This window comes from Ammospiza caudacuta, chromosome 6 (assembly GCF_027887145.1).
Source record: "Ammospiza caudacuta isolate bAmmCau1 chromosome 6, bAmmCau1.pri, whole genome shotgun sequence".
In the NCBI taxonomy this organism is placed as follows: domain Eukaryota; kingdom Metazoa; phylum Chordata; class Aves; order Passeriformes; family Passerellidae; genus Ammospiza; species Ammospiza caudacuta.
In genome coordinates this window covers 9,335,556-9,407,644 of record NC_080598.1, presented here as the reverse complement: position 1 = coordinate 9,407,644, position 72,089 = coordinate 9,335,556, and the positions used below count along the sequence as shown (strand labels likewise).

The 72,089-nt window shown below is 39.8% G+C and overlaps 1 protein-coding gene across 2 annotated transcripts; it reads left to right on the top strand.

Annotated features, from left to right (window-relative positions):
• The first annotated feature begins 11,402 nt into the window (after positions 1-11,402).
• ANO5 (anoctamin 5) lies at positions 11,403-71,164 on the top strand. 2 transcript variants are annotated; one of them, XM_058807964.1, is made up of 22 exons: positions 11,433-11,493; positions 20,691-20,735; positions 22,971-23,035; positions 28,369-28,416; positions 36,341-36,454; positions 42,228-42,296; positions 43,273-43,557; positions 43,914-44,027; positions 46,448-46,563; positions 48,417-48,551; positions 49,764-49,869; positions 49,958-50,018; positions 53,716-53,867; positions 56,513-56,587; positions 58,262-58,484; positions 61,295-61,464; positions 61,956-62,053; positions 62,496-62,626; positions 64,197-64,402; positions 65,279-65,460; positions 66,481-66,586; positions 67,426-71,164. In XM_058807964.1, exons 1-22 carry the CDS (start codon positions 11,433-11,435, stop codon positions 67,645-67,647), a joined length of 2,784 nt encoding a protein of 927 aa, XP_058663947.1. In that variant the 3' UTR covers positions 67,648-71,164. The 2 variants fall into 2 exon arrangements, with proteins under 2 accessions (XP_058663946.1, XP_058663947.1); XM_058807963.1 differs by lacking the exons at positions 20,691-20,735; positions 28,369-28,416 and having other exon boundaries at positions 11,403-11,493.
• Positions 71,165-72,089: the final 925 nt, after the last annotated feature.

The following is a 72,089-nucleotide window of genomic DNA, read 5'->3' as shown; positions in this document are numbered from 1 at the left end:
AAATGAGTTTCTCAAAATGTAAAAAAAGTGCCCAAGAAGCAGCACAGGAGACTGACCATGCTTCAGGAAAGGACTGTATTAAAGTTGCTGCTCTTTGGAGGAGGAAGCTCTCTTGTATGGTTCAGTAAGACGTACCCCAGTAAAAGAACAGTAATAATCAATTCTCCACTACCTGATAAGACTGCTAAAAGGATCAGTGTTAAGAAAGATTGATTAAAGCACATGCTGCAACTGCTGTTAACCTGCAAACATATGCAGTTGCACTGTATTAGAGAATATGGGCCCCAATTTAGCAGCAAAGCAGGCTCCTGAAAATTAATACACAACAAAGATGATCAGATGTCTACAAAAGGTATTATAGCAGAAGAAGGAAAAAAATATTTTAAACATAGTTCTGGGGCATGCAGATAGAAAAACAATGATAACACAGACCATTATCATTTATTAAGGGCTGTAGTATGGAGATACTAAAACACAGTCAGAAATGTTTTTTTTTAAATAACAAGGATGTTTATAAATACAAGGTAAAAGAGAACTACTCTTCCTGTTTCAGCTTTCATTTGAGCATGACAGGAAATGTGTTGGGAGGATATCAATTTTACAATCAGAAACAGAGGGATGAAGCTTAAGAATGTCATTACTTTGTGAAAGTACAAAGGAAATGAGGAAAAAAAGGCAAAATTAGGCAGGCCAAGGCACAGTTAGCTGATGAAGATGGTGCTTTGCTGGCTAGTGATTGATAACAGCAGCAATTACTGACAGTTCTAAAAAATGTCATTCCATTTTAATTCTCAATGTGTCAGACTCAGGAAAATTAAATCACATCAGAAGCCACAGACTTATTACTGAAAGGTCAACTTTTATGAAACTTTTCCTCAAAAGTTTTAGTGAAGAGATTAAATAAACCTACTCCATTAACTTGAGTCAGAAAAGTTTTAGGGGAACATCAGACAAAAATGGGCTAAGAACTATTGCACTAAGACACTAAGAGACACTAAGAGACATAAGGCTTTGCCTCTATTTCCAAAGATCACTTGGAAATCAAAATGTAAATGGCCTTGAATATTCATATAATTCAAGACTTTTATCAAAACACGCCAGATGTGCTTTAAACTGAAAATTGAAGTAGCATCATTTGCCTTAATTCATGTAGGAATGGTTCAGGAAAGCCAGGGTCACCCCTCCCATGTAATGTCACATTGACTCCTCTGATGCACCCTGTGGAACAGATGGGGCAGGGGGTGAGTGAATTCAGAGCCACAATCAGCCCACTGTACTGGCAAATCTTGATGCTGTAGCTTCTCCAGTAACCCACAGAATTGCATGGAGGAAAATATGATCACTGACTCCTTGTGCAACTGACTGGTTCTAAAAGCCCAGCCAAAAAGTGCTGTCTGTTTTATCCTAGCTCACTTCTTGATCCATGCACAGTTTCAAAGTGTGAAGCCCAGACTATGTCTCTGAGAAGCTGTATATGATTGTGCTGGAGAACAGTGAGAAAACTGAGGTTTGATTAAAAAAAAAAAAATTAAGGCTTGTCACCGTCATATTTTCTGAAAAATCCCTTTGCCCAGGACTTCTCTCCAGGGAAGCTGAGAAGCCTTGGAGAAAAAGGAAAACAATAATTATCTCATTTGCTTCTCCTGTGTTTTGCTGCTTTGGAATGTGTTTGGAGATTGTTTATCAACATGTGAATTGTTTTGACTTAATGACCAATCACAGTCAGGCTGGTTTGACTCTGGAAAGAGTCATGAGTTTTCATTATTTTCTTTTAGCCTTCTGTAAGTATCCTCTCTCTATTCTTTAGTATAGTATTCTTTAATATAATATAGTATCATAAAATAATAAATTAGCCTTCTGAGAACATGGAGTCAGATTAATTTCCTCCCCTCGTTCTGGGGACCCCAAAAATACCACAAAGATTAGATTTAAAGTTGTAGACTGGGGCAAAAAACAACAGGAGCTCTTGAAAAATATTCCTACTAATGTACTTGCACTACATCAACAAAGCAGTTTGTCTGCCAGATTACGCAAATACCACTTTGTCTCCTTTACAATACATTGGGCTATCAACAAGTACCTGTCTGCTCATCTTTTATGTTCAAAGATAAGGATAAGCCCAGTAATCTCAGGCATTTGACAGGTACACCAATACCAGTAATTTTAGCAGACTGACTTACCTGAAGATATAACTCAAAGGAAACCACCCAAAAGTACAGGATAAGTAATGAATTCAGCAATCAGGAAAAATCTTCAACAATTAACCCAGTAGGCCTCGAGGATGTCAAAATTTCAGAAATTATCCAGTTAATAACTACCATGGTACCTTTTGGCCTCTTTTCATATTTGAACTGGTGTGAAACAGTAGAACTTTTAAAATGAAAGAAACAAAAATTTACAAATGAGACTCTTCCTCATATATTACACAATTGAATGGATATCCAAGAGTTAGAAGGCCCAACTAGTTTGTCTTCTGCTAAACAATACAATTTACAATTCATGAAAAGAACTGTATTATGGACAGCAGCAATGACCTCAAGAAAAGAGATTTGAGTCCTACGAGAGATACATAGCTCCTGTAATGTATTCAGCCATCTGACAGCAAAGGAGAATTAAGACTCTGAGAGGCAGTCACTGAAAAAATGTTCAAATGGCAAATTGGCTCTACAGATACTACAGAATTACACACTGGCCTCTTGGTTTTCCTACCTGAAGTCAGAGGTAAACAGCAAAAAAAGAAATTTTACTGATGGCACTGGTAGGCCTCTTTGAAAGGAGATGAATCACCTTGCATTTTGAGGGCTTTTAGGTATTCCCCTGAAATTTTAAATTAACATTTTAATTTAATATTACATTTTTCTTATTTACTGCTTCTATTCTTTTTCACTCCATTCCTCACAGACTCTGCTTTTTTTCTGTTTCGAATCTGAACATATATTATTAGGTTATATTGATTTCATCCTACTATTCATACTCCTGATCTTAAAGTATTGATTTTTAGATTTTTTTTTTTTTTTTTTAATTTTCCACCTCACTTTTCTCTCAGTGTTTCCTATTCTGTTTGAAGTGGCTGAGGGTGCCTGTGTGTTTAATGACTCCTGCTGCTCCAGGATGCTTATCATGTTTGCAGAGCTCTCCCAGCTGATCTGTATGGCCAGGCTGAGCTCTGAGCAGGATGGACAGGCCAGCTGGGGCAGCCCTGACAACTCTGCCCCTGGGAGGGAAATAAATGCTGCACTACTCAGACAGGGTCTGGGATAGGCTTCAGCTCTGGTCAGGAACTGGGGAAAGGCTGGGAACCATGCAGGCACTGTACCTCACACAGTTGTGTGCAGAAATTGCCAAAATGAGAGGGAAACTGAAGGGCTGCAGCAAGCAAGAGCTTCCACTGCCACCATGAAATTGTCTGAAAAATCCCTTCACCAGGATTTCTTCTCCTGGGAAGCCGGGAAGCTTCAGCTTCTCCCTGTTTTGCTGCTTTGGAATGTGATTTGGAGAATTGTTTATCCAGCATGTGAATTGTTTTAACTTAACCAATCCCACTCCAGCTGTGTCAGGACTCTGGTCAGTCACTAGTTTTTATTACTCATTCTTGTCTAGCCTTCTGTCTGTATCCTTTTCCTTTCTTTAGTATAGTTTTAGTATATAATTTTCTTTTAATATAATATAATATCATCCCATAATATAATAAATCAGCCTTCTGAGAACTTGGAGTCAAATTCTCATCTCTCACCTCATCCTGGGGACCCTCATATCACCCAACACTTTTTTATTAGAACGAGAAACAAGACCTGTATTGAGCAGTCCTGGATCAAGGCTGACATCATCCATCATCAGAATTAATTTACCTCCTGTGCTGCCTTCCTGCATATATCAGCATTTTGACATCCAGGGGGGCAGGCCAGCACAGGCAGACAGCAGCTCCTTAAAGCAGTGTTAGGAGATGGAATCAGGCAGTGCACAGCCCCAAGGCGCTGGGAAAACCTGTGTGTTGGTGTGTTTGGGTAGGGTGAGTCATTGCAGAAACACCTTAGTCACCTTCCTTTTGCTCTGTGACCATCCAACAGGCTTCCCTGAGTCACACAGCCCCACACACCTTCCTCTTGCTTGCTCTTAGAAATGCTATTTCTCTCCTTGCCTCTAATCTCCACAGAAAATGGCACTTTTTTTTTTTCCTGGCCCATCTATCTTCACTAATTTCTGATTAGAAGTGCTGCCTGTAAACCTATGACTAGATCACTCTGTGAGACAGAGGCTTTTTCAGCTTCATGTCTCTGCTTTTGCATGGGACTGATAGCAAAAGAAAGTCAAATTTGGAAAGTGCATGAGGTTTTAAACAATGAAAACCTTCAGCAAGGCATTGGAGCTTAACTGCAGAGTCTACTCAAGAAAGTGAGCTCAAAAGAGATATGTAGCTTGATAATTTGATATCCAAGAAGCCAACATGGAAAGGATACTTCCTTCTTTTATGTTGTTGATAGGAGTGCTATATATGTGCACTGCAATAAATGGAAGCTTTAAAGACCAAATATAGGTCCATCAAACATACAGAGTTTAACAGTCATTTATAACAGCAATGTGAAATATGTTCTTAAAACTCATATAATAACTATTGCTATAACTATTGTCTCCTCATGGAGAATGTTAAAAATGCCAGAGAACAACAGGGTCACTCAACACTATCCTTATGAATAGACAATCACTTGTACAATTATTTCTATTATTATCTCCAGGCTGCCAGCTACAGAAGTTGTGCTTGAATATCGCAAAAAGTAACTTACTAATATGCATACTGAAGGGTTTACCTTTTTCAAGACTTTTTTACCAAAAAGCTGATCTCTTTATATCATTTAATACACTTTGTAATAAAATATGTAATCAAGGACAATTTAAAATGGGCATTTGTGAGAGATGTATATGTCATTAAAAGCTGCGTACAAGAAATTGTGGTTGAAAAATTTACTTGTGACTACAGAATTTTGTGTGTATCTCTTATGTAACTGTGGGTTTTTCATTCTCTTTTACTTTTATGGAATCTTTATCATTCCGTTCTGCTTTACTGTCTAAGGTATTAATGCACTCTGAACTAAACTGATTTTGTTAATAATTTTGCTAGAGCTACTGAGCTCCCTGCATCCTTTCAATGCTCTAAATTTTACATGCCAGTAACTCACTCTATAATCCTCTGTGTTAAAAAATACTGTAATCTGGCTTTATTCAAACTAGCTGTCAGGTTAGGATAATCAACTGACAACAGACAAAAAACCAAAATGAAGCACTGTGTGCCAGCATCCCTATTGTCACAGGAGAAAAGGCCGTCACCAGCAGAGGGCACTGAACCCTGAGAAACAAAACTGACTATAAAAGCACAAGCGAAATATTCCTGATTTCACCAGAACGACACGGGAATTTAGTAAGATGATGCAATTTCTTATCTTAACATTGCAATTTAAGAGCCAGAACCGATGGAGTGGCCTTCTCCCAGCCCCACCCTATTCGGTAATCTGTTCTGTGAGTGCACGTACGCCAGTGCACAACTCATCGCAGTTAAATACCGAAATCCATTTATGTTGTTTAGGAGCATTTAGCAAAACCAATGGAACTACGTCCATGGCAACACGATGAGAGCGAAGTATCAAACCTCACACTTGATACTTTTTACTGGGCTGATTTTGTACATATTCAACCATCCTTAAGGATCTCTCTACCAGCAACAAAGTGATTCATTCTCTTGACTCCCCACAACACATCAAAGCAATTTTTTTCTTGTAGGGTTGGGGATTTTTTTGCTTGTTTTGGGTTTTTTTGGTTTGTTTTGTTGCTTGTTTATCACAGACATATTTTCTGAAAAATCCTTTCCTTAGGATTTTTCCTCCTGAGAAGCTTAGAGGCCTCAGGAACAAAATGTAAACAATGATTATCTGCTGCTGTGGAATGCAACAGGTGCACCTGGGATTGGTCTCATGTGGTTGTTTCTAATTAATGGCCAATCACAGTCAGCTGGCTTGGACAGAGAGTCTGAGCCACAAACTTTGTTATCATTCTTTCTTTTTCTATTCTTAGCCAGCCTTCTGATGAAATCCTTTCTTCTATTCTTTTAGTATAGTTTTAATATAATATATATCATAAAATAATAAATCAGCCTTCTGAAACATGGAGTCAGATCCTCGTCTCTTCCCTCATCCTGAGACCCCTGTGAATACGGTCACACTTGTTTATTTGGGAGTTTGGGGTTTGTTTGTTTGGGGGTTTTGGGTGTTTTTTGTTTGTTTTGTTATGTTTTGGGGTTTTTTGGGGTTTTGCGGAGTTGGTTTATTTTTGATTTTTGGGGTTTGGTTTTTTGGGAAAGTTGTGGGGTTTTTTGGGAGGGTTGCTTGGTTTTGCCGGTTGTTGTTGTTGCGGGGTTTTTTGAGCAGTGTGGGGGGGTTCAGGGTGATGGGGGTTTTGGGGTGTGGAGGGTGAGATGTTTTCTTTGAACCAGTGCTTTAAGAAGGCTCTGATGGCAGCTGTAAACCGGGCAATCCAGTTAAGGCAGTTGTGGAAAATGCATGTATTTTATGATTGGGTTTTTGCAAATATTGAAATGAATATTGTATGTGTTGTGTTAGAAAGTTATGCTGTATTAATTCTCTTAAGTAGTGTGTTAAATATAGTTTTACGTTATAAAAATTGTTAAAATAGAAACTATGCTATGTAAGACGCTTTGTTTAAAAGAAAGGAGTTGCAGCGAGATAGCAGCCACAGGACACCTGAATCTTTCAGAAAAAGGAATTTATTGCTTTCTTATCAGAAGAAACAAACTTCTTCCCGCCTCGAAGACGCTGTTAAGATTTGGAGGAAGAAGCTGACACTGCCCAGACAGAATCCTGTGTTTGAATGGAATTTATGCATCATGCATGAGGTGTATGAATATGCAACAGGCTGTTGCTTTTAAGGGTTAATCCTCTGTTAATGTGGGTCCTTTTTCGGGCTCGTGCTGCCCAGAAAGAGGTACCCAGACGTCCGCAACTCTTTGTTTTTATTGTCTCATATTGTCCTAATTGAGTTTATCCAGATTGTCATTACTCCCGTTGTGTTACTATTCTTTTTAACCATTTTATTACCATTAAACTTTTAAAAAATTTACAAACAAGTGACTGGCGTTTTTCACAGCAGTGTAACTGCGGGATTCCAGAACCAGGACGTGTGTCCGTTCCCAAGGGGGTCCCGGCTGGGCTCAGCTCTCCCGATCCGCCCGGGCACGGAGCGAGCGCTGCCCCGGAGCCACGCCCGGGCTTTCCTTCCCCCGGGGACACCGCAAACCCGGCCCTGGGTTTCACTTCTGCCATCGTCCGGGTGTGTAACTCCGGCCAAGGAAAACAGCTTCTGTAAAGGCATCTGCTTGTTTAGACGCTGAAGGTGTTTATGGCTGGCTGCGTTCTGCGACTCCAGCTGATTGGAAAGGGATGACGTAGGGAAAAAATGCCGTGACTAATGATGAACTTTCTGCATACTTAGTGACGTTTTTACTTCCCTTGAGCAGCGTTGGCACTCTGCCGCGTCTCACCACAGCTCTTTGTGACACTCCCTTTCCGTTTCCTGATGGATTTAGGGCGGTGCAGTAGCAGGCAGAAAGAATCAGCTGTCTCTCGATACACGAATTAACATGCCCATCAGCAAGCCTTGCTGTGTTTCTCTATTCACAAATTAACGTCCCCATCAGCAAGCCTTGCTGTGCTTCTCCACACCCAAATTCAGTGCCCATCAGCAAGCCTTGCTGTGCTTCTCAATACACGAATTCAGATGTCCATGTCCATCAGCAAGCCTTGCTGTGCTTCTCCATACACAAACTCACATGGCCATCAGCAAGCCTTGCTGTGCTTCTCCATACACAAACTCACTGCCCATCAGCAAGCCTTGCTGTGCTTCTCCATACACAATTTCACTGCCCATCAGCAAGCCTTGCTGTGCTTCTCCATACACAAATTCACTGCCCATCAGCAAGCCTTGCTGCGTTTTCCATACACAAATTCACTGCCCATCAGCAAGCCTTGCTGTGCTTCTCCATACACAAATTCACTGCCCATCAGCAAGCCTTGCTGTGTCTCTCCATACACAATTTCACTGCCCATCAGCAAGCCTTGCTGCGTTTTCCATACACAAATTCACTGCCCATCAGCAAGCCTTGCTGTGTTTCTGAGCCCCTCACCGTGCTGTTCAAGCTGCTGGATTTCCCTGGGGAGCTGTGTGGAATGGGAAACAAGAGTCAGATCTCAAACAGCCACTGAGTGATGTGCAGGAAGGGTTTGCGGAGCACAGGCTTGTGAAAAACGCCAATCACTTTTTGGTTTTTTTTTTAATTTTAAAAGTTTAATAGTAACAAAATGGTTATAAAAATAGTAATATAATTAGAGTAATATAATTACGGACACTCCGGGTACCTTTTCTGGGCAGCACGAGCCCGAAAAAGGCCCCACGTTAACAGAGGATTAACCCTTAACAGCAACAGCCTGTTGCATGTTCATACATCTCATACATGATGCATAAATTCCATTCAAACACAGGAATCTGTCTGGGCAGTTTCAGTTTCTTCCTCTGAATCTGCACAGCGTCTTCAGAACTGAGTGAGGCAGGAAGAGGTTCATTTCTTCTGATAATGGAGCAATAAATTCTCTTTCTCTGAAAGAAGTAGGTGTCCTGTGGCTGCTACCTAGCTGCAACTTCTTTCTTGTAAAAAAGTATCTTACATAGCATAGTTTCTATTTTAACATTGTTATAACCTAAAACTATATTTAACACACTACTTAAGAAAATTAATACAGCATCACTTTCTAACATAACACATATAATATTAATATTTCTAACATATAACATACAATATTCATTTCAATATTTGAAAAATATGTACCTGGCTATTGTATTAATATTTTAGGAATAAAATTGTGTGGTTTGCCATCTCTTCCTTTATTTTGGCCTTGCCTGTTGCTTGCAGTGATTTGTGGAGCTGAAAGCCCCCCAAAACCCCAAACCAATAACATGATTATTTGGTTTAATAGGTTGACGTAAGTCATGCATCACCTTATCAGCATTCCTTATTCAGACTGATATCTCCTGGAAGGTGGGAGGGAAAAAACATGTGTGCCCTTGGAAGGGTGGGCAAACTGTGAACCCACCGAGTCAGACAGTGGCTGGTTCAGCTCTGAATGTGCAAGGAAATTCAGTGCTGGGTATTGCACAGACCTCCTGTGTGCCTCCACAGATTCCTCATTCTGCGAGGAGCATCCTCCTGTCCCATCCCTACCACAAATTACCCTTTGTGTAATTTGCACAAAGTCAGCGCTGAATACACTATCAGCCTGTGCAATTACAAGGGTCACTGAAATCTTCTTTGGCATTCTGGCTGAGGCACTCACACGGCTTTAGGTATGGCTGGGTTTGCTGCTGGGTGGAGCTGGGAACAGCCAGCATGCAATTAGGAGCAAAACTGAGCAATGACCATGGCACTTCTTGCTGTTTCTGGCTCTTGTTGAACAGCAACTATAATTGCACATTCTGTGGGTACAAATGCATTTATCCAAGAATTGTAGTGCTAGGAGGAAATTAAAGGCTTGGAAGTGCAGCTCTGAGACAGAGCCTTGTGATCTGGTGCACTGTATGCAGTCCCAGGCTGTTTCAGGGCACCCTTTGGTGCACCAAGCCCATCCTCTGTGTTCCCACCATCCTGCATTGGGACATTGAAACCCTGACTAAACATCTTAGGCTTTGGAGAGCAACCAGACACATTTTTAGGTCTTGCTCCTGGCTAAAAATATACTCCTTGAAGCAGTCATGTTGCACAAATAAAGGCTTAGTACTGTGTGCAGATCTGAAAACAAGCCCAGCAACTCAACTGACTGACTTGATTAACTTTTTATTAAGAATTCCATTAATTCTTATCGGTCATGAAAGTGCCGTTGTGTTACAGTTGCCTAAGTAGCAAAACTCCCTGTCAGTTTCGTGTGCAAAACGGTTACTAGGTAGTATAAGATGAATATACAAAAAGTTCATTTGAAAGAAGACCTGAGCTTATATTAATGAACAACAAAAGTATTAAATATATATACTGAACCAAGACTGTTGGAAACTGTCTCAGATGATTGAAGGAAGCAATAAGAAGCTGGGGCTGTTAGACATGGCAATGGTAGCAGCTCCAGGAGCAGGGACAGCAGCTGTGAATGGAGCCTCATAAGAGTTAAATTTCTTCATTGCAGCTTTTATGGGTGTGAAAAACGCCAATCACTTGTTTTTAAAATTTTAGAAGTTTAATAGTAATCAAATGGTTATACAAATAGCAATATAATTAGAGTAATAAAATTTGAACAATTGGCATTAGGATAATACGAGACAATAAGAGCAAAGAGTTATGGACAGTCTGGGTGCCTCTTTCTGGGCAGCATAAACCTGAAAAAGGCCCCACGTTAACAGAGGATTAACCCTTAAAAGCAATGCCTGTTGCATATTCATACACCTCATACATGATGCATAAATTCCATTCCAACACAGGATTCTGTCTAGGCAGTGTCAGCTTCTTCCTGATGGCATCTTCAGGGCTGAGCGAGGTGGGAAGAATTTCACTTCTCTTGATAATGGGGCAATAAATTCTCTTTCTCTGAAAGATTCAGGTGTCCTGTGGCTGCTATCTCGCTGCGAGTTCTTTAGAAAAAGTATCTTACATAGCATAGTTTCTATTTTAACATTATGTTATAACCTAAAACTACATTTAACACACTACTTAAGAAAATTATTACAGCACAACTTTCTAACACAACACACACAACATTCCTTTCAATATCTGCGGGAAGCCAATCATAAAATTCGCATTTTTCACATGGGTCTAAGTTTTGCCTTTGTGACAAGAACAGCTATGCTAACAGAGGGCTGCTTTCAATACCGCCGAGCAAGGAACGCAAGGTGCGTTCTGCCCCTGCCGGTGCACAAGGAGCTTGGGAGGGGACACAGCCGGACACACATCACACATACCATGGACTCCGCTGCCGAATTGCCGGGGCTGTCCCGTACAGGCCAGGAGAGCCCTCGCACCGCAATTCCGGAGGGCACGGCCCCGCTGGGTGGCGGCGGCTGCGGTGGCTGCGGTGGCCCGGCCCGGCCCCTCTCCGTGGCGGATCCCGCGGCTCCCCCGGCCCGGCCCGGCCCGGCCCCTCTCGGTGGCGGCTCCCCCGGCCCCACCCGGCCCGGCCCGGCCCCGCCCGGCCCCTCTCGGCCCCTCTCGGCCCCTCTCGGTAGCGGCTCCTCCGGCGCCACCCGGCCCCTCTCGGTGGCGATTCCCCCGGCCCGGGCCGGCCCCGCTCCGCCCCGCGGGCAGTGCGCATGCATAAGGCGGCCCCGCCGCCCTGAGTCACCGCTCGCCTCCGCGGCCGCTCCCCGGCGGCAGCAGCAGCGGAAAGGCGGCCACCATGAACCGCTTGGGGAAGAAAGCCAACGAGACCCTCATCGAGATGGCTCTGTCGGCCGACGGTAGGAGAGGGCGAGGAGGGGGGATCGTGGTTCTGTTCCGCCCTTGCCCCCCGGGGAACCGGGAGCGGAGGCGAGCGTGGTTTGCGGGTCTGGGGGGCTCTGGTTCCTACCCGGGGTCTGCAGGCTGGCGTCTGTGAGACGGGGCTGGTCCCGGGTGAATCCTCACTTCTCCCGCATCGAGCGTTTAGTCCTTCGGCTTCCGCTTGAGAAGAACAAAATCGCTTCTCCGTGAGCACGATCCAACCATGATTCGATCTTTACAATCCTCAAATAAATCTTGAAAATGGAGGTTCTCGTATCAGCACCCTGCCAAGAACAAAAAAACCACGAGGATCCGCTTGATTTTTATCCTAAAAGACACAGCAGATACAAAGGTCCCTCTGCCGGACAGCAAACTTTGAGCCTCCCCCGGCTGGGATGGGCGCTGGCCCCGGGGAGCTGAGGCTGCCCTTGCGAGGGGCTCCGAGCGGACCCTACCTCAGCTGGGAAGGTGAAGATGTGACCAATCTTCTTCCCTTCTTCCCCTCGTCCCTTCTTCCCCGCTTCCCCTCGCCCCATCCCGGATGCTCTGACACCCCGAACCTCCGGACAGACCCTGGGGCAGGGCATGTGCAGCCAGTGGATTTGTGTCAGGATCTTGCTTTTTCGCTGTGGCCATGTTACAGTTTCCACTCCGTGTCATTACTTATAATAAGTGTGGTCAAGTTAATATTTTGTGAAATAACATGATGCAAGTGTGTGTTTATCAGCACCTCGCCTGGCAACGTGCATCAACAGTAAGAAGTAAGAGAGCGTGTTGATATTTTCAGAATGAGACTGTATAGCTTTTTTTTTAAAAAAAAAAAGGAAAATGCTGACCTATAAAAATTACTTTTTTGGGAATAATGCTTTGCCATCAGTCCTAGAAGTGAAAGTCTTAAAGCAGGAAAGAACCGCTGAGTCTCCCTGTGTTGGCTTCTCGGGATATCTGTTCTACTGCGCTGTCTCTTTTAGAAAAACATATATAGTGCCACTTTAAACACCTCAAGCACTAGGAGCAAATCGTGATTTTCAAAATACTTGGCAGTCTTGTTTCAGAGAGGTATGATGGCAATACTGACTGTGAAGTTATCCCAAAGCAGCTCATTGTAGTGACAGCAAGGAGAGGGGTGCACTGCCGCGACACAGTTGTCTGCAGCAAGTGTCAGACGAAGGTTTGCCCTCTCTGGAAGGGCTGCTGGAGCTGGCAACTCCTCAGGAACCCGAGCAGATGGATATTACAGCCTCCTGGCCAGCAACCCTGTTCCAGAGGGGATGAGAGACCTGAGTCATTGCCCATGCCTGTGCCTGGGAGCCATGAGAAATGCTGTGGCTGAGCTGCTCTCTCCATGGGTTATTCTCCTGCAGTACTTGGAGACTAAAAAACATTTACAGAACACACAAAATATTCCTATTTAGGGAATGGTTCTGTGAAGTCAGATTTGTAAACTTCATTCCACATTATTCAGTTGTCCCATGAGCCTGGGATTTTTATAGTCATAAATAGTGAATATAAGGAGATTTGAGGGGTTTCAGTGTTCAAGGATGGTTAAGAAGGATTTGCCATAGAGTAGCACATAACTTTCCGTACAAAATCATACTCTAATTCAGTTCAGTTTTGTTAATTAACCACTTTTCTTAAGCAGAAGCCAATTGAATATGGAGTGAAGTGAGTAGGCTTTTTAAAAGTTACGTTAATTTGTTGCCCAAAAGTCTCTCGAGGTTGAAAAACCCCCAGAAAATTCCTTAAATGATTGTTTAGAAAAGTTAACAGTGTACAAAATGCTGCCAGCAGGACTTCTTATAGATAGATCTAAACATATGCTCTGTGCCTTTTAGGAAAAGCCTCTTAAGGCTCTGGATGTCTGATGTGTACAGGCAGGGCCTGTGTAAGTCAAAAGGAGCAAGGCAGGACAGAAAACATCTGCTACTTATTTTCTTTAAAGACATGTTTGTATTTGGATAGTATGTGTGTATTTCATTCTGGTTTACTACTGCTTTTTATTAAACTTGAATGTTGGGGAGCAGGTTATGGGGTGCAAAACTCTACCAGCAACAGAAAGGCTCTAAACAGGCATGTTAAACTATGTGCCAAAACTTCTACCTTGAAGGAGGGTTCCTGGCTTCCTGCTGAATTACATCTGTGTGAGGTAAAAAATTCCATTTCTGTGTGTGGGATTTTGCTTTCTGTTGGAAGGTGTGTGTCATTTACCCCAAACATGAAAGTCCAAGCAAACTGAAATTGCCAAACTGGAATGTAACTTTCAGAGGAAGAGGACTGCAGTATGTTGCTAGGATTGTTTGTGTCTGCGATCACTTTCAGTAGCTTTTTTTCCCTCAGCATGTAAATGCTGCAGTGGCTGTGTTGTGGGATATATCCCAAGCCTGCCAGTTTGCTGAAAGCTTGCTGTTGGCTCCATGCCATGATTTGAAGTATGCTGCCTTTATACACATGGCTCCTCTTCCAGAGCTTCCAGGGGCCTGCTTTGTGCTCAGAACTCTCCCAGTGATCTTAATTCAAATGCTTGCTTAGGTTGCGTGTCATCTTGCTTGTTTCCCTCCCAGAAAGGTGCAAAAACATGGGTGAAAGCCAGCAGTGCTTGTGCCACAGCAGTGCTTGTACCAGTGTGTTGGCACCTTGCATCACCTCAGCATTCAGGGCTGTCGCTTTCTCGGCTGTTTAGGTGGCCTGGAAAGGCCCAGGGATGGCCTTGAAGAGCCCGGCGCTTCAAAGGACGAGGAGAGACTTCTGATCTTGTCTCGGTCTCGGTGTTTATTAATTGTTTATCTAAAAGATTTTCTTTCAGCCTGACAGAGGTCTGCACAGCAAGTCAGCCATGGGCACACTGCAAGCCCCCGGGGCGGTCACTTATCTTTATACCTGAAGTTACGTGTACAATATTTATCATTTTTCCCCAATACCTTCTACCCTTATTAACCGGTGCACCTTTAGTAATAACCAATCCCAAAGTGCCACCATCACCACAGAAGATGGAGGCCAAGAAGAAGAAGAAGAAGAACAGGACACACCCCAATTCCTCCATCTTACTTCTTTAGACCCCCCAGTACAGAAATCCTAAACCCTGTGTTTTACACTCTAATTAACTTATCCCTTCACCATACACCCAGTGAAACCTTCCCAGTCCTCATACAGGTGTCGTCCCCTGTGTCGGATCAAAGTCCAGCCACCAGACACTTCTGGCAACATTCCAGGACTCCCGAGCCCCCCAAGGGTGGTCTCGGCCTCTCTGCACCTCCATCCTGAGGTGCTGAGATCCCACACAGGGCCAAATCCTGCTGTTATTTAATCAGATGATACAGAACTTATTTGATCAGAATTGATACCATAACATAAAATGCCGGCCTCTGTTCAAAACTGCATCTGTCTCTAATTACTGTCAGGGTGAATGTAGTAATTTCTGATCTATTTGTGGAAACGTTGAGTGGGATATCATATTCCCACAGGACTGAACCAAAGGGTTTGTTAAGAGGGAACCGTTTCATAGTTTATTCCTAGGTAATGAAATAAAAGCTGCAAGAAATTTAGACATAGTTCATAATATAAAAGGCAGGGGAGAAAATAGTCTCGTGGCCCAAGCAGTGTTTGGTTTCTGAGTGGAATTTTTTACTGGCTGCCATGCGTCACTGCAGGGGCACAGTGTAAATAGAGGTTGGCTATTGAAGTTAAACCTCTTTGTAAGTGAAAACTCCTGTTTGTAGTAGGAAAACCTGCTGTTGGGAACCCATCCCAACAACTTGTCATATCACTCTATAGCTGTGGTGCTTTTAGTGGGAAAATGAAAATGTCAAGCCCATTCCACTGCAGCTGTTAAATAGGGATTTTTCTCTAAAGATTGTCAGTTTAAAAAAAAATTGCTCTTGGAGAGCATTTTCATTTTAGGTGAGCACCCTGCATTTGACGTTAAACTCACTGTCTGCAGTTCAGTGAGTAGCAAAGGGAGGATTAAGTACCCTGCATGCCATTTAAATCCAGTAGCAATCATGTGGGATATTCAGGCCACATTTTGGGAAGCTGGGAAATAAAGGTAGATTCATAGAATCATTAAAGTTGAAAAAGACCTCTAAGATCCCTCAGGTGCTGAACTGAGTGATGGTCCTGCCATCACAGGTGAAAGCATTTATTTGTTTGTAACAAGGGGCCTACAATTTCACCTTCTCGCTCAGAATATCAAAGAAAATGCTCTGCAGCTGTCTCTCCCTTACAATAGTTCCTGGAGGAATGATTTGGCTCAGGGGTGGGGCAGAGATTTTGGATTGTGAATGCCAAATAAACAGCAAGAAAGCCACCAACATCTCTTGTGGTGTAAGGCAGAGTGATGTTCTCTCATTTCAGTGATTCCCTCTCCATCAGTTTGCTGCTAAAGGCATTGCCTGGTGCGCTGTGCTGTTCTGAGGTGTTCCCTACAGAAATGAACGGATAGCTGTATTATAAAGTGGAAGTACACTTTAACCTTTATGTACAAAGACTTAGTAATTACTGTCATACAAGGAGACACCAGGATAAGATAAAAGGGCATTGAAGAAAATGTCCTTCAAAATTGTGCTTGAGAGCTGTTGGCATATAATTTGTAAGAATAAACCCCAAACAGAAGAACAAACAAAACCACCAGGAAAAGAAATACCATGTGTTCATATTTTGTATCTTTAAACCAATGAGTTGCATATGCACGTGGAGGAGACAAACTCATCTAACATAAGCATGTTATCAGGAAGGTATAGGTAATGTGGAAACGTGATCAGATGTTAAGAGGTGAGGTAATAATGCAGTCAACTTTTGCACTGGTTTTTATTGTGATCTGAGGATTGAGCCAAAGAGCAGTGTAATTACCAAGATGTATTTTCTTATCTAGCAGTAATTTTATTATATTTGGTGATAGCTTTCCACGTTTGTGTATAAATGCAGAAAGGGATGTGTTGTATTGCTAGGGCTAATTCTTGCAATTATAGCATAGTTATGGAGGGATTTACAGTTATTTGTTGGTGCTAAAGCTGAATAACTTGTCAGAAATTATTATAGATTAAAGTTTGTGTGTAGTTACACACTGTGTACCGTTGTGTTTTTTGTTGTAACAACCATAACATTTTATGTTAGATTAAACACTGTGTGGGGGAGGAGCTGAGCCCATTGGGATTTGTTTACTTGGATTTTATATGGAAAAACATATGGATTTTTATTTGGAAGAACATATCTATATTACTATATAGATAAATGTTTTTCATTGAAACCTGAAGCTGTTAAAGCTGTGGTGTTCATGCCTTTGTTCACCAGTGAGGACCAGTAGACATGGTGAAATTCCAAACACGTTTTTTTAGGAAGTGAACATATCTTTGCATGAAGGGCAGTCTTCTAACTGGAAATCCCAAGGAAATCTCGTCTTCTTACTAGGCTCAAAAGGGTAAATATGAAATTTGAGGCCTTTGGCAAGATAGCAGTACCCCAGCAAACCATGTGGGTGGGACCCATGATGCAGATGGTCGTCCTTTCATATGCTGTTCTGGCCCTAAATTAGAAAGGGCCCTGTGGTTTTGTTATTCAAAGGAGTTGTCTGGACTGTTGGGTAGGAAATCAGAAAGTCTGTGTTTGCACCATTTATAGTGTGCTAGAAATATACCATGCCAGCAAGTAATGGCTAGCAGGTGTGGATTTCAGGCCACTTGGTTCTTCAAAGCACTTTGCCTACCTCAGTTCTGTTAATTGACTAGTGCTTACATAAAATAAGTTTAGGCAATGGAAGCCATGGCCTATTGCCCTGATCATTTTCTTGATTGATAGGAACAGTTTCTCTTTGGGATGAGTATAGGAATTCCAAAGATGTTCCATCATTTTTAGAGTAATTTGGACAAAAATGCCAAGTCTTGTGATTCTTGTAAATCTTGCAAATCTTGCATTTGTTTATAAAACATCTTCCTATACTGGTATATTTTTATGTTGTGTAATGGGAGAAAATTAAATACTTGGTGAATACAGTAGCAAAATTTACAATGCATTTCATTGGAAGCATAACTGGCAAAGTACTGAGTGAAGTAGAGCTTGAAGAACCAGAAGGAACAAAAACTTGCCATTTAAATTGGCCATCTGAAATTAAATGTCTGGATAACATGAAATTGAGGAATACCACCAGAGGACGGTAAATTTGAGGTGATTTTTTAAAACAATATATTGCTATATTTGCATCATTAGTTTCCTAGCTTATGCATCCCTTTTCATTTACATCATCTGTAGAAGATCTCTCATGCAAGGGTAGGAATGCAATGTGTGTGCACAGAATGAATAGTTCGTTGGGCCCTCCAGTACTCTGGGACACTTGTGTATATTGCAAACGTGGAAAGAAGTTGGAGACTGTTGCCTAAGGGTTTGCATCAGTGATTTCAGTGGAGGTTGGAGAAATGCGTCAGTAAATGATGCTGTGAGGTGTTCAGTTTAAAAATACCTGGCTTTATCCAACTATTGCCCGTCTAGGCTTTCTTTTTTAACTGCATTTGAACCTATTAATCAGTTTATGCGTGTCATCCTGCAGAGCAATGGTACCTAGGTGGTCTGAATGCTCACAGCATCCTTTCGGTCTTGCCTGTGCTGGTACATAAAATAATGATGGTTGTTACCTGAATTGCATTAAAATGACATTTAAATTCTCTGTTACAACGCTGTGTTTGTGGTTTTTTTTGCTAAAAACAGATTTGCACAACTTCTCCTTTTGTTTAATGTATTCCCTTTTTTGCTATCCCAGTGGCTTGTAATCAAAAGAGGAGGTGGTTTTGTGGTTCAGTAAAAGGGAGGCAGCTGAAGGTAAACGTCCCATTTTGATGTAAAATACCCAGTTACTATACTGGAGATTAGGACTAGGACTACTTGTCTTTTCCAAATGCTAAATGAGATTTTCTTACTGTTAGGAACAGTATTTATCCCTATGTAAAACAGTTATTTTTCTTTTACTTCTGATGTGTTGATAAATACCTGTTCTCTGGAAGTACTTGTTTAATAATAAAATACATGAAGAAAATTAATATGTCAGTGAAGCAGCCTATACTTGAATGCAATCTTCTTCTTTTTAAGGGACTAATAAGATTCTTTCAAATATTCCCAATTGGTTTTCTTGGATCCACTGAGAATGTTTTCATTGTTAAATAGTTTTAAATTTTTAGGAGCATCTCTGTGTGCCTGAATCACCGCATCACTTTAGGATTGAGCCTTTGGCTCAGCAGCACAGTTCCTACTCTTCAGACAATAGCAGCTGGAGTAATAACCTCATCTTGCTTTTTTACAAGTCAGCTGGGTGGGATTCCAGTTCCCAGTGCAGCTCCATTCAGCTCTGCAGGATGTGATCAGTGTGTGCATCATTTAGTTGATAAGTCATTGTAGAGCTGCTTTCCTTTGATCTGGAATCACTTGCAATAGTCATTATGGTGCTTAATGGAGGCATTGACTCATTTCTCTTTCCTCTTGGCCAGGCCCAGTCATCAGATGATGTCAGGGGGTTTATTAAGATGGTAACTTCAAGACATCTAGGAATAATGTTTTCTTTCATAGCATGTTAAAGAGGAATATTGGGAGTTTTCTTCATAGTACATAGTGGCTACTTCATAACAACCACAGTGTAAGTTTCAGGATTTGTTAGGGTTGGTTTATTTGTTTGTTTTCATTTTACCTGGACCATCAACATTTTGCTCTAGGGATAGGCAAGTGTATAGACTAATATGCCAATGTGCCAGACAGATGTAGAACAGTGTCAGTGGTCTGAAAGCTCCTTGCTTGGTTTTGTTGGCTGAAAAGGATGCTGTTATTGTGTCTAAGAAAATTGTGGAAATAATTGAAAGCAGAATTTTGGAAACAATATTGAAATAGAAGAATCAATAGTAATAGTCTCTTACTGCACCTAACAATGCAGTTTATCAACACCCCCATGAGAATCCTGTCTGTGGCTTTTCCTTTGGAGTAGCTCTATCACAGATCTTAGGTGTGCAAATACAGATGATTTCCTAGTTTTAGTAGTAAAACAAATTTTGATCCCTAAAAATGTCTCTTCATCTGCCACCTGATTTTGGAAGCACTGTGAACAAATTTGAAGTATTGTAGAATTTCTGATTGTTCAATTACACAAGAAGCTGTTTTCTATGCTTGTTACAGGAATCCTAAGATTATAGTAGTGAAAGTACCTGTGTTGTGAGTAAACTATTTATATTTTAAGAGATGAAATCAATCTTGATTATATTCTTCAATACTGAATGTTAATTTGTGTTGTGGGCTGCTGTTGTTCTCATCATTCAGATCTGTAATTGAAGTAGAAATGGTCTGTAATTCTTTACCAAAAGTTTCTAAGTAGGTTGCCCTGTGGTTGGGTGTAGTTTGGGACAGCATATGTTGCCTTTTACTGCAGAATTATAGGCCATATGAAGGCTGCTTATTTACAGTAACATGCACACTGCCAAGGCACATTTGTTTAAAGGGTTACATGTAATAGTTGTGTGGAGAGTTGTAAGGCTGGTGAAGACCAGCCTTTGCAGTTACATTGCAAAGAGGCATTTCTTTTGGGTAATATATATGCACTCCCATGAAGGCCAGTGATTTGAACAAATACTAAAATTATACTTTTCTGAAATAATTTAGTGGGCTTTAATAGTCAGGGAGTTGTACTGGACTTAGTTTTGAAAAAAAACATTTCAAAGAGTTTCTGCTATTAATACAAATTTTATGATAAAGAGCCACTTAGTTTAGTAAGTGTCCTTATTTGTTGTTCTTGGTGTGCAGATATTTCTAGGTCTATTTATATACATAAAAAAGCATATAGTGTTAAGAACAAGGACATACCCTTAAATATGGAATTTTATCAGAATGTGATTGGTTTACCTCCATCTTTAGATATGAAGCAGTAATTTCCTGAAGAATTTTAAAAGCATTTTCTTGACTAGTAGAAGCTGTTATGGTCCTAAGGAAGAGTGGCATCCTTGTTTGTGCTGCCGAATGAGGTGCCTGGACAAAAAGGGGAATGTTGGTGTTCCAGGAGGAGCCTGTGCTGTGCTTTCTGTCTAGGTCACAGTCTCTGGTGTCCAGGGTTTATTCTTTTGCTTTATTGTAAAGGATGGAGGAGAATTCTGAAATGGGTTCGGGTTAAAGTGAATTTTCCTTCTGGTTCTTACTGAAGTGTTTTTTCCTTTCAAAGATGACATTGCGGTTCTCACCAAGTTCACGCCATCACAGTCGGAAGGTATTGTACTAACCCATGTTTTACCTGCCTCGCTTTTGTCAGTTCCCTCTGTCCTTTCTTTGTTTTTCTGCTGGGAGCCTCTTGCAAATCAGTCTTTGGTTACTGTGAGTCATTGGTATCACATAGGAGCCAGGCCTTTTGCAGTGTGATTTGCAAGTCAGTTGTTGGCTATCTGTTGGCAGCTCTCCTGGTTGAGATCTAATTGTGCATTTACATTCATGGTGCTTGGTGCAGCTCTGGGCTGGGGCTTCTTTACACCTTCCTACGTGATTTGGGAGTGCGTAGCTTGTGCTGCTCATGTTCAGGAATCTGATGACATGTTTTACCAGGAGCGGACATCCTGAGTATGTTGTGCTTTTCAGTTACTATATGTTTTGCATTCTCTTTTTACCTTCTCGTGTGCTGCTCTAGGGTTATTCAGGTTTATTCCAGTGGAACAGAGGTATCAAGAGGATTTCCTTCCACAAGTTGCATAAATAATCAGCTGTGGTACTGAGAAAGCACTTAAAATGTGGAACTCTGAATTGTATTTGTTCTGAGGTTAGACTTTCACAATTACAGAGAGGATAAAATCCAGAACACACACCCCCTCCCTCCCCCACCCCCAAAGGCTGTTATAGGCCATTGAATCAGTTCAAGTTCCCTCAGCAGTATAGAAAATAGAATGTTCCTGCTGCAGGGACAAGATGCCAGACTGTTTCTGGCCTGGAAAGGAGGGTTGTGTGACGAAACATTTGGGTTTCTGCTCCTGGGCCCTGGGCTGGTACCTTTGGCCAAGTCTGCAGTAGCCACCTGCCTTCAGGGCTTTAGGCAGCAGAGTGTGGTAGGGATGCTCCCATTCTTCACCCTGGTGTTCAGAGTGTATCTACTAATACAGATTTTCCAGGTGTAATTTGCTTTAGCAGAATAACATGCAACAGTGTTAACTGTCTTGGCATTCAGAAACTTATTTGTTATATTTTATACAACATTGCTTGGTTTCTCATCGTATTGTGTATAGTTAAAAATTATAGGCACCATTTTCTGTAAGTGAACTTTGAAAGAGAAAAAAATTTTAGGAAACAAAATGCTTCAATGCTTATTATATTTTAAAAACCACTTTATATCCTGCCTGGATGCAATTTTGACATCAAATATTTGCAGATTACAAAAAGAAAAGTAGGCTTGTTTTGTTGGTAACTGTAGTTGTCTTAACAGTGGTTCAGTTTAAGTCTGTCCAGTCTAAGCTATACTCAGCAATGCTTCCTTAAAGGAGAAAGAAGTAAGGTGAATCCTCTTTTCTGAAAGAGACACCATTTTTCAGTGCACAGTCCAGATTTTGATCAGCTGTTTTCAAAACTGCTTTTCCTTTTCTAGTGGAGTGATTTAGATGCCTGATTGAAGAGACTGGTGTGCCTAATCAGCAGAGATGGTTGTTAACAGAAACCTTCTTATGGGCTCAGAGTTGTTCTGCATAGGAAACTGGTGACAGTGTAAATTCAGACGCACAAACCCAGCCAGTCTTGATCCAATTTAAGATTCTGAAGGTACTGAATAGGATTTTCCCTTTAGCATTAAGATTTTAGTAACAGTGTCTTTGGTGAAAGTACTGTATTTGTGGGAAAGTTGTGTTGGAGTTCACTACTGTCATTAAAATAAAGTCAGATTTTTTTGTTTGGCTTATTTTATCAGTTGTTGTTTTGGAGCTGGGTTTTGGGTTTTTTTTAGGTTTGTTTTTTGAACAAGAAGCTAAGTAATTAAATTCACATTACTATTTTTGATCCTGTTGTCATACCTCCATTACATGGGCATTTGTAATCTTGAGATTATGCATCATTGACTCCTTAGCAAAAAACCACACCCTAATTTGATCTCTAGCAAACACTTCCACAGCTAATTGGACTTCCATAACCGAGGCAGCAAACCTCTGAGTTGAAAGCCACTTAGACCTAGCAGATATTTGTGACAAGAAAGCTAAGTGATGACAACAGATTTTTTTGTTTCTGTCACAGTTAAAAATACATTTCTGTGTATGCAAGGTTACACCAAGGTAGCACAGATTGAGTATATTGTGTCTTGCAGCATCTTTTCTCCTCCAAAAAACCATTCTTGAAGATTTTATGTACTATGAGTATTATTTTCCATCCTGCACTTGTTTGTAGTTCCATGCCTTCAAGGTCCACATCACTTTCACATACAACAATATTTTAAAAAAAGGAATGTATTTATGTGAATCTCTTTTTCAATGTTCCTTAGGGGAAGAATGCAATGGACCTGAAACTATTTCAACTGCAGGATCAGAAATCCCAAGCAGCTCTGAGGTAAGGTACAGCATGAGTGGTGTTAGTTAATGAACTACTTGGTAGGGAGGGAAGAAGAAGGGTTGTTGTGAAAAAGGCAATTCATTTTCAAAACTAGTATTTCTTTTACCTCCTTTTTATCCATGTAAAATTTTTCTTCCTGTATTGTTTTGAAAGAGCAAAGCCATGAATATGACATGACACTCACTGAGTCTCAGAAGAGACTTAGCAGTGTTAGTGCTGTAACACGGCTGTGGTAGAAAACAGTATGAGCCCAATGGTGTTTCCTGTATCAGTCTTGAAATGGGAATCACACAAGCTTTAAATGTTTTGTCAGTTGGAAGAACATTGTGTTTCTGCCCAAACCAGGTACTTTGTTTTGTGCTGTGTGTTGTGTTGCTGGCTTGCTGGGGAAGTCAAGGCACACTAGAGTTCCAGGGCTCTAGGACCCTTGTGACAGTGCAGCAAGATTCATGGGAAAGCAAATGAAGATTTGGGTTACTAGAGTAGCTCTTTAAGCATCATCAGCTGTACATTTTTTCATGGTGCCTCACTGTTTAATATGTACAGTACACATTGTCTTGAGGAGGTAGCAGTGTGCGGCCAGTGTTCAGCTGAGAAACTGTCATTGAAAATATGTCATCTTTACCTTGGTATTTTATATTCCTTCCTATTGTCTGATTTCTTTATTGTTGTTACATGCTTAGAGGAAGATAGGAAGTTTTAGATAGGAAAAGAAACAGCTGTTCTGTCATCTCATACTGGCCATGAGCACTGATCAAAAGTTATGGCTGTTGAATTGAGTGTTGAAAACCTGCAGCTATTCTGCAGATCTTAAAAGTAAAAGATGTCCTCAGCGTCTTCTGAGGACCAAATCTGGAGAGGATCCCATGAAGACAGAACTCAGAAGGGCTTCCTAGATTACACAGATCTTAGTCTTCTCAGGACATTCAGCCATACCATCCCAATGTTTTAATAAAATTCCCAGTTCTGTTTTAAAACCTGTTCATATGTTCACCCTATTCCCTTCTGAATCTGTTGTAGGAGTTTTAATCATCTTTTTCCCCAGGAAAATTTTCAGTGAATGGCCATGTCAAATGCTTCACTGAACAATGGCCATCATACCATGAGAAGCTGGTTCTGAGTGGATGGAGATGACCTATTTCACCAAAGCTGGGAAGAAAGAAGTCCCTTCATGACTTAGGACATATGAAAAGGCAGGAAGCATGGGAGAAAGAGTGCAACCTGTGTAGGGAAGTGGGATTTGAACCTTGTTTGAAGGATGGAAGATTTATGATGAGGTGGGAAAGGAGGAGGCTTTGATCTTCAGCACATTCATGCCTGGGAAAAATTTATCTGGGTATCCTCTGAAAAATCTCCCCTTGGTAATTTCATGCAGCCTTTTCTCTTGTTCTCTACTTACATGTTTCCTTAGATAATTATTTTTCTTTATATTTCGTTATTAAATATCACAAAGTATTGTGATTGTCAAATTAGCAATATCAGTAAGTAAGAGATAAGACATAACATCCTGCAACAGTATGCTGTTCAGCAGCACAGAGAAAAAGCTAAGGTTTTATTGTTGATTTAAAAATAGGAGGGAAAAAATAAATCTAGATTTAATATGGAGAGCAGAAACATCACCCACCCATAATTCAGTGGTTGGTTGTTTTTTTCTTTCTTTCTTGTGTAATCTGCAGAGGAATATGTGATTTGGATATAAGGAATGATGCAAGTAAAACAAAAAGTGAAGAACAGTCTGTAGTGAAGCATTGGATGAAGTCCAGGACTCAAAAATCATTGGAGCACTAATCAGTGGTGCAGTTTGTCCTTCATGATTTTGCATTCTTGCCTATTTCACCCTGGATTTTTTCCATTTTTTTAAACTGCTTCTTCTTAGGACTCATTTTCCTTATTCTTAAATCTCCCACAGGACCAAAAGAAATAAGATCACTTGGACTTCATCAGCTTTTCATATTCCAAGACTTATAGCATAAATAATTTCTAGATGCTTTGTCATGCAGGGAGGCAAGGAGATGTTTTCCACAAACAGCAGACTGGAGAAGGAGAAGAAAAAAGGATCTAATGGGGGTATTTTCAAATGAGTTCTGCAGTGAGGACTGGTTCAAATTATATCCTTGTTAAATCAGTAATACATAGATACCCACTTCTGTTAGGGATGGGCAGCTGTCTTCAGTGAATCCCTGTGCAGAATCTACCTGACTCAGTCCTTATGGAGTTCCTGTTCCAAGAAATACATAAATGCCTCTGAAAGTCGTCTCAAGCAAATTGGAAAATTAATTAAATAAAACCTGAGAAACTTTTTTTCCTCTGTGCTTTCTATTTGTGCAGATAGCGCACTAGGAAAAATATATGATGGTGTGTCTGCTCAGGGATTGTAATTAGTTGTTCAGGTTAATAAGTACATGAATAGGAAACATACTGACAAAACAGAATTCCTGTGTCTAAGAGGAAATTATATGACTCGGTTATTTCAAGATTGGAGGAAAGGTTAAAAATTCCAGTTTGTATTACATTTTTCTAATAGTAAAAGTTCAGGCCATTCAGATGGGATAAATGTAAAATTAGTAGAGCTTTTGTGCAAAATTGAATCACTGGTTTGTAGTTTATCAGTTTATCTCTAGAGGTCCATCTATACAGAGGGCTATCTGTTATTCCAGTGAAGAAGCACAAAGTAATTAGAGGTGTATGCTTGGTGTGCATGTGGACTCAGCCTCACAGAAGGGCAGAGTGTCTGTGCCCTTACACTACTGTCTGTGTGAGACTGCAGGAGCTGTGCCCTGTTCTACCTGTGAGGAGAGAGGAATTCACTTTGCACAGGTATACATTGAATTTTCACCTTTCTAATCATTTCACACCAAGAAAATGCTTACTAAAAATTAATCAGGATTTTCCATAGTGTCACTTGATCATAAGAAAATCTGTGAGCAATCTGTCTTTATTTAAGCCTGGTTAGCAGAAGTAAATTGGCAAATTCATTACAGCAATGCCTTTTTACCACAATTACACTTTGACTCATAGGTTGTCTTTTCTTCAGAGCAGCAGGTGCTGCAGGTGTTCCAAATGAATTGGTTGAGGTTTGTTTTCTGAAGAAACACCATCACATTGTGCATTACTTTTCATACTTGTTCATTTTTCAGTTCAGACCGGTGGATCTTCAAGTAGAGAAACATAAAATACCATTGTTAATATTACGAAGATGAACGAATTTGGTTTCAAAATCTAGAAAGAAATAAAAAGATACTTCTTCCAAGTCTAACAAAAACACATGAGGGCTATTTTGGGAGAGCTAGAGTGCATTAAAGACTTGAGAGAGGATTCCAGAGTGGGAGGGACCAGCCCAACTCTGCTGCCACCACTGCCAGCCCTCAGTTTTCATCTCAGCAAAGTTGGATGGATTATTTGAGTTGATTCTTGTTTTGCATGTCATGTGTTTCCAACACTGGAGCTCCTTTGTGCTGTACACAGACTTTGGCGTATCATGAAACAGCGGTGTGTTTCTGTCAGACTGCCTGAAATGCACAGGAGAAGGTATGAGCACCAGTTTAAAAATAGTTGCTCCTAATGACTTCAGCTAATTAATTTCTGACAGTTACACCGGGCAGGGTGACATCCCATGACTAACAGGAAAGCATTTACCAGAATGCACAGGGAAGTACAAAGGCCTTTGCCGGCTGTGTGTCTGCACCCCCGAGCTTTGTGCTTCACTAGATGTGGTAAAATTCTGTCTCTGAGTGAAGCAGTGTGGGCAGGAGGGTGGCTAAAGGCTGGATTTGCATCTAACCATGGAGCAGGGGATGGGGAGGCTGGATAACAGCAGATGGAAGGATGCCAGAGTGGATGGGGGAATGTGTGCAATGGAGAGTCAGGAGCCACAGGGCAGCATTGAAAAGCAAGGCTGTGCTTTTAGCAGTTTAAAGTTTGTACAGTACTTTCCATGGCAAGTATTTACAGTGTATAATTGGAGAAAAACTTCCCGCTAAGTGTCTCAGTCCTTAGTTCTCTACTAAAGTGCAGATTTTTCCAGTAGCACAGGTGACAGGAGGGTTCAACCTCTAAACCCAGTTCAGATTAAGGGTAAGAGCACAGTGCAGCTATTTATATTTGCACTGCTTCTCAGGGGCATTCCCTGCCAAAGAACAGATTGATCTTTCTGTTTATTTTACTGCATTCTTAAAAGGACATTTTTGACTTACTTAGATAAGCAAATACCGAGACATGGCATCATTCAAAAAGAATGTAAAGATGTGTGTTTTACTTGATGTGTAACCAGGACAGGAATGGACCTTAGTGATTTCTCTCAAGAAAATTGTAATAAAAGTGAAAAACATTATTTAAAAAATAATCAAAAGTGCTTTATGAAAATTACATTTGGGGTAATAAACTTTCTGTAATTTTACAACTCTAAACAAGTAAATAATGCAATAATAATAAAATGCTGTTAATACTTTGCTTCTATTCAAAGTTAATTTAATTCCACAGAGAGCTATTGTGTTTTCATAATGGACTTGCACTGTTTAAATCTGTCTGTGGTTTGTGTTCAAAGCACACAAAAGCAAGACAAAAGGGTGGTAAGATACTGACTAACGGAATTAGATACTGAGAAAGCCATTAATCATTGCAATAGCAGCCCCTGATCTCAAAGCCATCACTGCTGCAACATGCAGGGAAACAATGAGCACCCAGATGTTGTACAACTGAAATCAGTGTGGGTCAGAACTGGTGTCTGGGAAGCCCTCGCTGTCTCATTAGGTATAACTGCAATTACTGGTACCAATTTACCTTGTCTGCACTGTGAGGTTAAGGATTTGGCTCACTGCATTTGTTTTAGTTCAGTGTACATGGTATAATTTCAGTTTGTACTTAAAAAATATCCAAGTAAGGGGCAGCACATTTGTTCTGAATGCCCAGTCATGTATGCTGTGTATGTTTTCTCTCTTTGGGATCAAAATAAATAAGACTACTATTAACAGTTGTACTTCACCGGTTCATAAAGGGTAATCTGTTTAAACTTGTTTAGACTGTATTTTTTCTAATGGAAATCATGAGGAATACTGTTTAACTCTTATCAAAAACTGTAATTATTACTGCTTAAAAATCAGTATGGCCCACATAAAAGTCGATACTGTAGAGTGGAGGCCAACCTGCTCTACAGAATAGAGATTGGTTTAAACTCTATCTTGACTGAAAATCCATGTATCACTCAGAAGAGCTTTTCAGCAGCTTACACCAGGAACCACACTGTTTCTTCTGAATTAGCCTTTACTTTTAAATCTGCATTAGCCTTTGCATCATCGCTAACAACGTTGTTTTTCCCGTGATGCCACTGGCAGGGCCTAAGCAGCACTGAGACTACTTTACTCATCCCTGAACATCAAGTGGTAAGCAGTGAGAAGTATTCATGCTTCCTTGCATGAATTTGTGTGGCGTCTTCTATTACAGTATGCCAAAACGTCCCTCACCAGAAAATTTTCCAGTTTCAAGGATGCCATCCTTCTAAAACCAATTTCTTCTAGCTGATAAAAATGAACATTTTGCATTTATTCCTAGAGATGACTTAAGAGATAAATTCAAATAAATCAAAAGCTTAATAGACAAATTTGGAAAGTTGAGATTGGTGGAGAAAACTGGAAAGTTTGCTTTTTTTATCATTGTTTTGGTTTGATGGGATATAGAATGTATTCTGACTCTGGTGTTATTAACAAATGTGGGTTTCCTTTTTACCATGATGGCCTGAGGGTTCTGTGAGTCAGCATGATACTTTAACATGTTTTAAAGAGCAAGAAACAAACACTGACATCATTTGAAATATGTTGCCTCTCTTTTTTTATTGTAGTAAATAATAAGAACAGGCTCAGGGTAGCCACTTGCTGAAATTCACAGATGAGATAACTATATAAATTCTCAAATGTATCAGAAAACTTTAAAGAATCATTATTGTTTTATGTAGAAAAAGTACAAAAAGTCGTTCAGAATAACTGAAGAAGTACATGCTGAGGTGTATTAAAACTGTCTGCTTGCTTACTTTGGGCTCTGGTGTCTTCCATTAACATGTACGCTCCCCTCGCTTACTTTTTATTTTTCTTGGTTCTGGTCTTGTTTAATGTATTCGTTTATCCCGAGAGGCTTTTCATGTGCATTTATATTTCAGTGCAAATATCTTGGTGTCTTAAACTGCTTTGAAATGCATGTTTTCAAGCTTTCAGATTTTAATGGGGTTCAGAATTGAAACATGAGTGAAGGTGAAAAAAGTAGCTTGCAAGTTTTAGCTACAAGAAATACATGGGATTTTGTTCCTTTGAATGGGAAAGGTTGTAGATTTGTATGCAACCTTGCAGCCTCCATGAAGTGTAACTGGAAATTGGGATGGGTGGTGTTAAGAGTGCTGTTAATACACATCTTTAAAGAGAGTGAGCTCTTCAGTTCCATGGAATCCTTCGAGGAAGAAGAATGATGAGAACTTCGTGGAAAGGGTCTCTGGTAAAGTGGGAAGTGAGTGCATGAAGCAGAAATATGCCATGTGGATTTTCACCTGTATGTTCTGTAAATGTATTTCCAGGAGCATTTTACTTCTGGAAATACATTTATATAATTTAGATATGTATTTATAAAGTTATGTTTAAGTTCATATATATGTATAAATATATATATTCATATTTTGGTAGCAGCACTTAAAGCCATGTGATTTTCCTGTAGCATGTTTTAATTCAGTGAAAAGGAGAACTGTAGAAATATTCCATGCAAACTGGGGATCTAAGTGAAGGTCATAACTTTGTTTTTTAATCCATATGTTTCCTACCCTTTCAGTTATGGAGGCTTTTCTTGTATTTTGATTCAGCTTTCAAACCTTATATTTTTGTCCATTTTTCTACTCCGAAAGTTTTTGTGCTGTAAATTGCTAGTTCATAAATTACCTAGTTGTGTTTTAATGTAGTTCTTCGGGGTTTTTACAGTGTCTGTTTTACATCTAACTTGCTGTATGATTATCAAAGGTATGCAGTTAATAAAATAAATATTTTGTATGCAGACTGTATCTTTTAAGCCAGCAAAATGTTATAAATCAGTTTAATGTTGTAGTTTCAGATAGTTTTTTTGCCTGGTAGTGTACAACTATGATAATGTAATTCCTTGATGTGCTGATGGGGGATTATAAAAACCATTGCATGGTTTTAATGTAACATCTAGTCTTTCTTGTTAGTCACAGCCAGAGGTGCTGCCCTGTGCTGTAATTAGTGAAGCTAATGGCTTCCTCCATCTCTGCTTGGTATTGGTTACTGCTTTGGTACTGAAAATACTGCTGTAAACCACCTTCCCACAGAAAAGATAAAAGCTACAAAAATAGAAGTGGAAGGGTGCTCAGGTCTGAGCCTGCAGGCCCTGCTCTGTGGGGTTGGACACTTGGGAAACCGTGAGGTGCAAGGCACTGAATTTGGAAAGGGTTTTTCTGAACACAGGGAACTTGCACTTTCCTGACTGAATAATAATCTGGAAAGTATTGCTCTTTTCAAGACAAGTTTCCCTGTCTGTGAGGTGTGGACATAGAGAGGGCTGGGATATTTAGTAGCAGAGTGTATGTTGGAAGCTCCATGCCAAGGTGAGAGCTGTGCTAAGTGAGCTGAAAGGATTCATTTCCTGTTGGATGGATAACCAGAAATGGAAATCCCTCAGAGTCCCATAAAAACATAGGGGATGAAATCATTAATGTCTAATCTGCAGAGCATATTTGTGTTTTGGGTAGTGTGATACCACTAACCCACACGGGGCAGCTGCCCACAGTGCCCACTGTCAGAGTGCCAGGGGGCAGTGAGGCCACAGGGACATTTAGCAGGGTGCCCGTGGCTCAGCCCCAGCCCACAGCTATTCCTCTGTGCCAGGGCTGGTGCTTGTGCCACTTCCAGCAGCTGCTTTTCCTCTCCAGCTCCTGGGCCTGAGTGTTTGCCTTGGCCCTGGAGAAGTGTCTCAGGGGCACCTGTGGAGCCAAGGACTCCTCAGCAGCATGCAGCAGTGCTGAATGGTGAGTTTAGGTGTGTCAGTGTGTGTGGGGATGCCAGGCAGCATTTACACACCTTGCCCAACCAGAACAGACCCTGGGCTCTGACAGCCTTGCTTCATCCTCAGCTGGGCTTTGTTTCCTTGCTGAATGGTGAGTTTAGGTACATCTCTGTGTGTGGGGCTGCCAGGCAGCATTTACACACCATGCCCAACCAGAGCAGACCCTGGGCTCTGACAGCCTTGCTTCATCCTAAGCTGGGCTTTATTTCTCACTGAATGGCCAGTTTGGGTGTATCTGTGTGTGTGGGGCTGCCAGGCAGCATTTATACACTGTGGCCAACCAGAACAGACCCTGGGCTCTGACAGCCTTGCTTTATCCTCAGCTGGGCTTTGTTTCCTTGCTGACATCTTGGTCTCTTACAGGAATGTGTCCCCTGTTGACAGAGTGACAAAACTATGCTTTGTCCCCTCAAAAAGGAAATAAGCCCAGAAGTTTCTCTCCTCAATTAGGTGAAAAGACATCTCATAGGACGTGGGGGACTTCACCTCAAACTCAAGGATAGCCAGTTGGACAGGAGCCAAAAAGTCCCACCTGAGCAATTTACCAGAAAAAGAAGAGAACAAAGAAACTAATGGCTTTTGTGAGGTGTTTTACCAGGGACAGGAGAGCCTCTTGCGCCTGGCTCAGTTTTTCTCTGTAAAAAGTTTGTTGGTTTGCCTTTTATTAAAACCTTTTTGTTTCCAGTGCTACTACATAAGCCATCCTGCTGGTTTTATGCCTTCTGAGGTAGCTGAGCTATCTTGGGTGTGAACTAGATTTCCAAGAGCTTATGAGACCTGGCTCAAGGAGACCCCTTTTTCAGTCTCTCCTGTCACCTGTCCTGTTGAGTCAGGGTTTCCTGCTGCAGGGCTTTGGATTGTGTCTGAGGTGAGGATTGCAAGCCCAGGTACTTGGAGGGTTGTTTGGTTGGACATGGTCCAGTACCTCAGCCTCTGCTGGGTGTCTAGAGAGAAATCATCAAATATAGAATAACTAGAACTATTGGTATAATACCATATGAATCGTGTTAGTTTGCACTTATGCCACGTGAAAAGAAAATTTATGATAGACCATGGATGTTACGGTCTATCATGAAGATGATAGGGCTATCATCTTCAGGACAGACCATTACAGCATTCAGTTAGCACATCTGTCCACAAGCTGAGTGGTCACAGTTCTTAGAGACATAACTAGACTAAGGAGTCTGGAAAGCTGTTACAGGATAGCAGGAGGGCATTATTTGTGTTTTGAACAGGTGGGGTTTGTAACTTGCTTTGTAGTTGATGGATTTATTCGATATTTTGAACGCCCTGGTAAATGCTGAATGTTTGCAGTTATGGGATTGCATAGAATCCTGCAGTGAACATGGATTGGAAGGGAGCTCTGCAGTGCTGGCTTCAGACATAGATCAGGTTGCACAGTCAGTGCAGATCACTCCTGGCCTAGCTTAATCAGGCTGTGTTATCTCTGAGGATGGAGTCTCTCTGGACATTCTGTTGTACCCATTCCCACTCAACCACAGCCTCTCATCCAGGAGGAATTTCTCCTGTTGAGACTTGTGGTTGTTGCTTCTTGAGTTTTCACCATATGCCTCAGGGCTCCGTCTCTTCTGTAGTTCTCATTGGGTGTAACTTAATTACTAAAAAGCTTCAGCTTGCTATCTGTACTGTGTTGGGAAGTTTTAATTTGGTTCCTTGTATTGCAGGAGGAAGATATTTGAGAATATTTTTTTGTGATGAGGTGTGCCTTCATTTAGTAACTGCAGGTTCTCAAGGATCACTAACTGCATTTATGCAGTTCTGGAAAGAGCTGTTAAGAAATAAGATGTACAAATGTTTAATGATTCACTGATAGAATCAATGCAAATTGCAAACTTTATATACATTAAACTTGTAGGCACACATGTATGCATAAACCTTCATGAATGTGCAAGACTGATCTTGTTCGCCTTGTGAAATCCAAATGGAGCAAAATGCAAAGGAATAATTTATGGGTTTAATAAGCAGGCCTGTCACTGTCCACAATGAATGTCTCAAAGGATGATCTCCAGAAGGAGAAAGAAGGGATAAGTATTCCCCTTCTAATAGCAGATCTGACAATGACTACTGCATCTTCTTAAATTGATAGTCAGACCTTTAATTACTGAGGATTCTGACACATCTTGGAAAACAACCAAATTTTGATATCAGTAAAGATAAAATACTTCTTCAATTGTATTGAATAATTTAATTATAACCATGCAACCCAAACAATTTGGGGTGCTCCTTTGGCAGGAGATTTTTTTTGAAGTAAGTATTGCTTATTGTTTGATTTCTTCTTTGTGTATATGAATTTAGTGCACTAGAACAATTTCTGTGCTTGTGAAGTCAGTCTTTTTTTAATCAGTGATTGGGGCAATTGCTAACATTTTAAGTTGTTAGAATGCACTTTGGGGTTTATTTACTGTAATGCTGTAATTACAGTACTGTTGATTCTATACAGATGTTAGCATGGTTCTATGCACTGTTTTAACTTGATTAACTTAGTATCTGAACTTGCAGTTTGCATGTAGTCACAATTATATTTGCAAAGAAAGACCTAAACCTGTAAGTACAAAATAGAATGGAAAAATGCTTTTTCTTTTCTGCTCCTGGATTCCATAATTTTTGTGAACCATTTAATCATGAAAGATGAGGTACTGCATTTGGAAGCAAAAGCATTTCTGAGGTAGATGTCCTGATTTCAGCCATACAAAGTATTCTAATTGATCTGCTGTAAATATTTCTCAAGAAGATAAACAACAAAAAAACCTTTACAGAATTGCTGAAGAGGAAAGGCAAAGAACGGGTGCTAGCATTTTCAGAAAGTAATTTCTTTTAGCTTTTTTAGTGCTGCATTGATTTGCAGCAGTGTTTTGTAGCTCCCCAAGGGCTAGGATAGGAGCATAGGAGTTCCTAATAATGCATGGCTGCTTCAAGTGTCTAATTGCAGCAGTGTGTCTAATGAAGATGCATAAAGTTGTGCAACACTATGGAACAATAGGATTGACAATTATTTTTATTTCATTTCAGCCTATTTAAAGATAAACACATGAATTATGTGGATATTATTACTTGTAATTTTGTCAGCTCTGGAATTACATGGTTGCCATTTGTCATTTTATGTCCCAGTGGGCCCAGCCAAACATGAGCATTACAGAAACATGCATGCACTATGCATGAGCCAGTGGTTTGGTAGCTTTGCTCTACACTCAAAACCACTTGCTTACTGCTCTTTTTTAAATCTGCTGAAGTGTCAGAACCCAGGAAATTCCTCTGGCTGCCCTGGAGGACTCGAGCCCTGCCCAGGGGACTCAGAGACCTTGGCACAGAGCCCAAGACCCCCCCCCCCCCCCCCCCGTGCCTTTGACGTAGCCCTTGGAAAAAGCAATTACCAACCTTATATGAAAAATTACAAGCCACGGAAGTTTAAGTATAATGGTAGGGAATTTATCACAGGGTGAAAAATAGATTTTTTGGGGTTTTAGAATGGGGGTTCAGGGGCAAGATGGAGGAATTTGGGCATGTCCAGCCTTTCTCCTTCTTCTTCTTCTTGGCCTCCATCTTCTGCTGTGATGGTGGCACTTTTGGGTTGGTTTAGAGCAGAAGCTCACTGTCTAACACAGGTGATAGGTATTGGGAAGTAACTGTAAACATTGTCTATGTAGTTTTTATTATAAAAAGTTTTATTATATTTATTATTTATTATATACTACCCTGGGGCAGGCAGAGTGCTCTGGGCTGTCTTGCTGAGTGGACCTCAGCAGGCCAGAGAAAGAATTTTGTAGATAAGGAGGAATAAACAACGTTGAGACTGAGAAATTAAGAGCTCTGACTCCTTCTTCAACAGCTGGGCTGGGAAAAGAGACTTTCTAACCCATCTCGGGGTCACTGTGAGCAGCAGCAGTGCCCAGACTGGAGTATGCAAATGATAGCAAGTAGTAGTATAGAAATCATTGTCTTAAAACATTTTTACTGTCCAAACAGATTCCAGCCCAGCTCTGCCTTTAATAAAAAAGACGTGATAGTCATATTATTTGTGGATGCCTGTGTTTTTCTGATGTTTTGAGGCTTTTCCTAGCTTTAAAGGACATGGATTTCTTGCTCACTGTAGTTGGGGTGTGTGTGCTTGAAGCAGTTGGCTCTTGGGGAGGAACAGTGGGCCTGCTAACTGCTTGTTGGTTATTCCAGCAGAGTGGAAGGAAGTATAATCTGTTCCTGAAGAGGCGTCTCAGGGTAAAGCAGTGATCAGCGCTGTTGCCAGTGGCTTGTGTGCTGCAGTAATAACCTGCTTCATTCACTGTGTGCTGCCTCTGTTAACTGCGAGCGACGGCCGCAGCTGCAGATAAACACCCTGTGCTCTCTCAGGGAGCACGTGCATCCTTGCATGGCGTGAGAGGGGAAAGACACAGACATGATACCCTGCTTTGTTCCTACTCTAATGAAATAAAATAAAACCCCAGTTCAGCCCTGTACAAATACACTTTCACTGGTAGGTGTGGTTGAAAAAGTAACAGCAACCTTCCTCGGCGCAGAGTTACATTTAAACTAGGATATTCTCTTTGCTGTATGTCTTGTATGTGATTTGATAGAGATGAATATTGATATGACAATAAACAATATTGCCTAATGAGTTAACTTCCCTAGGAGAGTGGGGTTAGAGTCTTTTATTTGCCTAACATTAATTACTGTGGCCTAATAGTGAAAAAGGTGGATGTTGTTACTAAGACATTCTGGCATGCTGGTAAATTAAAATATGATCTTTAATAGATGAATTGGAGTACTAATTACCCTGCTATGTTGATATCTTTTATTAGGTGTATTTTTTTCCCATGAAAGTAAATACTCAGTGTTGAAACATCACCCCTGTATTTTTGTGAGCTATTTTTATGTGTGGTCATTGCTGGGACATATGTCTCTGTGGTGGTTGATTTAGTGAATGTTGTTATGTAGAGGAAAATGCATGAATTTGCATTTTGCTACCTGCTTCAAGTATTCACAAGTATTGCTACACTAACATATATATATTTATTTTTCCTTTGTCAGTTATTTACATGTAATGCTTGCGGACATATGTGGTTAATTTTGAAATTAATCTAGATGTAGCCCTTGTTAAAACTTGCCCAGATGTATCTTCAGCTGTAAAGAAACTGAAGAACTGTGGCAATGTGGGGGAACTTCTTTGCCTTCTGTGATATTTTAGAGAAACAGCAGTGCTTGTATTTTTTTTAATTCATATGCCTGTATCTTCTGCAGATTGATAAAAGACATCAAAGCAAAGATTCTATTTTCTTCAGGGATGGTGTCAGGAGAATTGATTTTGTTCTCTCCTATGTGGATGATCTTAATAAGGAATGGGAAAAGAAGTTGGTAAGTTTGTCTTTTTGAAGTCCTCTTAGTTTTTATTTATAATAAGATGAATATCAGTTACTAACCCTGTCAGATCACTAGACTCATCTGGAATAGAACTTACCGAAAAAAATCACATACAACTATGTGAAAAGCAATCCCATGTATGAACATTTCTGTGTAATTTACTGTTGTTTGTCAGGATCCAGTTATATTAGATTCTTGTGTCTATTCAGTTGATCGTTCTTCATTACTTAGGCTGAGCAATATATTATACAATGGAGCAAAGTAATCTCAATTATTTTGCTTCTTCATTTAACAGTCTAGCTAGTACTATGGAGAAATATTTGTGAATACTTACACCTGTAAATACTTTCAAATGAAGCAGGATTATTCTTCTAAATAAGCAGAGGTCATCCAAACAGTATTTAACAATGACTAACTTTTCATACCCTTTGATTGTAGTTAGAGGAGAAATAGATTCTTAGCTCCAAGACTCAATGCAGTTTTTCTTTAATACTTTTGAGACTCTTTTCTTAAAATATACTCTGAGTAACACAAACACAGCATGTCCTCCTGGAGCTTTTCCCTGTGTTTGACCTACAGTAGGTCAAACATCTACATATGTGTGTTCATTCTTCTAGAAGAATATTTAAATATATAAATATCTTAATAGTAAATAATATTTCATTTAAATATTGTTAAATAATATTTAAATAAAATATTACTTACTATTAAAATAATAGTATTTATAAAATATTTTAACAGTTATTAAATATTTAATAAATGTTAATATTTTAATAAATATTGAAATATTTCTGTTTATTTAAATATAAAGAATATAAGTGGCTTTGATAAGAGCCCTCCTATGTAACAGAGCACAACAACAAACTTTCTCTAAAGTGCCAGTTAGTGATTATTCTTGAATTTGCCAGCAAGACCCTGAATGGTAATAATAGGTTAGATGGAATCAGTTAATGACACCTGTTTGTTCCATGCTCACATGACACATGAGGTCTCACTTGGCTAACATAAATTCAAGCTATATAAAAAAATCCAGTGTAATGAGAGGCGGTCAAGACAACAAATTTTGAATAAAGCACAATATTTTTTAAAAATGAGGATTTAAATTTGTTTTTTCTCTGTATTTGCTACCTTCTTTCAGAGTCAGGAGAGGTTACAGTTACAAACTAGTCTCTCCAAAATATAATTCCAAAGTTTATTCATGATCAAAAAAATTTAAAAAGGAGAGAGACACTAAAAAATGACATTCTCAAGTGATCATATTTTACTGAAAGATAAGGGTATCTGAAAAAAAACTAATTACACCAATGCTTATGATGAAATCATTATCAAAACTGTTAGTCTTTGAAGCAAAGAACAGCTACAGTCTTTATCCTGTCGTATTGAAGTATTTCATAATTAAAAATTCAAATTTCCTTTGGAAAAAAACTGCAAGATTAGGCTGTTAAAAAGATTGCATATTGTTTTCATTCCTTAATGAAAACAGTATTTTCATCATATAGAACTTCTGCTGCCTGTCCTTGCATCCAAATATAATCTAGCATAGAACCCAGCGCCTCTATCCTACTCTTATTACCTTAAAAGATCCAAAAATTTGTCCTGTCTCTCTTGGATGCTTTTCCCAGATTAAGCATCTCAGTCAGCTTTGCTCAGCTAGCCACATTCCAAAGATTTTCTTGGGAGCCCAGGTTATTTGATAGCTATGATACCATAAGTTTATATAAAAGCATACTTTTTCAAACTCATCTTTACTCTTTGTTAGGCTGTACTCCTAGCTAGATGCTTTCTTCTCCCCTGAAGCAAAACGCGTTTCAAACATAAGGAAGAGGAGGCCACTCAGTGTAGAGAGAAGAAAGATACCCAAGAAAAATTTGTCAAAGCAACTCTTAAACTTTTCCATTAGTCATACTTGAATTATTTAAAATGAGGGAAGAAAAGAGTACTGTTTAGGTTATGTTCAGGTGGGAAGGAAAATGAGTCAGATGGTCAGAGCCATGTCCATGGGTGTCATTATTGAAGGATTCTCATGGGAAGAAGCCCAAGAGTTAGTAGCTAATATTGTCCTTCCTCTTTGGCATAAAAATGCACTTCCTAGGAGGATATCTCTGCCTTTCAAAAGGCATAAACATCCACATTAAGTCTTGGGATATTTAATTCTGTGTATATCTGTTCCTTGCAAAAGCGTTTGTGGCCTCATGGAGGAAGGTCAGTGGCCCTGTAGATAAACTCTGTGGTCACTGGACAAACTGTCATGGAGATACCAATTATATGCCCCACAATTCTGTTCAATTATGCAATTACTATGTCCATAAATTAGTGCAGACTTCTTAGCATACAAATACTGTGCTGTTGTCTTTGTGGTAACAAGATTTAAATCTTGATGAAGTGCAGCCTCTGGAATTTGTCTAACATACACTGTATTTGCTATTTTACAGTTAACATAGAAAGAAATGTTTCTTTTATGGTAGTACAATGATGAAGTAAAATGGACCAGCTGAGAATAGAAGTGTTTATATGAGGAGAATAACAGCTGTGACAAAGGCTTTTGTTTCCTAGTCTCAAGGAAACAGCTTTATTCTGCATTTCTAAGAATGGGATAAATAACTTCTTTGTGTGTTTCAGCATATCCCTGATACAGATGTAAGAGTCAAGTCTGTTCATTTTCTCCCTTAGTTTCATGCAGAACAACTTTTAACTTCTTTGATATTCCCAGATGCATTCCAGCTTCAATTGAAATGCTGTTTTGAGCTTGCCTTCAGCTGATTTGAACTTGCCTTCTATAAGCTACATGAACAAACCCAAACCACAAAGGCCTCTGAACAAAAATTAGGATTACGATTTTTTGAGACAATATTATTCCTTAAAGCCTCCAGCACACATTGAAATATTTCACCACCATATGAAATGTATGTGAACATGAAAAAATAAACTGTGCCCTGTCCTGAGGTACAGCGAGGAGGGCCAGGCATTCACAGAGTTAAAGAATCACAGAATATGCTGTCAGAAGGGAGCCACCAGGAGCTGGACCTGCATTGTTATCACAATTTGGTTTATAGAAGTTATCTCTCTTCCCTAGCTGCCTGATTATGCAGTATTGCATTTGCTTTGAGCATAATAGTGCTGCTGGACTTTGGATCTTGCCTTGTTAATCTTAGTTCATTACAGCCCAGCACATGCTGGATGATAAAGTGAGTCTGTGCTTATCCCAAATTATGTCAGATATCCACATAATATGGTGGATGTGATGACTTACAGAGCTTTCCTCATGCCTCTTTGGCTGCAGATTGGCATCTACAGCAAAGTCAGAAATCTACAGCAGAGTCAGAAATACATGCACCAGGGATAATTTATCAGGTTTGGGGCAGTAAGCTTAAAATTCTATGTACAGATTAAAACCAGCCAGCTCTGGTCCAAGGATACATTTTGTCCATTTTAAGCCTTTGATGATGACATGAAGAAATCCAGCATTTGACAAGAAAAGGGGGAGGGTTTTTCCCCCCAGCAGATTGGCTTCCTTTTAAAAATGTTTTTCCCATTAACAGGGAAGTACAGTACATTGCATGGGTTTCAGGAGGGGGCTTGTGGGAGAAGAGCAAGGTGGTAAAAAGAGCATAATTTCTGTTAGAGCTCTGCAATTTGTCACACTAAGTGGATTGTGAGGAAGGATAAGTAGGATGGGGCCAGACCCTTTGGCTCTGTGTGTCCTGAGCTGCACAGCTGGAGAGAAGCCTCTAAAGTGACTTGCTTGGCTCTCTTCCAGTGTTTGCTGGAGAGAATCCACCCCAGCCTGCTTTGTTAGGAGAAAAGGTAATCCAGAGCTTTGAGTACTAGGCTTGAATGTCAGCTTGGCTACATCATCTTAACATACCTGCTGAAATCACCTTTTAGTTGTGCTGTTTCTATCTGATTATCATGTCAGCAAACCAGAGTTCTCTGACATGCTTATACAGGTGCATTTAGGCAGGTTTGTAGGAAAAATAGTGCATGGAATTGCTTTTGCCCCCAGCATGTGCTGGAACTCAGGATTTACCATATTCACCACTTTATATAGTCCAGTGTCTAATTTAATATGTAGTAATATTTGGCAAAATCAGATGTGACGCATAAAAATGAGAGGCCACTAACACAGGAAAACATGTGAGGGCTATGAAAGCTCTCTTCAGTCTGCATTCATTTGTCTGAGTAAGTTATGCAAACTGAAATGCAAAAATGGCAGTCTGCTCCTCACTGACATGCAGGAAAAGAAAACTGACTGAAAACTATCCTGTTTTGGGTTTTTTTAAGTGTGTTTGAAAACTGTAATTTAAGACTTTTCAATAGAAGAAACATTAGACAGCATGACAGGGTTTAGCTAGTAATAAATTTGTGATCTAACTTGTGCATTTTAAAGAGGGTAGGGCTCAATATTTGGCTTAATTTATTGTTGTTCTGGCAGTTCCTCAGCAAATTTTATATAATTAAGAGGAAATTAATACAGTCTCTCAATAGGAGCAAAAATTATACAGAGAAGGAGAGGAAGAAAATGTTCTTACCTAAAGACACGACTTAGGAATTACTTTGCAATAAAAAGGAGTTCAAGAAAAATATCAAGCTCACACAGGTGATGCAGCCACCACTCACTGCCATGGGCAGGTTTATTATCTCTGCATGAAGTCCATGCTGACTTTATGCAAGCTAAGCACATGCAGTGATTTGTTGGTCTTATCAGTGATGTTTGTGAAATGCTGTTTGAATTGTCTGTAATGAGTACTTGAATGTCTGTATCAGGCATAATTGTATAGCTAAATATACAAAAGAAATAGATGAAGCTGGAAGCACTCAGTCTTCCACGTGCTTCCAGAATTTTCCTTTTCATCCTTCTCTTGGAAATAGAGCTAAACTTGACCACACCCCACACAGCAGCCTCCTTGTGAAAAACACTATTCACTTGTTTTTAAGAGTTTAATAGTAATAAAATGGTTATAAAAATAGTAATACAATTAGAGTAATAATAATTTGGACAATTTGGATTAGGACAATATGAGACAATAGAGACAAAGAGTTACAGATGGTCCAGGTACTTTTTCTGGGTTGCAGGAGCCCGAAAAAGGCCCCACGTTAACAGAGGGTTAACCCTTAAAAGCAACAGCCTGTTGCATATTCATACACCTCATACATGATGCATAAATTCCATTCAAACACAGGATTCTGTCTCGGCAGTGTCAGCTTCTTCCTCTGAATCCTAACAGCACCTTTGAAGTGGGAAGAAGTTCATTTCTTCTGATAATGGGGCAATAAATTCTCTTTCTCTGAAAGATTCAGGTGTCCTGTGGCTGCTATATCCCTGCAAGTCCTTTCTTTTAAAAGTATCTTAATAGCATAGTTTCTATTTTAACATTTTTTATAACCTAAAACTATATTTAACACACTACTTAAGAGAATTAATACAGCATCACTTTCTAACACAACACATACAATATTCATTTTAATATTTGCAAAAAGCCAATCATAAAATACATGCATTTTTCACACTCCTGAAGTCAGAAGTGCTCGAGACCCAAGCTATCAGTTGGTTCTCTGATGAGCCAGGTAGCCCAGACCAAGGCTTTTCCCAGCCAGGGGGTGGCCTGGTGTGTGTCACTGGGTTTTGCTTGCTTTGAGAAGGTCACACACCCTTAAAGGGGTTGTCATCAGGGCAGCTGAGAGAAGTGAAACCCGGTGAGCTCATGGGTGAGTGATCAATTAGTTGCTAACTTCGGTCAGTTACTAAAGTGTCTTTGTTTCTCTTCAGGAAAGGAGAAAAGAATTTGAGAGCAACCTGCAAAAGGCTGGTTTGGAGCTGGAAACAGAAGACAAGAAGGTAAAAAAGAAAATTAAAAATTAGCACCAAAAAGAGTAGGACTTGGAAATCAATAAACCACTTTCTTTCTCTGAGAAAAATTATAAATTATACTTGTGTATTTTAGTGGAGCATGGCTAATTTAGGGGAAACAAGGTTAATATGTTTATTTGAGTGCTTTTCCCAGATACATTGGTAAGAATTGTGGAAGCAGAATAATTTTGATTCAAGAGGAAGCTTTTGTTTTTGCTTTCATAACAAGAAGGCAGAATAGCTGTGATTTGGTTTATATCCACATAAATGGGATGTGTGCTTACAGCTGATTTTAATTCTACCTAACAATGAGTAACAAGTTTGGAAGGCAGTGAGTGAATTAGTTGTGCTCACTGGATGTTGTAGTTATGGGGAAGGACCCTGTGGCCTTGAGGATGTTTGCCTAGTGGTACTGTAATTTGCTGTAATAACTGGAGGATGTGCAATTTTGACTGATGGAGTCAGCATGCCAGAGGCTGAGGTGAGTAAAATAACTCTTGGTGAAGTTCAGGCTCTGTAACATCCACAGGTAGGGAATTCATTGAGCAATGTTAAAAACCCTTCTGATTGCCAGCTCCTACTGTGAATGCAGAGCAACACTACAAGAACATACATGTTACATGAGGCCTATGACAAGATTATTCTTTGTGTTTCCAGTGTAATGAGAATTTTCAGACTCCAGTGTATGAGATGAATATAGTTTGAAAAGCCTTTGTGAGCTTGTAGTAGTGCAAAGGTTATTTTTATGAACAGACAACCACTCAGATAAGCTTTTCAGTAAATATATATATATATATATATATATATATATACACACACACAGAAATTCCTATTCCATCCTACTTCATTTTTAAATCCTTTAAAAATTTGTAAAAGGCAATACATTTTAAATGAAAAATATCCCCATAAATGTTTCAACAAAACACAGTTTGGTCTAATGTCTGATTTAACTTTTCTGGAGCAGGAGTCTGAAGATGGCAAGATTTTCTTTGTGAAGATCCATGCGCCATGGGAGGTTCTGATCACGTATGCAGAAGTGCTGAACATTAAAGTTCCCATCAGGGAAAATGACATTCCCCCCATGGTGGAGAACCCCCTGGACTGTGTGCTTTTCCCACTGAGGCTGCCTGAGAAGGTGATGCACCCTGAACCAGATTATTTCACAGCACCATTCAGCAAGGACAAGCAGGAGCTGTACCTCATTAATGATGAGAGCACTTTCTTCTCACCATCCATGAGAAACAGAATAGTAAGTATGGGAATGTGGCTGTTTCTGAGTAAAGGTACATTTACACAGCCCCATCAGAATATTTGTGTAAGGAATGAGTGGGTATAGAAGCCATGGTAACTGATATAAATACAGAGAGGCCTGGGTACTTGTCCATCTTGCTTAGAAATATAGAATAATTCTTGGAACTGATTTCCTGGATGTCTACAAGGCAGCTGTGCCCACAGTATTCTTACAGGAGATAAGGCCTTCTGAAGAAATACCTTTTGCTTTTGCATGTTGTTCCTGCAGATTATACACAGTGCATATCTATTATAGGTTTCTGTTTAATGGCCTGAGAATAGGAAAGATCTGAAATTGTTATTCTTGAATCTCAGGTTAATTATATTCTTACACGTTGCCCATACGGAACAGAAGAAGGGAAGAAAAAATTTGGGATTAAGAGACTGCTGAACAATGGCACCTATACAGCTGCATATCCTCTTCATGATGTAAGTGTTTCAGCTTTCTGCTCCCCTGAGCATTACCCAGTGTTTGCACTCTTTCACCTACTGTGACATTTGCTGTTCCAGGAGATATGAAAATATACTCAAACCTTTCAATTTCCCAGTAATTGATTCTGTTTTATGACACACAGACATAGCTGTCAGCCCTGCTATTTGGCTTTTATGTGCTGAAATGTTTCTTCCTACAGATGAGTTTTTAGAATCTCTGTCAGTCACTTAATCTCTTTCGAGACTTACTCCATCATATTCCTGTAATGCTGGTGGCACAGACCACACAGTAGTACCTTGGATTACAGCAAGGAATGTATTTGCACATTCAGCAGTGTGTGAGCATAGGGTGTGCACACAGACACACTGTAGTTACACACTACCTGCAGTTAGAGAAAAACTCTGGGGTTCATACCATGTTGGGGCTGAAGTCAGAGGAGTTGCCTGAACCCTCCCAGTTCAGTGTGGGGTGGTGACTTGTCCATCTCTCAGTGACCTTTGGGTACAAATGCTGTAATACTGGATATGTGGTAAGGACAGTAAATACTGTGTTTAGTTTTGCTGTAAGGTCAGTTTTTAATATGACTTGTGTGGATTTAGTCATGAAATTCCATGAAGAAAACAAGAGAGAGATGGGTTACAGTGTTTTGCATGAATTTTTTTGCTTTAAATTTTTTTCCTCCTAAATGTTGTGTTTAATTTTTTGCTTAAATCTTAAATTCTCTCTGTTCTTTAAAGGTTATTTCAGATGTCACTATGCTTTAATGAACTTACTCTGAATTCTACCATATGACATTTTTAAATACTGTATATAGATTTATATTTTAAAATGTTTGAAAATATTTTATTTTCCTTAGAAGAAAAAAAATTGAGAGAATGGACATTCTTTAGGTTTTCAGGAGGAAAGTTTGGCTGATCAGGCTCTAGAATGCTAGTCTAGGCTGGAAGGCACTTTATACTATTGGGATTACCAAAACCACAGACAGTAAAAAGGAAGAATCTCTTCTATACAACTACAATCAACTTTAAATGCTAAGAAATCTTACGAAAAAATTCTAAAACTTGTGAGACAGACTTTAAAAATCTTTGTCTAAAAATAATTATTTAATCTTTCAGAATATTTTCAAAATGCAAAATGCCTAAATTTCTATTGGTTGCTTCCTATTTAGAAACCAATTTTTATGCTTTTCTTTGTGATTGAGGGACATTCAGATAAAAGGAAAACCAAGATCACAAAGTGAATAATTGACAAAGTGGAGAAGAAGCGGAGTTCTGTGGCACAAAATAAAATTGAAAAAGCTGTCAAAAACTGTGGTTATTTTACACTGGTTAATTTCTAGGAAAGTGATGAAGTTCCAAAATTTTTGTGATGTTTGACAGTTAAGATACCTGATAATCAACACCACAGTCTGAAGAGGGGTGCATCATCATGGCTGTTTGTCTCTTTCAGTGTAGTATTTGGGCCTGTCAGTGGAGTATGGATGCCATGGGACAGAGGGAGAGAAACAGCAAGTGTTTCTCACAGCAGCTTGGGAGAATTTTTTGGGCATTGTAAGGATGTGATAACTTGTTAAGTATAAACAATCTGCAGGTGGTATTTTTCTACTTTGTCTGTTCTTCTCAAGGACGGTGTATGAGGAAGATGGTTTTGTTAGTTAGCTGTGAAAAACGCCAGTCGCTTGTTTTTGAAATTTTAAAAGTTTAATAGTAATAAAACGGTTATAAAAATAGCAATATAATTAGAGTAATAAAAAGTTTGAACAATTTGGATTAGGACAACATGAGACAATAGAAACAAAGAGTTACAGACAGTCCGGGTACATCTTTCTGGGCACAATAAGCCCAAAAAAGGACCCACGTTAACAGAGGATCAATCCTTAAAAGCAACAGCCTATTGCATATTCATACACCTCATCCATGATGCAGAATTTCCATTCAAACACAGGATTCTGTCTGGTCAGTGTCAGCTTCTTCCTCTTAATCCTAACTGGCATGGTTCTGCTCAAGCACGGCAGGAAGAAGTTCATTTCTTCTGCTAATGGAGCAATAAATTCTTTTTCTCTGAAAGATTCAGGTGTTCTGTGGCTGCTAAAAGTATCTTACATAGCACAGTTTCTGTTTTAACCTTATGTTATAACCTAAAACTATATTTAACAAGCCACTTAAGAGAATTAATACAGCATAACTTTCTAACACAACACATATAATAATCATTTTAATATTAGTGAAAAGCCAATCATAAAATACGCATTTTTCCCATTAGCCAATCGAATAGAATCTATCGTGTCACTCTATAAAAACCACGAGGTTCTCTTGAATAAAGCTGCTTTGCTCCTTGTACAATCCTGCCTGTCGCTGTGTTATTCTTGGCACACGAGTGACCGTGAGGTGTTTCCCCTGCTCTGCTTTGCTCACAGTGCCAGTACTGGAAGAAGGCCAGCGACCCCAACTGTGACAGCGAGAGGTACACGCTCTACATGGAGTGGGCACGCTTCCTGCGCTTCTACAAGGAGCAGCCCTTGGTCCTTATCAGGTGAGATACTGCCTGGGCTGCCTGTGTGCCCCTGCTTTTCACTGCCATGCGGTGTGCATTCGTCTCTGGCTTGATTGAATTCCTGCTAGCAATGATGCCTTGAGAAGGGCGAACTACAAGAGAGGCTACACAGAGTTAAAGTAGGTGTTTATTAAAAAGTGTAATACAGTGTATATTCAACTCTAGCTTGATCCTGCTAGGAATGATGCCTTGAGAAGGCTGATGTACAACAGATGCTACACAAAGTTAAAGTAGGTGTTTATTAAAAAGTGTAACACAGTGTATATTCATCTGTAGTTTGATCCTGCTAGCAATGATGCCTTGAGAAGGGTGATGTAGGACAGAGGCTACACAGAGTTAAAGTAGGTGTTTATTTAAAAGTGTAATACAGTGTGTATTCATCTCTAGCTTCATCCTGCTAGGATATATTCATTCAACTGTAAAAAAGTAATAAGTGTATATTTATCTGCAGCATGATCCTTCTAGGAATGATGCCTTGAGAAGGGTGACCTAGGACAGAGGCTACATGAAGTTAAAATAGGTGTTTATTAAAAAGTGTAATACAGTGTGTATTCATCTCTAGCTTGATCCTGCTAGCAATGATGCCTTGAGAAGGGTGACCTAGAACAGAGGCTACCCGAAGTTAAAGTAGGTGTTTATTAAAAAGCCTTAATGGATCCACAAGAGTCCAGTCAGGGCTACACCCAAGAGGAACCAAAATGGTCACAAAATGCACGACCGCTCACGAGGTCTCACGCTTCTGTAAGTTCTGGTCCATTTGCATATTGGAGATAATTGCCCAATTATAGCTTTATGTTATGAAATCCCATCCTGCTTGTTTTCTCTCTTCAATCCATGTTGTTTATGATCTTGGGCCTGAAACTTGTATCATTTGTCCTTTGTCCCAAGCTAGAAAAGGATTGATTATCTACCTACTCTGTGAAGAGAGCTTACCATTGCTTAATATGAAGCTCAGAGCTACACACTAAAGCAGCACAGAATCTGAAAAATATAAATCTAAAACTTATGGCATCAGGAAATCTTTGCCTCTTTTAAGATTCAATGGATATTAATTGGGCACTATGTCCAGGGAGGACATGACAGAGCTTTCTACTGAGAAGGGGCAGAATGCTTTTATTCAAATCAAGCTTCTTTCCATCTAGCCAATCCTCCTGAGGTTAGGTATATTACAGATAATTCAGCTGTTGAAGAAACAGATTCATAGAATACCTCAGACTTTTTAATTGATTTCTGCAAAAAAAATGTTAAAGGTTTATTTGAAATGTTGAAATTTCAACACATACTTGAAAAAATACTGATAACATCAGTTTGGAAGCTTGATTCTTAGTTCTAACCCCAAATTTAAACTGACTTAAGATCTCTGATTTTTTGATGTGATACAACAGAATGTTGCTTTGTTCACAGGTTACAGTTCTGTGTTTGTAACACAAGTGGTTGTATTCCTGTGGATTACCTATTTGTTTTAACCAAATGGTCAGAACTGTTGTGCTGTTTCATTTGTGTAACTCCTTGGGAAAATCAGAAAGTAAATCTTCACCTACACTGTTCTGCAGAAAAGAGAAAAGAGGGATTTTAATGTTAGTTTCTGCCAGGAGGAAAAAAGGGACAAAAGAGGCCATATTTCCTGATCATTCATCTGGTTCTTACATCTTGAGTAACTTCTCATGGCCAGTCTTAGCCCTCATTTTCCACAGTAACTCAAGGCATTTACTCTGCTGTTAAAAGTGAATTTTGCCAAGTATTTCACTTTTACTCTAGCCAGTTTGCTCTACTACACTTTGAAATTTTGTTTTGTGTTCCCATTAATTGCCTTTTTTTTTTTTTGTATTCAGAAAGTACTATGGTGAGAAGATTGGAATCTATTTTGCCTGGCTAGGATTCTACACCGAGATGCTTTTCCTTGCAGCAGTTGTTGGCTTAATCTGTTTTCTTTATGGCTTGTTTACAATGGATGAAAATATGAGCAGGTAAGTATAACATTGAAAATCTCTTAGCAAAAGCTAAGTAATGTGAAAATTTTGTTGTTGAAAAAAAAAAAAATCATTCTTGTTATTACTCAACAGGTAACAAGCTTTTAAAGCTTGTCAGAGCCGACAAATTTGTTCTTCAGCTGTCGTTATTGACTGTAAAGGTGCTGGACCACTAATGCAGAACTTGTGACTATCAATTAGTAAGACTTAACTTGTAGGGGAAAAGCAATATTTTGTTGGCCATAGCTTTCTGCACTGGAGAAGCTGCAATACATGAAGTCCTGAGGGTACCCCTTAGATCTCTCAAAACTGAGTGTTTATTGTTGCCTCAAGCTTGTCTATTTTATCTGGCTTGCAGAGCAGTCTGACCTTTTTGTGTAGGGCATCATTTGTACTAAGCAAAAGCATGAGTAAAACAGATCAGCAGTGTTCTCCCACCAAAGAGGGATCTAGTATCTTAGAAGCCACAATTTGGTGGTTTTGTTAAGCAAGCTTAGTATTTCTTTTATCAGAAGTCCAAAGATTTGTTATATTCAGCATTTGGGGATGGGGAGAGGAAGAGAGGGCTGTCTTCTCATTGCTTACTGTTTTCTGTAAGAAGGTTTCTATAAAATCTTGAGTTGTAACAATAAAAGATGACTAACAAGTTAAAATTCTCACCTGTTCTATTGAATAATGTAATTTTGAGAGTTGTATTTTAGCCAGGTTAAGAATTCATCTGGGAATATTGTTATACATATTGAGATTTCTCTGGATACCAAAGGACTATCATAGAATTCTAAATTTTACCCACTGTTAATTAATTGAAGTAGCAAATTTCACTGCAGATATCAAAGCTGAAGTGGTCTCTCTACTTTTAGAGAAGGTGTTTTGATGTCCTTGCTAACCTGATGAGAAATAACATGGTTTACATCTTGCCTGGAAGCAGTGCATGCACAGTACAGCTCCTGATTCGTTGCTGGTAGAGCCAAAAAAGCCCGTATCAAGGAAATTTATTAATTCTACTCCTTGTAGCAGCTGCTTCACTCTTGGGTTTCTCTGAGCACTGGTTAATACCAGTGACTGTGACAAGATGTGGCATCTTTGCTGTGAAGCTGCAAATGTTGAGCTTTGAACAAATGAAGCTCCTATTTATTTTCTAAATAAATTTCATATAACAGCTTTTAAGATGCTGTGGAAACAGATACTTTACAATGTTTTCCTGCTTAGCAAAGAGATCTGTGACCCTGCAATTGGAGGAGAGATCATCATGTGCCCCCTTTGTGACCGAGACTGTGAATACTGGAGGCTGAACACCACCTGCGAGTCCTCCCAGGTCTGTGTCTGGTTCTGCAGCCTCTGCTCCTTTTTGTTCATCCTGAAAACTCTCCTGGTACTGACCTGTTCTGACTCTTCTCTTGCAGTATTCCCATTTGTTTGACAACGTGGCAACTCTTTTTTTTGCCATTTTCATGGGTATATGGGGTGAGTACATTTGATAAGTTTTATGTCAAGCAATAAGGAGATCTTGGCCAAGCTGTTGAGGGACACTGGAAGTGGGAAGAAGGGGAATAGTGGCTTCACTTTAATATCCTGTCTTAGATGCTGAAATGATGAATGAGTGAAAATAACTTCAAGTTACAGAGGAATTAAGACTTAAAAAAGACTTTAAAAAGGCAGGCATCTAGGATACCATAAGAATAACATAAGCATAGTGTACTCTGAATTGCTAACATTTGATTCTCTCCTTGGTAACCAGAGGGATCCAACCTTATGCAGCCCAAATAAGAGCTCTCTGCTCAGCCCTTCCCATCATCAGTGGGGGAGTTTTGTGCCCTTTCACTGGATGGATGGTGGTCCATCACTGCTGCTGCATTAGCTGTACTTCTGGGGTGAGGAAATTCATTGGATCTACTCCAGTGAACTTCATGCACTGTAGTATGCTTTGATGACACAGAAACAGGTGGATTTCTGGCCTCTATATGTCACTATGATATTTTCTGAAAAATCCCATCGCCAGGATTTCTTCTCCTGGCAAGATGAGAAGCCTCAACTTCTCCATGTTTTGCTCCTCTGGAATGTGATTTGGAGAATTGTTTACCCAGCATGTGAATTGTTTTTAATTAGTGGCCAATCACAGCCACCTGTGTCAGACTCTCTGAGTCTGTCACAGGTTTTTATTATCATTCTTGTCTGGCCTTCTGTCCTTTCTTTAGTATAGTTTTAGTATATCATTTATTATGATATGATATGATATAATACAATACAATACCAAATCAGCCTTCTGAGATCCTGGAGTCAATTCTCATCTCTCACCTTGTCCTGGGACCCACAACACCACAACATCTATAATCATAGTTTCACACCAATGATACCTCTTCAGACTTTTAGAAACATTGTGCTGAATGCTTATTCTTTTCTTCAGCTCTATGAAGGTTTATAAATTCTGGATAGCATAGTTATTGCTTCTTATTTCCTTAAATACAATTCTCTTGTTTCATACTGTTTGTATGAAATGTCATCATTAAATGTTCAGCTTGTATATAGATATTCCATTAACTCACAATGATTCTTGTGTGCTAATAGAAAACATGTATTTTTTCTATTAGCTAATCACTCAGTTCTTTCATACAGAATTGTTATTTAAAATCTAAATAAGATTTTTGTTGTGTGGCTGTTTTACTAAACTTTTCTTGGTGTCTAAGAGGTAGCATTTGCACGACATGGATTAGTCATTCAGGAAGTACCAGCCAAAGAGTTTAGAACTGCAGAAGATAAGGTTTCCTGTGTTTGTCTAAGCCATAAAACTTCCCCAGTTCAGATAAGAACAATCAGATTACAAAATGTTGACATTTTAAAGTAATTTACTAAGGGCTCTTAAGATGTTATATAGTATTATAAATTTTATAGTTGTTTATATATTAAATCAATTCCCTCTAATGTCTTAAAAAATTATTAGGCCAGCCCAGCTGTTGATTGTATAAAAATCATCAGACATCACTGTCTTTAAAATGACTATGTGTCCTGGTTTAGGGCAAATTTGGGAGAAAACCTCCAAAGGAGTCCCTCTAGAAAGCAAATTCAAGTGGCCTCTCCCCCACCAGGTCAGGAGACATAAATCTCCTTTGAGAAAATTGGAAAAAAAAACATTTAACAAGCAAAGTATTCACAAGCATGGGAAAATGAAGGATATTAAACAATGTAAGCTCTCATTGTTCTGGAGGGTGGCAAATTCAGCCAGTCCTTGTCAGGTGTGGGATCTCAGCACCTCAGGATGGAGGTGCAGAGAGGCCGAGACCACCCTTGGGGGGCTCGGGAATCCTGGAATGTTGCCAGAAGTGTCTGGTGGCAGGATTTTGATCCTACACAGGAGATGAGACCTGTATGAGGACTGGGAGGAATTCACTGGGTGAATGGTGAAGGGATAAGTTAGTTAAAGTGTAAAACACAGGGTTTAGGATTTTGGTACAGGGGGGTCTAAAGAAGTAAGATGGAGGAATTGGGGCGTGTCCTGTCCTTCTTCTTCTTCTTCTTGGCCTCCATCTTCTGTGGTGGTGGTGGCACTTTGGGATTGGTCATTACTAAAAGTGCACCGGTTAATAAGGGTAGAAGGTATTGGGGAGAAATGATAAATATTGTACACGTAACTTCAGGTATAAAGATAAGTGACCGCCCCGGGGGCTTGCAGTGTGCCCATGGCTGACTTGCTGTGCAGACCTCTGTCGGGCTGAAAGAAAATCTTTTAGATAAACAATTAATAAACACCAAGACCGAGACAAGATCAGAAGTCTCTCCTCGTCCTTTGAAGCGCCGGGCTCTTCAAGGCCATCCCTGGGCCTTTCCAGGCCACCTAAACAGCACAGAAAACCTTACAAGCCTAAACAGCCGAAAACCTTACAGTCAGGGGCTGTGGCTCAACTCTCTCTGTCTCTGCTCAGTCCCTCCTGTGCTGGAGATGCTGCATCCCAGCCCCAGTGGGCCACAGCCATGAGCTCCAGGTGTTATTCTGGGTTTTCAGTCCAGAGCAGGTTCAAACAGCTCCAGGGGAAAGAAAAGCCACAGTCTGGGAAACTTTTCTGCCTCAGTTAGCTAAAAACACCAACTAAAAGCCAAGGAGAGCTTTCTTCTGCTCCCTGTCCATGCTGCAGGACAGCACAGTCTGTGAGACAGAGAGAGATGAAGCTCTTATCTCTGGTTTTTTAATACAGCCCTGAAAAAATTCCATCCCTTTTCCTTCTGCCCCCCTTTGCTTTCAGATCTAGCTTTAAAGGCACAAAACTTATTTCTGGGCTGTTGTATTTGCTGAGTACCCCATGGCAGGAAGGAATGATGGATCTGACTCCATGTTCTCAGAAGGCTACTTTATTATTTTATGATACTATATTATAGTAAAGAATACTATACTAAACTATACTAAAGAATACAAAAAGGATACAGAATGCTAAAAAGATAATAATGAAAATTTCTGACTCTTTCCAGAATCCGGACACAGCTTGGCCCCAATTGGCCAAAGAGCCAAAACAACTCACAGCAGAATGCAATGAAACAATCACCTGTGGGTAAACAATCTCCAAACACATTCCAAAGGAGCAAAACACAGGAGAAGCAAATCAGATCATTATTTTAATTGTAATTATTATGTTTTCCTTTTTCTCTGTGGCTTCTCAGCTTCCCAGGAGGAAAATCCTGGGCAAAGGGATTTTTCAGAGAATGGGTGTACAATTCAGTATCATAAAGTCAGCCTAGGACACCATGATTTCAAATAAGCATCAAAAAAACAACAGAAGTGTTTGACCATATTACTTTAAAGCTGTAATATTGTAATATTTATGTGTTACAGGTTTATACACAGTAATTAGTTGAATTATCAGGTTATTTTCTTAATTCCATGTTGCTTTTTGCATACACAGAGTAGTTGATTGAACATGGTCACCATAACCATGGAAATACCCATATCTTGTCTTGGCATCTTCCTTGTCATCCCCTTCTGGAATTCAATCAGCTGATAAATCACTGGATCCATATTGGGGTCTTATCTGTGAACTATAGTTGGTAGTCAGTAAAAATGAGTGAGTCACACTGTAATGATAAACCACAGAGAAGAAGCAGTGCAGATGTTTAACTTGGTTCATGAACTTGTTCACTTCTTCCTTGACTCTATTCTAACATTTGCAAATTGCAGTTACACTTTTCTTGGAGTTCTGGAAGAGGAGGCAAGCAAGACTGAAATATGAATGGGATTTGGTTGATTTTGAAGAGGAACAGCAACAGCTCCAGCTGAGGCCTGAGTACGAGGCAAAATGTACCCAAAAGAAGAAAAATCCTGTAACTCAGGTATGAACATGCTGTGTTGACGTGTGTGCAAATCCAGTTGTTGCTGAAAGTTTTGTAACATGGAATTTGATACATTAAATCAGGAAAATAAGGACAAAGTTTATAGCTTTTATGTCTTTTTACTGCGTCTTTCACAATTCAGGGTAGCAGCCTCTGAAACTTTCATGCCTTTAAAACCATTCATTCTTTTATTCCCATTGAACATATGAAGAAGCAGTCACTGTGATCTAAAGTGAAAATTAGTTGGTCTAGCTGTGGTTTAGCTTGTGATACTCAACCACTTTGTTTGGGGAACACCAGAGGGATGAAGGTGGCCAAAGTACTTTCTCTTGAATGTAATTGAGATACAGTTAGTGACCCTACTTAACTCTGTTAAACACTCTATATAATTATTAGATATTAATTGTTTTCATTTAAATTTATTTTAGGTAGGAGTTATTTGACAAATTCCATGATCAGCTGGTTGCATTCCAGCACAATATCTACCACACCCATTTGGTGTATTTTTAAATCATCTTTTCCCTTTCACAGAATTGCATATAAATAGCTTATTGTTGCCAGTCCTGGGTATACTTAGATAACACAGTCTTCAGAGAAAAAAATAGAAGCTTAGCCAGAATGTGGGGGAAGAGTCTGTTCTAAAACAATAACCTTGTCTTTCAGGGCTTGTTTCCTTAATCATTAGGAAATACATATACTAATCTTATTTCTCGTGAGAGAGAGTTTTTCCCCCTCCACATACACAGCATTAATTCTGCTGCTGTAACTGATGCTGTGCACCTTGCACAGAGCTCTTTGATAACAGTGCTCTATGTTTAAGAGTGTAGCTCTCCTGAAGCATTACTCTCTGCCTGTTCAGGAAAACAGGTTCAGGTAAATCAGTTTTCATTAGTTAGCTCTACTAATTACAAACACATGCCTGCCAGTTCTGTATTATTTGCTGGCTTACATCCCTGTGTATGCTCAGGCTCAAACCTCCCCCACCCTCCTGTGGTAGTTTGAGTCCCCCATCATTGGGAAGAATAAATGAATCTGACTCCAGGTTCTTAGAAAGTTAATTTATGAAATGTTTTTAGAAAGTTATTTTTATTATTTAGTTAGTTATTTATTTTATGATACTTTGTTATATAAAAGAATGTTATACTAAACTATACTAAAGAATAGAGGGAGAAGATTGTTCTCTCTCTAAATTGGTCCAAATCCCTTAGGTGAGAAAGGGTTTTGTGAACTTGATTTAGGAAGTAGAAATGGACTGTAATACAATTTTCTTATCCCAGTGTGAGATACTGCTCTCCTCTGTACTTTCTAATATGCATTAACAATTGCCATAAAAATTCAATGACTGTACAAGCCTTTATATTATGACATTTCAATTTACTGTCTCAGTGGTTTTTCAGAGGCTTTTTTACAGCAGGGTTTATCAGTGGTCCTTATCAATACCAAATTAATTATAGGCTAACCTGTACAGGTAATAGTAATTTCCTTCTGTTAGAGCATGTCCTATAGTGAACACATGAAAGGCCAGTGCTTTCAAATAAGTTAATTCTGCAGGAACCAATAAAATTATGTGGGTACAGGACAGTGATTTTGTGTTCCACTGCTGGTTTTGCTTCACTCAGAAAATTATTTCATCATTATTCATGATTCAAAGTTTCAAGTGCACTGAAACCAAAATTGCTGATGTTAAGGCTGTCATTTAGATAGTTGTTCATGGTGCTGAAGTGTCTAACTAGATCATAGCTAAAATCTGGATTTGCTGATCACAGTAGAATTGTAATCTACATAAATAATGAAGCATTTGATTCAAACTTAGTCTGTGTCATTGCACATTACTGCCTGTATTACATTTGGGATTGCAGTTTCTGTAGTACTCAATGCCACTTTGCTCAAGAGGAGTCTAAGCATTCCACAGTGCCTTGTCTCACAGTTCTATTAAATCCAGGTTATTTTTCACTATATCTGCTTCCACTGGCGTTAGTTCTCAAAGAGAAGATTCTTTCATAGAACACATACTGTGATATTTAAGGAACAAGAACTGGTTGCACAAGCTCTTTGAGCATTGAAAATTGTTCCTGTGTTGTCTGGGGATGCTGGCATCACCCAGTTGCCTGGTGCTGCAGCAGAGCTTGGCAGCTACATTCATAGCCATAACTTCAACTGAAAAAAAAATAAAATTGAAGGAGTGGAGAAAAGCGCTGTCTGACTGGTACATCCAAATGACAAGTTTGAAGGGACCTTGGCATGAAGAATTTATAAAACTGGAGTCCCTTTGTGGACTCAGAGCTGTTTGCTAACCTAGCATTACAGTAATAGTTGTGGCCTGCTTATCCCAGGAAGTTGGGCTTTTTCCTTTAGCTACTGATTATTTTGCAAAAGTTTAACCATGGTACTACTTGTACTACCAGGTACTGTCTTGTAGCAGTTTGATGGCTGTTTCTGTCCTGATCTTTTTGCCCTGCCCCACGCACGCCACCCCCAGCACACTCAGAGTTATGCTCTGTCTGCCATTTGAGAGGGGCAGGGTTCTGGATGGTTTCCCTCGGATGTGAGCACTTCTCACACAGCTGGTGAGAGTTCTGTGTGCTGCTTGATGTTAGAGTGAGATGTGGGAATAACATGAGCTGTGCTGTACTTGACTGTTTCAGGAGATGGAGCCTTATCTGCCTTTGACTAGCCAGGCTGTGCGATTCTGCATCTCAGGAGCCACAGTGCTGTTCTGGGTGAGCACCTTTTTGAGTCATCATTTTGACGTGTATCAGAGATTCTGTTCATTACTAATCATCACATTAACACAAATTGGTTTTAATCATGATGATAACGCATGCTTTTATTACTGTTCTGCAGATTGCATGCTGTCATTTGAAGTGCACTTCAATTCTGATTTTTTTTTTTTTTAAAAGGGCACTGGAAATCTGTCATTAATTGTCAGGACCCAGGACATTCCTCTGGGTGTCCTGGAGGACTGGAGACCCTGGCAGGGGGCTCAGAGACCTTGGCACAGAGTCACAAACACCTGTGCCTTTGATTTTAGCCCATGGAAACTATTACCAACTTTGTGTGAGGAGTTACAAGCCACAAGGGTTTGAGTAGAATGATAGTGAATTTGTTTCAGGGTGAAAAAGTAGAATTTTGGAGTTTTAGAATGGGGTTCAAAAGCCAAGATGGAGCAATCTGGGCATTTCCTGTCCTCCTTCTTCTTCTTGTCCTCCATCTTCTGCTGTGATGGTGACACTTCTGGGTTGGTTTAGAGTACAGACAGACTGTCTGACATAGGCGATGGGTATTGGAAAATTATTGTAAATAAAGCATGGGTAGTTCTTAGTATAAAAAGCCAACACCACCCCAAGGGCAGGGACTGTGCCACTGATTGACCTGCTGGACAGATCTCAGCAGGTCAGAGAAGGAATGTAACAGGTAAGGGAAGATAAACAACCTTGAAAAGCAGAGCTGAGGAATCTCGACGACTTCTTTGATTGCGGGGCTGAGAAAAAAAGAGTTTCTAATACCTTGGAGATCATCTTAACCACAGAAACCCGAGAATTAATTAGTAATTTGATTGGACATTTTAGCATGGGGATAACTTTTTCTGTGACTTATTTGGTGTTAACAGACATACCAAAAGACTTGTGGTAAGGCAAATGAAAGAATTCACAATGATGAATACAGAGTGAGTTTCAGAGTGAGTTTCAGAGAGGGCATGTCACAGACATCTTTTCATTAAAATCCTTTCATTAGGATTTTTCCTGCTGAAGCTGAGAAGTTTCAGCAACAAAATGTAAACAGTGGTTATCTGCTGCTGTGGAATGCAACAAGTGGATCTGTGATTGGTCTCCTGTGCATGTTTGGATTTATTGACCACTCACGGCAGAGCTGTTCTTGCTTTCTACTGGGACACAGACCTTTGTATTGAATTCCTTTTCTATTCTTAGCTTAGCTAACTTCTGAGAACTTTTCCTTCTATTCCTTTTAGTATAGTCATAATGTAATATATATTATAAAATAATAAATCAAGCCTTCTGAACATGAGGTCAGCATTCTCATCTCTCTTCATCCTGCAACCCTTGCAAGCCCTGTGACAAGGGCAGTTTAATCTAACTTGTCCTTTCCATCTCCTGTCCATACTTCTCTGCACTTTCTCAGGTAGTGGTATTAAATTGTTGGCTTTTCTTATGTTAACAAAATAATTCTGTTGGTTTTAATGTACATCATGTAACAAAGTATTTTGGCCTGCATACTTTGCATTTCAGTGCTGCTGAACTCATACCCACAAAGAATCAAATTTTAAAAATGTGAAGCGTGATGGTTTACATCTAGTTTTTAAAGCTGCATGCACATAGCTGTAGTGACCAGCTATCCTAGGCTGCAGGTGTATTTCAGGTGTGCCCTTTGTGCAGGTGTCCCTGATCATAGCCAGCATGATCGCGGTGATCGTGTACCGCCTGGCGGTGTACGCCGCCTTCGCCAGCCTCATGGAGAACACCCAGACCCTGCAGCCCATCAGCGGCGTGCTCACCCCACAGCTGGCCACCTCTGTCACTGCCTCCTGCCTCAACTTTGTCATCATCATGATCCTCAACTTCTTCTACGAGAGAATCGCCATCTGGATTACTGATATGGGTAAGCAGGGCGACTTGAAGGCGAAACTTGGAAGGAATCCTTGAAAATTCACAGCATCAAGGTGTTCCGTGCTCTTGTTCTCAGCTCAGGCACAGTGGGAGCTGTGTAGCTCAGGAGTATCCACGGCCATACTGAACATTTTCCCTGCATTTCAGTAGCTCTCATAACCTAGTTTCTCCTCATATAGTCCTTGTTTATATTAGAGCTAGTTCACAGAGACAATCACAGACCTGAACATAGTTCAACATCATCTTGAATCACCAAAGCGAGATCAGACTGTCTTGAGCTAGCAGTATTTCAATTAGAAATCCTGCAAATATATTTGAAAAAATAAATCACAGCTATCTTTACAAGAAAAAAAGACTAAATAATGAGACTAAATATGAGACTAAATGAGACTAAGACTAAATAATGACTCTTAGTCACTGCCTCCTGCCTCAACTTTGTCATCATCATGATCCTCAACTTCTTCTACGAGAGAATCGCCATCTGGATTACTGATATGGGTAAGCAGGGTGACTTGAAGGCAAAACTTGGAAGGAATCATTGAAAATTCACAGCATCAAGGTGTTCCATGCTCTTGTTCTCAACTCAGGCACAGTGGGAGCTGTGTAGCTCAGGAGTATCCACGGCCATACTGAACATTTTCCCTGCATTTCAGTAGCTCTCATAACCTAGTTTCTCCTCAAATAGGGCTTGTTTATATTGGGGCTAGTTTACAATCACAGACCTGAACATAGCTCAACATCATCTTGAATCACCAAAGCAAGATCAGACTGTCTTGAGCTAGCAGTATTTCAATTAGAAATCCTGCAAATATATTTGAAAAAATAAATCACAGCTATCTTTACAAGAAAAAAAGGCTAAATAATGAGACTAAATGAGACTAAGACTAAATAATGACTCTTAGTCTGGGGGAAAGGATCGGATGGGATAGTACATTTTCCATGTTGTTTCCTTTAGCTCTGGCTGTACAGATTTGGACTTACAAAGATGGAAGGCAGAGGTTAAGTAGGATGAGAAGCTGTGCCCAACATGTGTTATTGTGGCAGTAGCTATTGATAGCAGTACCCCCACTGCAGAGCAGAAAGGGTGCCTGCTTTTGTAGTGTATTTTGGGTTTGATTTCTGTTTGCATGCTGGAAACACCATTCCTGCGAGCCCTTCTTAGACATTTATTTTTTAAAAATTATTTCATTTTATTGGTTCTTAATGATTTAGAGATAAAAGTCCCTGAAATTGTTTAATAGAAAGAATTAATTGCAGTTTGGGGAGGGGAGGTGAAAATATTGGGTGCTTGCAGTTTGTGCACTTGTCATAAAAGCAGTTGGTTGATCTTTTTTTTGTGAGATCTTGCAAGTCAAGTCAAGAGTTGAAAGGTGTTCCTTGCAGAGTCTTAAAGGGATGTTGCATTTGGTTTATTTTCATTTACCATGGACCATCTCTGTGATCTGTATTGCTTATCTCTCTTGGCCAAATCAGACCAAACTGAAACGGAGCAAGTATTAACTAAAATTGCTCCTAACAAACACAGAAACAAACAGAAAATCATATTTGTTAATCTTTCTTTCTTGAGGAGTAAGAATTGTAAGTGTGAAGGCTCAGCAGTGTTATTTTTATGATTTGCAAGTGTGGATGAATAATTTCTCCAGTGGCAGCACTGCCTGGATCTGTGGGTTACAGGGAGAACATAACAGTTCAGTGGTGTGGGTTGGACTGCTGCCCCCTCGGTGGCCTGGGCTGTCAGAAGTGTCTGCCCACACTTTGTCCACTCCTTGAAGTGCTTTGGCCAGATCTGGTGTTCAGACAAGCAGGTATAACCTGCCTCTGGTGCTCTGAACATTGTGTGCCTCACATCAATATTTTAACAACTCACTGAAAAAAAAATATATTGGTTTTTATTTATATATATATACATATATATATATATATATCAGACTGCCTGACCTGAGAGCTGCCTCCTCTGTCCTGCATTCTGATGTCAGGTTCCCACTAAATACCTCATGTTCTTCTGGCATGCAAACTTACACCAAGCTGGGAAACAGTTTACTCAGTTAAATGAAACAACTTTACAATAAGGCAGATGAGTTCAACACATCTGCCAGGTCCTCACCAATTGAGAAGAACTTGAATGTTTGTGGTGTATTTTCTATGCTACTCCCCAACTTGAATTGGTTATATGTTATCATTTAACAGGACATTTGGCAATAATATGTTTAGGGCTTCCTGCTGCCTTCAAAAATATGTGATAGAGAATGAGCAGCAAAACCCTAAGCAAAGGTTTGGTGATTTACAGTAGCTCCAGGATGTCCCTGTTCTTCTGCCCTTTATGAGCCTTGTTTTTCAGAGGCACATGGGCCATACAGCTTCTGCTGATTTTAATGATATGCACATACATAGGTTGGGGAAAAATATTGTAACATACTTCTCTACCACAAAGAATAAAATAATTGTGTGTTGCCAACAGTGAAATCTTCATACTACAGGAGATCTTTCTAGTTACTGTTTGAGATTCATCTCAGATCTCCTAAAATAGTGTAACATTTGGGGATGAACAAGTGCTAATGGGCAGGACAAAGAAGGGGAAATTAAATTTTATAGGGGTTTTAAATATAAATTTCCTTTGCCTGCCTGCATCAAACACTACATTGTAAAGGGTAGGGTGTCTGAAAGCAGGAACTCCATCTGCTGAAGTGTTTGTAGGTGTTCTTTTTTTTCCTTTAAGATCACTGTGTATGATGAATATTTGTGAATCTGTATCATTTTAAAGGGAATAAAGGAACATAAAATTATTGTTTTCTGGTTTCACAGAGATCCCCAGAACTCACATGGAGTATGAGAACAGGCTCACTATGAAGATGTTTTTGTTCCAGTTTGTCAACTACTATTCATCCTGCTTTTATGTGGCCTTCTTCAAAGGGAAGTTTGTTGGTTACCCAGGTGCCTACACGTACATGTTTAATCGTTGGAGAAATGAGGAGGTAAGGTTTTCTTAATTGAGGTTCATTGTTCCCTTCGGTCTGCACAGTTGTGAGTTTCCAGCTGCAGGCTTGGTCTGAACTGAGCTGCCCCTCAGCTGGGTATCCTAAAGCTGCTGCTTCCTCAGCTGACTCTTGCTGCTGTTGCTAGCCAGGGCAACACCAGCAGTGAAAATGTGTCAGTCACAAGAGTGAAAGATCATAAAGCTTTTCTTGGTCCCACTTCTCCTGAAATACCAATGGGTCTTACAAAGAAAAATGTGGTGCTGAGAGCTCATTGAGTGCAAAAGATTCGCCTTGCTGTGTTTTGGTGTGTGTTTTGTCTCACACTTGAAACACTTAAAGCCCTTCCTGAGAGTCCACATGGAAATTAAGTATTGTCCTTACAAATTTTAAGATCTCCCTTCTTGCATTTATACAGTGCTAAAATATAGTTTATCTGGGTGATAATACCCATTATCCATGTGCATTGACACTCAGTTTGTCTCCTCCAGTGTGATCCTGCAGGCTGCCTGATAGAGCTGACGACACAGCTCACCATAGTCATGGCTGGCAAACAGATCTGGGGAAACATCCAGGAGGCCATTGTTCCGTAAGTTCTCTCTGGCACTGAGGTGCCCATCTCAGCCTTCAGCTGCACCAAGGGAAATACGGGTTGGATATCAGGAAAAAGTATTTTATGGGAAGGGTGATAAAGCTCTGGAATGGCTGCCCAAGGAGGTGGTGCAGTCCCCATCCCTGGGTGTGTTTAACAAAGCCTGGATGTGGCACTGGGTGCCAGGGTTCAGTTGAGGGGTTGGGGCTGGGTTGGACTGGATGATCTTGAAGGTCCCTTCCAACCTGGTGATTCTGTGATTCTGACTTCACAGAGTATTCTGAGTTGGAAAGGACCCACAAGGATCAAGTCCAGCTCTTAATTGAATGGCCTGTACAGGGACTAAATCCACAAGCTTGGTGTTGCTAGCACTGTGCTCTAACCAAGCAAGCCAATCTGATCTGCTTCTCTTATTGTTAATGTTTTTCTGCACATGCAGCTGGATTTGTAACTGGTGGGGCCGTCGGAAAGCCAGAAATAATCCTGAAAATTTATACAGTCGCTGGGAGCAGGACCATGATCTGCAGACATTTGGAGCCTTAGGCCTGTTCTATGAATATTTAGAAATGGGTAAGTTTACAATTACACATTTGGAATTGAGGACAGGACACCTTGTACCGACACTTCCAAAAGAACATTTTCTCGATTAATTGTTGTGGGTTGATGCCACCACTTCCATCTGCATAGCAGGACGATTAACTGTTGGGAATCATTAAATAGGTCAGCCCAATTAAAAAAAAAAAAAAAAAAAGCTGTCTTTGCATCTTGAACTGCTGGGAATTTCACAGAAACACTGCAAAGACTTTTTGTTTTCCTCATTTGAATGGGGAACATTATTCTCAATGCAGCCAGCTGCCTCTGTTTCTGTTCTTTTCTTGCTCCAAAGCATATTCTTAGCTGATGGCAGTGGAAATTTTGAGTATGGGATGAGTGCCAAATGTGCTGTAAGGATGGGTACTGCAGACATGAGATCAGTGAACTGGCTAGAGGAGAATCCCTTCAGCTTTAGTCTTGCACTGCTCAGTGCTTCCCTTCAGTCTGTTGGACCAGCAGAGGGAGTGTGGGCAAGGGAATGTGGCTTTCCAAAGGTAACCTGAGCATGTCAGCTTCTAACAGCAGTGTGCAGCACTGAGAAGCTGACACCTAAACTGAAGCCAAGCTAAACCTAAAGGATACCTTAAAGAAGTTAATATTTGGATACATTTTGTTGGAAAATGAACCTTTGTATTGTTTTATTTCTGCAGAAATAGTTTGAAGTGTTCTAGAGATGCAAAGTGTTAATATCACTTTAGTTGATGCAGGGCTGTGGTCTTGTGAAACCAATACACTCAGAATACACTGTTGCCAGCCATGTCCTTGCTCTTCCAGAATCAGAACTATGCTCCAGCACTGTCCAAGGGCTGCTGAGCCAGCAGGAATTTTGTTGCTTATCTGAGGTGAAGAACTTACTGAAATCATGGAAGAGTGAATGACTGGTGTATGGGAATTTATTTTATATACTGCCTAAACCAGGAAAAAATGTTCTATTTCCATTATTTGAAACAAAGTGGCAGTATTGGCTGTGTACTGAGGATTATCACATTCTGTACTGAGATACTTCATTTTGGTAACAACAGGATCATTTGTATATTCTATTCACAATTCTTAAACTAATGTCAACACTCCCCAATGGAACTGTTGCATATAGAATTGTTATGAATGTTTTGATTAAATCAGTAACAATAGGTGGAGATAAGGTTGTGAGGTGTGTAGTTGATAAGTAAATTAACAACAAGATGGTACAAACTGCAAGAGAACAAAACTGACCTGATAACAATTGAGAAATTTGATGGATGAATACATCCCCATTCCCCTACAGTTACACACCATTCACATGAGAACTGCAACACCCTGAAAGGATTGATATTCCACTGCTGGCAGTATCATTTCATAGGATCCAAATGCTCCTTTCTGTGGGTGCTGCTGAATGGCACCTGAAGGGACTGGAGATCTCTTGGCATGGGGCTGATTGTCACTTGGCTCAGGCCAGGGCTGAAGATGATTTGTGCAGCCTGGCAGGAGTTTGCCATTTGCCTGCCCTGTCACTCTGAGGATACTTCTGGAAGGGCAGATTTTGACACATTGTTTTTCTCTCTTGCAGTCATTCAGTTTGGATTCATTACTCTCTTTGTGGCATCCTTTCCCCTGGCTCCCCTTCTTGCTCTGATGAACAATATCCTGGAGATTCGTGTAGACTCCTGGAAGCTGACCACTCAGTACAGAAGGCCTGTGGCTGCCAAAGCACATAGCATAGGAGTGTGGCAGGAAATCCTCAATGGCATGGCCATCCTGTCTGTTGTCACCAATGTAAGTTTGTTAATACTCATTTACTTACTTACGTATGTGATGTGTTGGCTGGGAAATCTCAAGCTGGAGAGCCAAAACCACTGGGCTGTGCTGCATCTACACTGATTCTTCATGTACTCAAAATATGAAGAATTAAAAGCCAGCTGATCCTTTTTCTCCTTCATCAACACTGTATCCTGTTAACCTTTTACCATGTTAAAGATAACCTTTTATCTTGTTAAAGATACCATCAAACCATTTCAGTGGTTTGACCTGTCCATTTGCTAGCAGTGTGCAGCTCCCCATCCACATTTTTTTGGCCATAACCTTTCATTCAGTTGTCTGTGTTTTCCAGCCTTTTGGAATGGCATGGCCAATATGAGGCTTGGTCTGATGAAGCACACTGATTGCCCAGAGGGGACAGGAAAGGTGGATGAATCCTGTGGCTCAGATGCATTTTTGTCCTTGTTGCTGAGGCCTGTTCAGTGCGAATTCTGCTCTGCTTCTGGCTGCCCCTGTGGGACCAGTGGCTCCAAGTATTTTTTATAAACTGGTAACTAAATGCTGTGCCAGTATTTCAATGGAAACATGCTGTAAAGCAGCCTACTGGGCACAAGAGATGCCTCTTTTTAGTGTGTCTCGTGCAACAAACCCACTTGCAGGTCCTGCCTTAGTAGCGCAGTACCTCAGCACCTTGAGTATCTCAGGCTTCCAGGAAAAATGTGCTGAGGCTGCAGTCAGCATCTTTTACCAAGGTGAAATACCCCAGTAATGCTCCTCATCCTTTCTTCAAAGAGTCTGGGTAATGCCAGAGTCACAGAGCCACAACACCTTTATAAATCTGCTCCCAAATTTTGTGTGCCACTTTCCTTATTTCTTTTTCCAATTTCTTTTCAGGCTTTCATTGTTGCATTCACATCAGATATGATTCCTCGTTTGGTTTACTACTATGCTTATTTTGAAAACGAACACTCACCAATGTCTGGATACATAAACAACAGCTTGTCAGTGTTTCTAATCTCAGATTTTCCTAAGGGAAATGAACCTAAAGAGAATCCAGAAAACTTTGTCATATGCAGGTTGGTGTCACTTTGTATAGAATACAGCATAAAAAAATCAATTAAGATCTAAGTTTACCATTAGAAAATAAATTATGTCATTCTCATCCTTCTAAAGTGTGAGAGGTAATATTTAGACTATTGATAAGGTAATGGTTGAGGTGGTAAGAGATCAAGCCAGTAACAATCACCTCATAAAAAATCACCACTAAAAGTCTCATTGCTAACTTGCATTTTGCTTTTTCTTCATTGGATTTGTTGTTTACTTATTTACACTATTGATTTTTGAGTGAGGAAGGAGATTTATGTCCCTGAAGTTGCAGACTTCAGCCTATATGTTCAAAGATTTTTAGGCTGAATAAATGGACAAGAAAGCAGAATAAAGGAGGTGTTTAGATCCCAAAGCTGAAAATGAGATATGGTATTTAAAATCAATCCTTATTTTGCCTGATTGGACCAAAAATCAGACCTATCCTGCTTTCATTTAAAAAAATGCTAGCATTGGAGATTCTAGAATAATTGCAAAAGAACTTTGGAAATGGTAAAATAAAAGTATTGATTGGATGAAAAAACCTCAAAGCAAACAAAAAATCCCCCAAACCAACCACCCCAGCACTTTTGGAAACAGCTACATTTGTTTGGTGGTGTAGAACATGCACTGTGTCCTTTCATGAAGCCCTGCATCTGTCCAGGCCATAATCTGCTCATGTGTGTCACATTTATTCAGTGTCCATTACCCTGTGATCCATCCCATCACCCTGCCCTGTATTATTTGAGCATTTCCTGACAAACAAGTAACCTCTGGACCAAAATTCTCATCACACATCCTCATCCCTGCTCTGGTGCTGTGAGGGTGTTTAAGCAAACACAAGAGAGAAACAAATCGAGAGGCAACCTTTTTCTGCAAAAGGAAACAGACCATTTGAAACAAGAAAAGGTTCCTTAAGTGACAGCTGTACTTGCTTGTAAGTGTCACTGAGCTTGTAATGTGTGCCAGGCTGAATGTGACGTTTCACCTTTGCATGTCTGTCATTCCTGCAGGTACAGAGACTATCGATATCCTCCCGACCATGAGAAGAAGTACACGCACACTATGCAGTTCTGGCACATTCTTGCTGCAAAACTGGCCTTTATCATTATTATGGAGGTATTTTCTCTACAAAATTTCCTTCTGACAGTGGTACCTTGTGATTTGTCTAGAGAGTTACTAATGTTACAGAAAATAGAATTGCTGGGAGTACAGGATAATTTATAGATAATACTAGGCACTCATGGCCTAAAAGATTACTGTTAGTGAGCCTTTTAACTTCAGTGAGCTGACCTCAGAGTGGAAAAAGGGAAAATGCCTGAAGAGACTGCAAATATTGATCAAAATAATCAGAAAAATAAAAAAAGGTCTTTATGTCAGTGTAAGAGATTAAAGCTTCCAGGTCTAGCACTTCCACTCTTGCTCTCATTAAGGAGCTGTTTATGAGATGATTGTTCAAAATCCAGACAGCATTTTGCAGGGATGTATATTGGTTAAAAACAGCTAAATTAATAGTTTGGATAACTGGCACATCAGTGTTAAGCCACTGCTTTGCAAGTTATGAAGGGAAAAGGAAGTAAGTAGTTCAAGTGCTAATCTCATCACTTTTCCTGCTGTGTTTCATCAGCTCTCAATAGCTGAGTGTTATCAGCACAGCTGTGTGAACTTTCTAACAAACCACACAGAGGAGTTAAACAGTGATGGTTGAGATTCAGGCCCTGACACTTTCCTCTTGGGTTTGCTAAGTCATTAATGCTTTGGAATTAAAATTTCTGCATAAGAAGATGGGTTTTAGTCTTCGTACACATCTTAGATATACATTAATTTGGTGTGTATTGCTCCCGACAGCCAAATGAACTGTATTTTGTTGTGAACAAGAAGTGACCTTTTTGGTGTCAGATTAAACAAGAGGTGCTTCTTTTGGTAATGAGTGGGTTTTTTTGTTTCTTTTTTTTTAGCATGTTGTATTCATCGTCAAATTCTTTGTAGCATGGATGATCCCTGATGTTCCTGCAGATGTGAAAGCCAAAATAAAACGTGAGAAGTATTTAACACAAAAAATCCTACATGAGTATGAACTTGAAAAACTGAAGGAGAGACTGTGCCAAGGTGACACACGAGCCACAGAGAAAGAGTTCATCGCCACGGAAGGGAGGATGGAGCTGTCCAGAGCAATGTAACCCAAACCCAGCTGCTTTGGGATTTAGCTTGTTCTTGCTCTCTTTATCTGTGGTTTGCTCAGTATGCATCATGTTGAAAGCTGTAGGAGAGTTCAGCTCTTCTCTTTCAGTCCAAAGATTTTCAAGTTTTCTTTAAAAGCTTTACTGAGCTTTCAAAGTTTAGGAAATCTACTGAACTGTGTGATTTCAGCACTGGTTTTTATTTGCCCATGACTGAATAGTAAATGTAATCTTGTAATCCTGGAATTTGGACTCCTGGTATAGGGACTGTTAACCTCAAAGGGCTCACAGGACATGTTAAAGTCATTCACCACCAAGCCCCTCTCCCTGTTGCTAATTGCAGCATTCCAGGCTGTGTCCCAGCTGGCTGAAAAGGATACCACAGAGGACCACTGCTGTGGAAAACGCTGAAATTTATTATTTTTATTATGTGGTAATTTAAATAGAACACTCCTGATACAAGGATTAAGGTTTGGGGCTTTTTTTTATATTCACTATGTCTTATGAAGCATTGGTTTGAGCTTCTATACGTTTTAGAGAAGGAATTGATTTTTAAAGATATATTGGCTTAATTCCACTTGGAATTATTTATAGGCACAAAATTCAGTTAATACAATAGTGAAGGGAATTAAAAAATAGTGAAGGGGAAAAAAGCCATAATTTATTTTCCTAAAGATACAATTTATGGAAGAGTTTACTCTCTAAATGCAGATATTGTGGAGTCACCTAATTGCAATGGGTTTTGAAAATATGTGTATGATTTGGAGAATAACAGTTATTTAATTTCTCATTCTCAAAAACTGTCATTGGAAGATTATGTTTGACTTTTTTTTTTTTTTTTGGCCAAAGCTGCCTGTTTATTTATTTTTGTTTGGATTCTCAGTGAATGCCAGCAAAGGGCTAAAGCTGTGTGTCTGTCCTCAGTGCACACTGTGGGGTGTGCCTGCACTCCATGGCCATGGACTTGGGAGCTGGACCACCATAGCAGCTGGTTTAGCTGAATGGTTTGGTCTTGGATTTTTATCCAAAAGATTTTAAGCATGCCAAATAATGTATGTTTATGCTTATACATTGTATACATTGTATGCTAAGGCTTGGGGATTGTTCTGTTGGGTTTTTTTTTTTTCTGCCTTCGAATCTTTGGAAAAGTTTTTTTCTTCTCTTTTTTGTTAGGAGGCTTTTCTACAAAGTTACTGAGTTTATAAATACGTAATAACTATTGTGCAAAGTAGCTTCCAGCTGTTTAAGAATGTGCCCTCATTTTCTAGTTTGAAGCAGGTAGGCATTTTTGTGATTTTGCTGTATATTCAAAACATATCAACGCTTCCATGCTCAGTGCCTTGTTTCTTTGCATTTGGCAAGAGGTGTGAAAGTGATCTCTGCAGGGCAGTGCCTATTTCCAAGATGTGCTTGCAGGCTTTAACATGCTGTGAGCCTGCAGACAGAGCTGTTCAGTGTTAGGAAACCATGCCTGCCTTGGCACACCTCTGTCCAGTGCCATGTGGAGAGCAGTTCATGCCTGCACTGCAAACTCTGGTAACACCAGATTGTTGAGTTCTCTCGTGCTGAATACACAAGGTAGACAAGAGTAGAAAATTTTGCTCTATTTGCACTTTGAAAGTTATACTTCCTTGCAAGTATACACATAGAAATTGAGGTTTGTATTCCATATCAGTGAGTGACGTACTGTTTACTGCTACCACAACTTGGGGTATTTGGTTTTAGCAAACCTTGCCCGTGTCTTGGAGTACTTGGTGAGTAACCTTAGTGTTGTTAGGGTTTTAAATCCATGTCCTGAGTGGAGCTGTTGTTGTTAGCAGAAGGATTAAGTGCCTACCTCGAGCGCACATCCCAGTTTGGCTGCCAGGCAGGAGTTGATGCCGATGTACATTTCTCATTACTGTAAGTTATTCACCTTCATCCTCTAAGGTTGCTTGGTCTATCAATTTGTGTTCATGATGAACTGATCATTTCTTGAATATTCATATATATTTGAAGTGATGGATCTGTTGGAGGAATGCATGTGTAAATAAATTAGCTCTGCTGCTTAATGTGTAAGCCAAAGAAGAGTATCAGCCATCAGTCGTGATCACATATCCAACACCACAGTTTGCACAATGAAAGCACTCTGCTGCATCTTGCACATCTACTGTTAATTAAACTGCTTAATTTACATGTTGTGGAGTTGTTACTGTTTGCAGTGCAGACAGATGCTTCCAACAGAAAGGTGATGAGATGCAAAAGGATATTTCTGTGCAAAATGTACAACCTGGCTGAAGCTGAAAACATTTGGAAATTCAGCGTTAGATGCACTATTTCTGCTTATGGAAGATTAGTTTCTTCAAGTAATAAAGTGTCCTAATATACTACCCTTAAAATATATCACCAAAATAGGTGTCTTGTGAATAAACAATTCTATTTTAGAGCAAGAGGGTGGAAAATAAGGAAATACATGTCTTTAGGATATAGCATTGATAAGCAGACCCTGAATTTGAATTGATTTTTTGACTCCTACTTTGTACATCTTATTTTTTAAGATGACTTGCTATTTAATGCAGTACAGATGTTTTGTATATGTTGTACCATGCAATAGAAAGTGCAAAAAACCCTGGGATCAGCTTATTTAGAAGGAAATATGTATCTTAAAAACAAGTCATTATACTTTGTAGCATTACTTCTTAGTATACAAAAACTGTTGAAAAGAGAATCTTGTCATACTAAAAGCTAATATCACATAAAAAATTAGTCTTGACACCTTTTTACATAATAGTTTGCCTTTACTTGCCATTAAGCAGTATTTTGACTAAAGGTATCAGTATGGTTGGGTTTGTAATGGTGCACATAAGTTTCCTGAGGTGTTCTTAAAAAGTGAGAAAAGTAAGGAAGGTCTGGTCAGTTTGGAGATGTGCTGATTCTTACTGTCAGAATAATTTATTTTGATGTGATTCAGTATCTAAAAGTGTCCTTTAACCAAAGTGAATAAAGTTTTGTGTTGCCATTACTGTAATTTAAGCGACAATGGATTGCCTCGTTAGAATTAGTTACACAAAACAAAATTGACCTTCCAGGTGTAATGCAATCAGGGATTTTTTAATTTTTTTTATTTTTTTGCAATTACAATTTGGGTTGTTTGCCTTGGGAAGGTTTAGCGTGGTATGTTCCAAGCAAAGGACTGCAAAAGAAGAGTGCTACTATGAGACACTATTGTATTTTTTCTCAAAAGTTTTTACTGTGCTTTTACTTTTTTATGTAGTGTGTCAGTTTGAGGCAAGAGAATGGAGTGAAAATAGATGGAGTTTCTGACTACAGAATGGAGTGAAAATAGATGGAGTTTCTGACTATCCTACATGTACCACTTGTTTGACTTGTACTGTTGTGTAACCTGAGTGATGTTTTTGTCTGCTGTGTATGTTGCTGATATATTATATGATACACTAATGTCAGAATAAATTTTTTAAAAATTCTGCTAACATTTAATATGCACATTTAATAAGATCTAAATCTAGCAAATAAAGCTGTGTTCCTTTTTAATGTGCTGTCAACCTGTGTGTGGACATTCCAAGAAATGAGAGAGGAGCTGAAGTACTAGAAGTGAAATACCTGGATAGAACATTCCTACAGATTTCTGCAACTCACAGTGTCTGCTGTGTTCATAGAGATCCATTTTCAGCCAGGCTGCTTTTCCCTGCCTTTTCTGGATGCAGTTTTTATTCCTGCAATGCCAGGACCTGAGGTGCCTTCTCAGGTTCTCAGTCCCACTTGCAGCTTCCACACGCAGCACAAGTGGTTCACATGCATGCACTCTGAATGGCTTCAGTGCATGTACAGGGAAAGATGGCAGGGCTGAAGCTTGCCCAAGGCTCTGGGCAAGTCCTGCAACACACATTTTAATCTTAAAAGTCACTTCTGGGACCAGCGAAGGGCTTTGGATTAATTGGATTGGATTAAATCACTTGGAATTGGGCTGAATCACAGGGAATCTGGCTTGAAGTTCCTGACTTGCTCTCAGTGGATGTTTTTATCCCAGCATGTCACCTCTCCTGTGGTGTCACCTTGTCAGGATTCTGGGAACAGGGTCACCTGCCACACTTTGTAGCTCATTTCCTTTGGAACTTTGAAATTACAAACCGAGACACATGCAATTTGAGCAAATTAAAGAAAGGTATAAGATGAATAAAAGAATCTTCTCTGCGTTAAAAAAGGAGAGAGGAAAAAAAGACCAAAACAAGCAAGGAGTAATTATATAATATGGTACCACTACTGTGCTCACTAGGGTGCTTAATTAAGTATGAAAATAAAATAAAACCATTAAAAGGAGAAGAAAATGGTAGCAAAAGGAGGAGAGGAGGGAGAAAAAAAAAAGATGAAGGAAGGTGCTGTCGATATGCAGGATATAGGGGACATTAATATATTAAGTTGTGAGTTTTCAGGTGCATTCCAGC

What these genes read in the sequence shown, in the direction of transcription:
- ANO5 (XM_058807964.1), top strand. Translation starts at nt 11,433, where the DNA reads ATGAACCGCTTGGGGAAGAAAGCCAACGAGACCCTCATCGAGATGGCT. An exon ending in AGAAAAATCCTGTAACTCAG is followed by an intron (nt 53,868 to 56,512) that starts GTATGAACATGC and finishes TGACTGTTTCAG; the next exon opens with GAGATGGAGCCTTATCTGCC. An exon ending in CTATGAATATTTAGAAATGG is followed by an intron (nt 62,627 to 64,196) that starts GTAAGTTTACAA and finishes TCTCTCTTGCAG; the next exon opens with TCATTCAGTTTGGATTCATT.